Here is a 72,089-nt window from a genome sequence, read left to right on the forward strand (position 1 = left end):
TTATGACGGCTTCCAGGAATTTCTAACGAACGGAATTGGATTAAAATGAAAGTCAAAATGGCTGATGAAGTTTTGCGAGGTCCGTCCCACCCCCTGTCCCCTCCCCTTCCGATTTTCTTGTTTAAAACTTTGACGTAAGGCGTGGATTTCTATGAGAATGAACGAGAGGAATATAGGGCATTAACGTCCAGGCTGTCTTGTGCCATGAGACCGAACCTTATTAGCTGCTTTTGCTTGCCTTTTCACGACTTTCGAGCCGAACCATAACATTTTTAGGGGCATAAGTTTGTCTCGGACGACGCTTGTACGCCAATTGCCAGTTTTACGAGTGTGTGTATGTGAATTCGAATTAAATCATATACAGGGTGGCTCAAAAAGTCACTTAACACCCCTGGTACAAGGCCACTGCAGCGCGCAACATGGAAATGGTGATGACCAATCATTGCCAGGCCAAGGGGGAACCACATTGAAGCCATCCGCACGGTCGGCGGCCATCTTGATGTCCGCCATCTTGAATTCAACTTCAGAATTTTAAATGGAAAGGGGTTGATATGATATATCAAATCAGGCTAGAATTTCACGAGAAATGCAATGGTGAAGGTTTTTTCGACGTATCTTTAACCAGTAAAAAGTTATGACTGAATTCTTGTACCAATTTGCTCCTTTTCGAGGTGTTAGAAAAATGCCTTCAAATTTGTTTAGCGCATCGGCAATGCATCGAGATCAAAGTGACGTCTAGGAAGAGAAGTTCGCATGCCATTGCACACGATTTTAATCGGATACATCCACGAAGAGCTGCGCATTATGAATGGTTGTCGCGAACAATTTACAGTGTGACGCTTCCATTGAATGAAAAGTCCTGTGGGACTCGTGTTGTGTCGTCCGTGTATGTTAGTCCCATCATGCATCTCGTCTTCAAGGGGAGGGGGTCTATAAAATTTGGCCCTGCCGATATTATTGTTATTAACAGTTTTGTTACCATGGTACCTCACTGATTGCATGTTCTGTATTAATAACACTTGTAATCTTAAAGATATAGATACGTTTGATTAAAAAATATTCATTAAACTTCGTTTTGGTTTACAAGCGCCACTTACACTATGCATTTCACCACACATCATACCGCACACGCAGCAAAGGAAAATACACCGACACCACATTACGGTAGCCACACTGGCCGCGAACTGAGAAACAAGGATATTGATTTCAACCGTCCCCTTGACCTTCAATTGTTGGCATTCAAAATGTTTACATTCGTTTCTTTGAGGAACAATTGTTTATATTCGGGCACTGTTATGTGATCTCTGCAAATAGGGTTATGATGTATGAACTTTAAACGCTAGGAACTCTTTTCTTCTATCTTCTTTTATGAAATACGCAAGTAAAAGGGCTTGACGTGTTGTTTCATTTTGCTATTATCACAATATTAAGGAATTTTAATTGTCGATGGTCTTTGGCACCTCTGCCCCTCAGCTTGTCATTTTTGTGCGGGCTCTAGCTTAGGATAGCCTAGTGGTAATCCCCCTGATCTTATCACCATTCATCCTCATCTTCGCGATTAGTCAAAAGTGGAAGAAAATCGAAGTAAAATAAAGAAAATCGATCAATCAATTAATGAATAGCTTGATAGATTTACATAGCCACGAAACTATTGGTAATATCTGGACAACAAGGAAAGCAGACCACATGAACATTCACGTGAATGCTGCAGAAGGAATTCTCATATTTTGGAATATCATAGCGGTTTTTAAGAAAGAAGAGAAAATTACGAAAACAGCTTCGGTGGCGTAGTGTTGACCCTCTAGTCTCGGTCTTCTTTTCATATACATCCCTCTCGTCCTCGGCCTGAGACCGAGGAAACAACGCTTTTACTCAAGTTTGCAACACTGATTTCCTTCCCTAAAATAATTTTATACCGTTTATTTGTTCACTCTCTCTTACTCGGCAGGTTTCGTCCATTTTTTATAACCAAGGCAGATATCGACGAATTTTGAGAATCGAGAAACGAATTACGCAAAGGATTTCGAGAGGGGGGAAAGCAACGCCCCCTCGAAAAGTTTACGTGACAAACCACGGAAAATGGCGTTAAGAAAAATAGTCCCCCCACAGTTTCGTGCCTGTAATCACCCCGGCTAAGTTAAATAAATGACGATCAGTCCCCGCGCCGAACGGGTCAAAATGTCACATTATAGTCACGTATCGTGACGTCATATTGCTGTGTGTCACGCACCGGAGCAGAAAGGGGGCGGTTCCTTCTGTCGCAAAAGTGGAGAAAGACTTCTCTTAAAAGAGACGCCATAAAATATGCCCGTGATTGTAGGATCATTTTTTCATTGTTTGGATTCGTGCTGCCTTCTCCTTCTTCTTCCTTTTCAAAAATGCAGAATTGGGTTTGCGTACTGTTATTATGTGGCCTCGAGCCTTTGATCGAATTGGTTCAGAATTTAATCGTGAGATGGCGCTTGCGAAATCCTTGGCAGTCGTCGTGCTCCACTTCAAATGGAATCACCCTTCCCACTTCTATAAATGCTTGGTGTGCCCGGAATAATTCTCGTGCTATTCCTTTCCCATAAAATGTCATTATGTTGAAAAGATTTACCATTTATTTTCGTTTAAAGTTCTAACTCTCGTGAGAAGTTTACTAGGTCTCTGTGATATCTTGACCATCATTTGTGAATCGAGGCAAGGGTGAGTCCAGAACCTCGGAGATTGTGGAGACGACGAGACCACAATCCCAGAAGTTCCGGGACTTGTTGAGACCACAAGTCTGGGAGTTCCGGGACTTGTTGAGACCACAAGTCTGGGAGTTCCGGGACTTGTCTCCACAAGTCCAAAAGTTCCGGGACTTGTCTCCACAAGTCCAGAAGCTCCGAGACTTGCGAACGTGTGCAGACCACCATCCGAGAGTCTTGACTTGTACTAGATCGCAAGATTATACTATATTTAATCAAAATCGACATTGCTTTGTGATTATTTCAGGCATAGGCGGTGCCTAACCGATCGTATTTCGTCACTAACTCCAATTTATCAAATTTACAAAAGAGAGGAAATAATGTATTCTAAGCAATACTAACTCAAAGAGTCAGTTAATTTAAGATACGTGACTCCAGCTTACTGCTAAGGATTAGAAGTCGATCTGACTGACTACCAATACAGCTCTACAGAGGAGTTTTATTTAAACAAAACTGAAAACAGCATTTTTGGAGTCACGTTTCACTGGTTCTCATGCGACAATTTGTGGATAGTTTATGCGTGTTGCTTAATGCGATTCAGCGCCTGAACTGGAAAATGTTAACTGGAGGGATGTTTGGTCAGTCCTTGAAGCTAGCTGTGCAGATGCTCCTATGGTTTAACATGATGACAATGAGACAACTGAGGACGACGCTTTGATATAATTACAAATCAAAACCGACAACTGTGATGTGTTTCATATTGCTCCAATATGATGTAATGGACCCAATTCCAAAATCTCGATCAGATGTTCCAATCCGAATCCTGGATTAGCTATTCCAATCCTCTCCTGGGTCATAGGTTCCAATCCTGTATCCGAATCCTGGATCCGATATCCATAACTATCAAATAAAGATTCATCCCTAGTGTTGACCCGGAACTTCTGCATTCAGATCAACACGTGCTACACGCCTTCTTTACTTTTGTTCGTGCGTACCTGGGTGCGGAACTCTTTTGCATACGGTGACTGACGAATGCTCTCCCCCCCCGAAACAAACAGGTGGCATGAGAAGCCAACATCGAAAGAAGCAGAAAACGAGGAGGAAAAACGATCCTTTCCTTCTTTTCCAAAGCATGTCGTGGCAGGATTCCAAGAAGTTATGATCTACTGCATAGCTAAGCCCTCCATTTACTCAACAAGTTCACCAGTTGCTACTCCTCCATAAAAATGAGCAAGAGGATGAGTTCAGGACTCCCCTTTGTGCAAAATTTCTCTCTCCACACACAGAAAGGAAAATGCATCAAATTTAATGTATGCACATCAAATGCATCAATTGATATAAGTGAGGGTTTCATCGTTGGCCGAAACTTCTGATCCGATGCATTTCAATGCACCCTTAGCTCGCATGATGTTCTCAAGGTTAGCATGTTTAAAACAGCACACAACTTTGTTTTTTATACAAATGTTTAAAACGTTTAAATCACAGGATTGCACGTTTTTTCTAGATTTATTTAAAACACTTTTTGATACTTGATATTTGATACTCTCGTTATTTACGTGTTTTGAAACTTTGTCTTTTCATTCAACCCGTGTCATTTTGTTCACTGTGAACAAAAGTCTGTTCAGTAGCTGAAAATATTGTGTCCTCCCGTTTCGCTTTATTGCGTTTTCACCTCCACCAATAGAATTTCAAATGATTTATGTGACACGTACTCAGTGATGTGCCGTAGACTATAACTTTACGTCTACATGCGTTGTCTACACGTAATCTACGCGTAGATTACATTGGGTTGTAGTTTACATAGACTACGTAGACAATCTAAAGTGCGTTAAAATTAATTTTCAAGGGTTTCATGAAATGAAAGTGACATTTTCAACTATATTGGTTCATAACGAAATGAAAAGAATTCTATTTACAACAAAATTTCTCTTCTCTTCTTTGATCAACTATGGAAGAAGATAAATAGTATGCAAAAAGACAACAGATGGCAGTCGTGAGCCAAGAGTGGTCTTTTCCCCATAAAACACTAGAATATTTCCTATATTAGGTTTCTTCCTAGTTGAGAAATTGTTCGAATTTGGAAGGAAGAGTATGAAAAGTTTTGCTCACACATTAGCAACTGATGTGCAGTTCAATTTCATTTAATTCCATGGCTCCCTTTGCTAAGTTATCACCTTTTGCCATGTTGTTTACATGGATTACGTCATCTACGTCTATAAAGTAGTCTACGTGTAGAATGTAGACTATCGTTGTTTACGTGTAGACGCACATCACTGCACGTAATTTCTAAGGCGAAACAGGACATCCCATTTCGCCTTACACACAAAAAGATTCCCACCTGGGAATATTATGGACTTGGAAGGGTAATTCATAACGGGAGCGCAGAGCTTGTGATGTTGCCTACCTTGGCTCCTATTGTCCTGTCTTTTAGGTTAGGTTAATAATAAATTAATAATAATAACCCTTTATGTCGATAATATTCCCTGGTGGGACATTTTTTGTGTGTAAGGAGAAACAGGAAAAGACGAAATTGGATGTCCCGTTTCGCCTTAGAAAGTTAGTGTCATATAAATCACGCGAAATTGTATTTGGGGTGAAAACGCAATAAGGCGAAACGGGCCGTAATCGAAAATATACCAGGTGTCCCAGAAGTCTTTCCCTGATTACAAACTTTATTCATATCCGCTTATGCAATGTAGAGATGTGATAGTGGTGCCAAAATGTTGGAAAACTAACCAAATTTATTTGTTGCAGACTTCAGTAATGTGGCTGTAGTGTAGCAGTGTCAGTGCCAAGGAATCCGGAATTAATGCTCTTGACATCGGGTGGCATCTTTCCATACAATGTTTCTTGGACTTGACAGGATTTGGGAATGAAGATAAATTCCAATTTTTTAAATACCAACTTATTGATGGCATATATTCTAGACGAAAGAATTCTGTACATTTGAAAGTTCCTCTGCACTGTTATTGGTGACCGGGTCTCGTGATACCAGAGGACATGCTGAGCTTTTTCCTGATTTGTGAACATTTCCGGTTTTCTGGGCACTGACACTGCTACACTACAGCCCAGTTACTCGAACGTGCAACAAAAAAACTTGGTTAGTTTTCCAACATTTTGGCAGCACTTTCACATCTCTACCTTGCATGTAGCGGATATGAATAAAGTTTGTAATCAGGGGAAGACTTCTGAGACACCCGGTATATTCAGTTAACAATGACCCATATCGTAATGAGTACCCGTGGCCCACGTTTAAAACACCATCTCTATGTTTTTTTTACAAGTATTTAAAACATTTTAACAATGAAACTGTTTTGTTCAGCACTTAACGTAACTGCACACAGTTGTTAGTATCAATATTTTGTTGCATTCACGACAAAATGTCATTTTTCGGAAAACAGAGAATACCACGTGGATAGAGTGGGGCCTGGCAACGGTGGATAAGTCGAACCTTCTCGAACAGCTTCAATGCGAGATTTAAGAGTAATGTAAATGGATATTTTAAGAAGTAAATCAAGTGTTTATAACTATAAATATGTTTTTTTTCCTGTTCTGGATGAAGACACTATTTAAAACATTTAAACATGTTTAAAAAAAACTGTTTTATTTGTTACATTTTTTTAAAAAAACAACACAAACTTGCCAACCCTGATTCTTCTGCTATTGTGAAGAAAGTTATCTGAAGGAACTTTATTCTAAAATCAGGACTGACCAATTATATTTTAAGATATCAAAATAACTTGGTTTGACTTGTAAGTATAAAAATACAGGATGTAGTGGAGTAATATGATATAATACAGAACATTCCCGGCGTCAGCGCTTGTATTTCCCGGTCCGCGACAGTCGCACGCTACAGTCTCTTTTTTTCGCTCTCCCTGCCTTCGCTCTCTTTCCCTTTCTGTTGACGTTGCAGACTGACGCCAGTATAATCCTCCCTCGGAAGTTGTGTTGTGTCGTGTCCGTGTGTTGAAGATTTTGGCTTAATATGGCACCACAAAAGTTTGCATTACAACAAAGGATTTATCTTGTCGAGTGTTACTTCGGAAAGAGGAATTGTGGAGAAGTGCGACGACGTTTTGCAACGAAATTTCCTGGTGTTAACGTTCCACGTAGGACCACTATATTAAACCTCGAAAGAAAAATGGGAAATCTAAAAAATAAAGTATACAAAGACAATCCGCACACCATCCGTGAGTTAAAAGAGAGTATTGTACGAGAATTACAGTAGACGAACTTGCACGTGTAAATACCAATTTCCTTCGGAGATGCCAGGAATGTGTTGCAGCAGAGGGACATCATTTTCAACACCTTCTGTAGGCAAGGTTAGTACACAATAGGAAAACTGTAATTTTAATAGCCGACTCTAGCGACTGTCGCGGACCCCGTTCACCGGGAAAGACAAGCGCTGACGCAGGGCCGCTTGCCGCCGAGTCTCGTAGCGAATGTAAGGGAATGCTCTGTATATATTCATAAAATATATTGTCCAAATGTTCTACCAAGTTTTTGAAATTGCCTGGGGGGATTTATCTATTTCCAGAGGGGATCCGTCCCGCCTCGGAGCCACCCCCTGAGTTCATCACTGATACGAAGGCTCTCTACGAAATTTAGCACATGCACTAATTAACGATACGAAAGCCTTGCAAGGGAAAATAACAGAGAACCGCTAAAGTAAAAGGGAGGGAACAAAAACACAATGTTTGGTGGAAAGAAGCACTTTTAAGCCAACAGCCGTTTCGAGAAATTACAATGATCGAAGTCAGAGGAGGGGAAATTGTTGCGTCGAGGCAACCCTTTCCGCGAGCGAGCAATTTCACTCTTAGCTACGAAGCGAAGACAAAAGAACGCGGGGGCCATGTTGGTGGTCAAGTGTCCGCTTGGGTGGCCGCAGCCAGGTGACGGATGTTCAAGACCCGGGGGCAAACCAAATAATAAGGAAGACGAGCCTGCCCTCTGTTGGATGGCTCGTTAACTACTCGGGAAGACTGAAACGGTGGAAGGAGGAGGAAACCTGTTACGTTTCTCCCCCCCACCTTCATTTTCCACTTGTACTTCGCTCTTTGAAGTGTTTCCAACTTTGTGTATGTAACGACGGTATTGACCTGTGTTTTGAGACGAGAAATGTTTATTTGCCAAAGTAACGTGAAGCAAGTAGCACGTTATATTTTTAGTATTGCGTTAATAAGGCGAGTAATTGAAGCGTTATATGCTGATAAACTCAGAACTTATTGGTCAGGACAAAGCATGCTATGCTTTATTGTTTTGTAAACTCCTGCGAGCATAAAACCGAAAATTGTGTCAATTGACATACATTTGTATATTTAATGCATACTTTTTTAATTCCAGTAACACATAAAAATGAACTTTCTGTGCTTCAAAATGCATCTGAAATGCATTAAAGGGTACCTTGATCAGATGCATTTAAATGCATCAATTGTGTAGATCTCAGGTGATCATTCAAAGAAACAAAAAAATGACGCTTCAACATTCGTGGCGGAGTGGTTGGCACATCGTGCTGTGTCGCCTGGGATTCCGGGTTCGAATCCCGACCTAGTCATGGGTGTTCATCAATGTCATCATGTCATCCTCATCTTCGCGATTAGCCAAAAGTGGCAGAAAAACGAAGTAAAATAAACGAAATCAATCAATCAATGAAGTTAAATCTTGGTTTAATGCAGTCCGAGTTCTGTGTGTATTATATATGAGAACTTTAAACATTTTTCCATTTTGAGAATCAATAATTAATATTCAAACATATAATACTGCTTGTTTTGGTTAATGCAAAATAAAATATTGAGTCTTCTATGATATTAGGTTTGGTTAATTGAATTTTGATGCCAGATTTTGAATTTTAAGTCCTTCATTATTCTCAACATCGAAAGTTGATGCATTTCACCATGGACGCTCAGAGGGTGGAAGAAGGTAGTCAACCCCCCCCCCCCGAGCTTTTGGCAATGGGACGATTTTACAGGCTGTTGCGCTGACAGAAGTTTAGGTAAGTCTATAATTAGTAGTTCTTCTTAATACAAAGTGTTTCAAACTCCATATTGGTGTTTTAGCACTTCGTAGTGTAGAGCAGTTTGTCTTGTTTTATGTGTCCATTTGTCATATTATTTAATTTTAAGGGCGTTTACTCTCTGGGAATTCTGCGTGAATTTTTCTACGTAGACGTGAAAAGTTGCAACCTTAATTAATGCAAATCCCATTGAATTCATACGTATACATGCCCTGAGGCAAGTTTTTCACAGTTGACCTTTAAGTTTTATCGAAGAAGGAAAAAGAAAGCTGGGTGGAAAATGAAGCAGAATTCTCTCAGTCCGTTTGCTTTGTTAGTGTTCTTTGCAGAACAATATCTGGCAGACGAAGATTATTGCAAGATATCTTGAAGTTGATTGGGTAAATTTGAGTTTGAAATTCTTATACAATTAACAATTTTTCGTAGATTAGTACATCCCATAATATGTTGTAGATAGTGTTGCCCACGAGACGAGACTTTGGCCTGTCTCGTCTCGTGGAGTCTCGTGGAAATGCTGTCTCGTCTCGAAAATATTCGTTCGTCTTATGACACATGGTCAATCTCGTCTCGTCTCGAATTTTTAAAAGCCTGTCCCGTCTCGTCCCGTGGGCAACACTAGTTGTAGATGTATTTCGAGTCTGAGTATGTGAAATGGCGAACGTAAACTTCGCATTTTAAATTAAATATTTGTATACTGTTTAATTAATTTGAATTTGGATCCATTGGAATCACACAGACCCTTTATTTTGCTAATATGTGTGTGTGTGTGTGTGTGTGTGTGGGTGGGTGGAGAGAGGCGGTAATACGTAAGGTTGTAATACAGAAAACATCTGTTGTACTCTTGAATTTTTGGAAAGTTCGACTTGAAAACCGGGAATTATACTTGAATTGTAATCAAGGGGTCCCGGGTTCGATATCCGGTGGAGGTACAAGTGGTTCGGATCCCACTATAGACTGTAGGTCCAGTCCCGATTAGCTTTACTGTGCATAAAGTGGACTTAAAACATCACATCAATCAATCATTGAATTTTATCATGTTCCTAGAGTGGCCACCCTGAATTTGTATTGAAATAGTTGTTTCGTGGCAATGATGCCCGGATATCCAATCTTAAACATTCATATCAAGTTATGCAATCTGCGAAAATCATAGTTCAGTTTAGGCTGAAGCATGATGTGCATCAAGGTGCTTGTGTGTGTGAGGGGTTATTTTGTCCCGCTTGGAAAAAGTCTGTGGGCATCCATGCCTTTCACCCTTATCTTTAGTCCCTAGAAATCCAGACACTAATAATACCACCACTTATTAAAACACTTGGAGGTTGAGTTGGCAACCCTGCCTCGTGCTGTTTGCCTATTCAGTCGCTGAACTGCGAGATCAGCAGCGCCTCCTAGCGTAAAATTGTCGCAGCTGCCGGCCAGCTATGTTTTCCTCCCCGAAACTGGCAAATTAGTTAGTGGATGGGTTTTTCTTCTCCTTCTCTGCAATTAAATGAAAGCTGTGAGGAGGCCCAGGTCCTTCAGAATTTAAATTAGCTCCTAGTCTATTTTAGAGCACTGGCAACAGTGTTTCTCATAACAGGTAGGCAGAAAATTGGAGGTTTCGTTGCTAATAATTTGTTAAATCTTCTGCATTACCTCGATGATAAGGGAGTTCATTCAAGCAGGCGCGTCGCCTGATAATGTTCGCATGAGCACGTGAACACTCATGTATCTTAAATTAAAAACTTAAATTAAAAATACTATGTTTGATGTACGAGTATATACACAAAATTTACTCTGACACGACTTATTCCACGTCTGATAGCTTTTGTAGATAGCTGGTAACACTGACTCCTACGGTGTTCCACGGAGGGCGTTGAACACAATTGCTGTGCGTGTTGCATAGAGCTGACAGCTAAGGGGCTGCTGGCCACTATACCCCGAAGATGTTCACTTCGCTGTGCGAACACTGATGCAAGCGACAATACTTTTTACATTCGGCACCAGAGTGCAGCATATACAAGGCATGTCTAGAGGGACTCGGAAAGGTCTGTGCCACATAGTTGCAAACTTCAGCGACAATTCGCTAAACCTGGCAGATTTTAAGGGGGAGAGGGACAATTTCCCCTAGGTCCTTCTTGCATTACTTCAAATATAGCATGATTTTGGGGGGAAATTGTTAAAAATAAATTGAACTGTTATTCTCACTTTGTCAATTGAATATGAAGTTACAAGGGAGAGGAGTAAATCTGCATTCAGTACAAAAACATTATTGTGAACACTCGTATGCAAACCGTACGCGACGCCACTGCATTCAAGTAGCATCTCTTACTGACCCTAGAAGTCTATTTTAGAACAAGCGTCCCTTCCGGCTATTATCTTATTACACTTATTCTCATTAAACTTAGAGGAAATATATCTTGCCTATTGCTGCGCCATCTATCAATGCCGAGAACTTTTGAGACCACCCTCGTAAGTAGTGTGTACTTCAAAGTATTTTTTACAAGTATTTTATTTTTAGTGTTATTAGAATCATTATTAAAGTTATTAATAGTATAAATACTGACAATTCTCGAAAGCAATATAAACATGAAAATAAGATACAATAACATGCTCTGCTGTAGCCTTCACGTAAAATGAGGTCATTAAAATACGTTTTTCATATTTTTAATTTTAAAAATACCTTGTGTATTGTAATGTGCCTCTTTTATGTCGATTATGAGTACGACGTGTACAATAATTATCAGTATTTTACCATCGATGCAATTTTTTTGTAGAGGCAGGTTGGATACACTGAATGGAAGATGGTTTGTGCGTTTGCCCTCTAAAACACGTACTATACTACGGTTGTTTTAATCTTTTCTTAAGTATTGGTTAAAAGTGATGATATTCGTGAGAAACGCTGAAAAGAAAGTTATTTGACAAAATGCAAACTACTTTGCAGCTTGCTACATATAAAGAAGCGTTTATAGCATTGTACTGAAATTACTTGTAACCAATTTCTGGCAAAAATCGACCTGTTTCTGGCCCACGTTCCTCGCCGAACGGAAGTGCGAGAGCAGCGCCATCTGTCGAGCTCCCGACGTGGCGCCTCTCGTCGCCGCGACTAATCGAGAGGCTGCTGGACCGTGAGCCGGAGTCTCTCTCACCGGAAATGACGCGGAACGAAACTCAGGGTAGCACCGTCGAGTTCCGGCCAGGTTGGCGGCGCCACTAGTTCAGATATGGCTGACATGATGAAACCAGGCGTGTCTTTTTTAAACCGTTCTGAGTGATGAGAGGGAACAAGTGTTACTGTGCAAGAAGAAGTGAACTGCCTTCGTCACTATTGCAGAAGGGTTCGAAAAGATGAAGGAACGAAAGTAACGAAGCATCAAAGCGATGATTAATGATCCATATCTGACGGAAACATGCGAAATTTGTTTCCTAAGGTTCCCTTTATGCTCAGAAGTCATTCGGCACTGGGCCTACAGTTTTGTGCAGGATCTGATCCCAACAACATTGCAAATCAAGCCCTGGTAGGAACGGTGCCAATTTATACAAATTCAAGCCGATTTCCGTGAAGCAGTGACGACAGGGGTCTAGGGTTCGAATCCTATCATGGGCATTCTTTGTGACTGTCCATTCATCAATTGCATTGTATCATCATTAGGGAAAGAAGGATTTTAAGGTGCAAAATTATGGTCGGGGAAGGAAAAGAAGAAAAGTTATGAAATTTTTTCAAAAATGTGAAAATAAAATGTGCTGATAAAATGCCTATATTCAGTGCTCTCTTTTTCTGTGCCTTCTGTATATAATGCGCGCGGACCGCAGAGAGAACTGTGGTTGCGCGCGGACCGCTGAGAGAGAACTGTGGTTCTGCCGAATAGGTTTTGTTGAAGTTTGTGTTTTCTCTCGCGGGTTTTGCTTCATTATCTTTGGAACTATTGGGGCTGCAATTATTATATTATACCCTTTTATAGCTCTCGCTCTGCTCTACAAAATGAGACTAAGGGATTTTATATAGCTGCTCAAGAAGAAAGAGTGAAAATCATTTATTTTTCTGTCCAAGATTTTAACAAAACATAGAAGAAAAGGAAGAAAAAGTGCTGAAGCATCAAAGAGGGGGTAAGAAGGGGCTAAATGTGCTAATCTCACGAAAAGGTGCAACAAAGTGTGTTCATTTTACTTGATTCCATGCCCTAAAATACATATCTCCAACGATCGGCATGAAAACAGCTATATTTTTAGAAAAGCTCTGCACCTTAAAATCCATTCCCTAATCATCACTCATTCTCGTCGCCGCGATTAGTCAAAAGTAGCAGTAAAGCAATACTAAACAACAAAAATCAAATCAAATTAAACAAATTCAAGAAATGAAGGAAATGTATATTTTTAAAAAATATACTTTGGTTTGCCTTGACAATAGACACTCTTTCTCGTGAATATTATCACCAGCGTAAAACTGTTCTCGATCTGTTCATTTCACCAATGTGTTCGGACTTCAGTCGGCTCACCGCAGGGAAAGAGATGAATTAGAAATCTTGAAATGTTTTAATGTTCCAAATAGTCAACTTCAATGATTTATTTACATGCAAATGAAGAAATGACACACATTCTTTTTAAAATAATTACACAAAGAAGCCCTTCACTTTAGATTGTGTATATCCTAAATGATATGGTAACATTATTTCAAAGGGATGAGATTTCATAAACATTCTGGTTGCAACCATGCAAGAAAAACACAGAAGAATTACTTACATTAAAAAAGGAGAAATTCGTTCTGGAAAACGTGAATTTACATTTAAAATTTTCGGTTAGAAATTATTTGAAGAATCTAAGAAATCGTCAAGCACAAATTTCAGTTTTCTTATTGGTATGTAGAAGACCTTCCCGATGGCGCAGTGGTAGCGTCGTCGCCTTGTAATCAAGGGATCCCGGGTTCGATACCCGGTGGAGGCACATAGTGGTTTGGGTCCCACTTTAAACTGTAGGTCCAGTCCCAATTAGCCTTACTGTGCATAAAGGGAACTTAAAACTATTGGTTTGAAGGAGAGGGTTTCTACCTTGTATTTTCATGAAAGATGAAACAGTGTGTTCAAGCTATAGGGAGGTGTCGCTTATCATTTAGTGTGTAACGTTCTATCGCTTCGGACTTGAGGCTTTCTTAATCGTGTTTCTAGAGTAACAATCTCATGTAGCACAAGCAAGAAAAAAAAAAAAAACTTTAGTATATTCGACAAAACTTAAACCACGTCATAATTTCTCTAATTGTTAAGCCCAGTTAACATATGTAGTAATTTTTTCGTTACACTTACCAGAACTGCTGTGGAATATGAAATCTTAACTAACTAAGAAAGTATATGACTAAACTGAGTTTACTTTAGTAGATTCGTTTTCGCAAATGCTATATATTTATACAAGCAGTAACTTTCTTAACTCTACTTATAATACAGCAATAACCTCAAGTAGATTCAATAAGAAAGCGAGAACTATCTTAAGAAGCGTAATGAATTGTACATTGTGCATTGTGCTGCCATCTGTCGTTACTTTTTTCATTACTGAATGGCTTCTTTCCAATGCAAGGGAAGAGAGTTGAATGAACAACTCCAGAAATCGCACTGAACACACTTGAGGAATATTTCTTAGTGCTAATTCGAGCCATGTTATTATGAACATCAATTAAGTTGTCTTGCGTGTATGTTTCAATAAGTAGAAGGGGCCAGTACAACCCCCCCTCCCCCTTTTCTCCTAGTGCAGATGGTACAGTGCTCGAGTGTGTGTGTGTTCAGTCACGCAAATATAATGTCCATTGCATTGTCAATTAAATATGCTACGCGTACCATGCCATTTGTTTCGTAGGTACAACAATGATTCCAATTTTCGTGTGAATCGAAGAAAGATGTTTGGCCAATAAAATATTGACTGAAGGCCAAGATGTGAAATCTTACTCTGCCCCCCCCCCCTCCCCCACGGGCATTTTTTGACCAGTTAGAAATTGAGCCCAATGATTTCCAGACGTCTTGGGATCCGGAACATTCGACAAATTATTGTGTTTAAAAGCGATTAATTCTTTGTATTTTCTGCTTTATATGTACCTGATATTTCTTGAAATTAACAGTTTTTATTACAGAACTTCAAGCACAATCGCTTGAGAGGGGAAGTAGTGTGTAAAATTCAAGATTTTCACATCGTCGGGAAATTCCCAACTTAGTCGGGAAACTGCGTTTTATTTCAGTACCGAACGTCGGGATTATAAAATTTCTCTTTCAAATCCTATCCCCGGCACTCCTAGTTTTGGCAGTCAACGTGGTACTAATGTCTCTGGTAAAAACATTATCTCGTTATTTCGTTGGTATTTTGCTGTAACTTAGAGCCTGTACATCGCAGAAAACAATATTATTTGTATTAAAATATAGGTGCAACCTCACGTTTCGAATTACATGACGTTTTCCCAGAAAACTCAGGGTGGGGCAACTGCCTCCTCTGCCACCCCCCACCTTGCGGGCGCCCTTGATCTCAATCAGTCTGTTTTGATTTTTCTCTTGAGAAGTAGGATTCTGTTCAATTTTCAAACGTATCACCTCGCTTTGCTATTTTCGTTCACGCTTCTCTCAGCATTCAAGAAGAACAATTTCAGAACATCCAAACACAGAACTCTTCCCTGAACCGAAGCTTATTTTTAGGTTTTGAAATACAAAGGGGGAAGGGAGTGTAACGTTTTTGAACACGAGTGAACTTTACGCAGAATAGTAACGACACGGCGCTTTTGTGTTCAACGTGACGTTGCCTCTGACAGCCTTTCCGACCGCATTCAAAAGCTAGCTTCAAGCGCTCTCCATTTCAACCGGTGTAAAAGTGATGTTATAATTAGCAGTGTTCACTCGCCACCTTCACACCGCCTTTTGACGCGCCAAGCTTTAAGCCGAGTCCGCTAATTACCGCTAGAGCGCGCGCGCATCGACCGGAAGTTGGCCACAATGACATTTCCTCCCCTGCCGCTTCCATCTTGAAGGGAGGTGTTTAAAAATGGCCGTGACTATAATTAACGGCAACTTCATCACCAAACAAATCCAGGTACGGTACCTAATTAACGTCTGCGGGATATGATATGAATGTTTACGAATTTTTACCACTTTTGACTAACCTCGACGAGATCATGTCAGTTGGGGTATAAAGCGTGCAAACCCCTCCAGTTTGTTTAGTAAACATTTTGTACTAATTACAGCATGGAAAGAGCAAGACCCGAAAGTGGGAACTTACAATCTTTCAAACGATTTCGATTTTTAATATTTAGCATCGCTTTTCTGTCACTTTTGGCTTATCGCGACGACGAAGTTCAATGATGATATGATGAAATTGTTAAAAAGACACTCACCAAGAACTACCATGCCAAGACCGAGATTCGAATCCGGGACCCCTGGCGTCGTAGAGCGTTGTGCTTATCACTCTGCCACGGCGGTGGGCTTATTTTTTGTGTAACGGCTTAAGTTATTAAGTTATAATAATTTTGGTGTTAAATTTACAACATGCGAAAAAAATCTAAATTTTGATTAAAATATGTTATTTTAAAATTTTTCTGTGCTGTTTCAAGTTACCATGAAATTTACAGTATCCTACCGTTAAAATTTTACAGTATACCTGTAAAATTTAAATTTAGAAAATTTCTAATTTAAATTTATAAAGACATTTTTTTAAAGAAAAAATAACATTACATTATTAAAATTGCATTAATTAATAATTTAACTAAGGCAGAAAAAAATATTTAAAGCGGTCATGGTGTTAGACCGTGATTTTTTATTATTATAATATTAGAATAACAAAAGCATTAACATATTTTAACGGAGAATTTATATCATAGAAGAATAAAAGTATAATAATATTAAATTAAAATTTTTCTTACAGATAAAATAATAAACTTACTGCATTAAGTCAGTATTTTCATTCAAATGGTTTTGAAAGAAATGCTTATTATTGTAAAGAACATAGTTGGCAACAATAATAATAATTTATTTAAGTGATGAGCTCCATTTGACAACCAGGTACATCACTATGTCAGAATTGGTTATACAAAATTACAGAATTGAATACATAATTATAAAATAATGCAGTGGATCCTACAATCTTAAACATAAATTCAAATTTCAGGTTTCAACAAGTTCAGCTACTAAACCTCTGGCCTTAATTAGACATGTGAGAATTGAGATATACCTCTCGAAATATCTGGGAATTTTATAAGCTAAAGCCTATTATTAAAATAAATATTCACTGTCAACTTGGAAAGTTAAGATCTTCTCTACAAAATTTATCTTCTTTCTTCTAAGGTAAACATATTCAACTGTGTTAACCATTCAGAGTAATGTTGGTCATAGTAATTTTTAATAATAATAATAATAATAATAATAATAATAATAATAATTCAGAACCGCTGGGATATTTAAAAGTATATTAAAAGTAAATCCTTCCATTAATAATACTATAAAGTTGACAGAGGAAAGGACGGGCTAAGACCAAGACCGTTTTTAAAGTATAAAAACATTACATTGTTATCCTAATTAATGTAATTTTAATGGTTCTGTTTATAAAATATATTTAAAGTGCTCGTAAAGGTAATTTATAATCATTATCTATCTTAATACATGATGAAGTATTCAGATTTAAAAAAGAAAACTGTTGTATCCACATTTTGTAAAACTTAAATTTTAACGGTAGAATATTGTTAATTTTACTTTAACTTTTAAACACTGTAACCACCTTGGAGTAACAAGACATTCAGACGATCCTGCATAAAGTACATTGTATTAGTTAATCATTATTCCAAGCATGATTCATTTCAAAAGTCGGAAGTTATTTGTTTATCAAAGAAGGCAGAAATTGTCGTACCGCTGGCTAAAGACTTTTGTCAGTTTCGATTGTAGCCACTTCTTTCAGGAAGCTCTCTTCTAATTGGCAGTTAGTCTGTGTCTTTGTTAATAAACGTCTTACATCAGAGGATGTGGATTACCCGATCTACAAATTGGTATAAACAGCGGAAAATATTCGAAGATAAATTTTCGTTTTCGGTCATCATTAAAAAGATCAAAGGAAAAAGTTGGATTTAACATCTGAAATGCCTTTTTCCTTCTCCCAATCATAGAGCTACAGGAAGTTGCTTTGCCAGGTTAGAAAGATTTCGTTTTCTTCTTAGTTCCAAATATTAAGAAATCAATTAGCGTTCATTCTTGGTATTTCTTAGCTCTTTGGTAATTCTGCCTTTTGTTCGTTGGATGTGTGGTTTTTTTTTTTTTTTATTTACATTTTACTTGGGATTACCGCTAAGCAGTTTTTCCCATATCTATATACATATGTACTGTACATAAACTTACATTTTTTAGTACATTATTATTAAAGGATACTATGAACAATTTTTTTTTCAATTAAATAGTTAAGCCACATTTTCTAAAAAAAGATAACAATATATATCCAACTGTAAGGTTAGGTTCACAAATCAAAGATTCCAAACACTGCACTGTAAAAAAAAATACACTTTCTGCACACTTTTGGAACACTTCCTAGAAACTACTTTTGATCACTTCTTGTACACATTAAATGTGCACAAGAAGTGTACAGGAAGTGCTTCAATAGTGTACACGAAGTGCTAAAAAGTGTACAGGAAGTGTACAAAAAGTGCAGCAAAAGAAGTGTACAGGAAGTGTGCAAGAAGTGCTTCCAATATAAAGGTATCCCAAAAGTGTGTAAGAAGTGTGCTGCAGAAACGACTTTTGATCACTTCTGGTACACTTTACACATTTGGAACACTTGTGAAAATACTTGAGCGACACTTCTTGCACACATGAGATATATCGCAATTCAGTACTCATAGTTAGTTTCTGGAATAAAAATACAGTTCACTCACATTTAACTTGACAATTGAAGGAGGAAAAAGCAACAACTTTCAACTGTGAACCTTAAATTTTGTGATATGCGTGTTTGTTTTTCTGAGACTTTTTTTTCCCCTCGTTTTCCATTTAGAAGGCTACACCTTCTCTTTGGTAAGTGAATTGTTTTCATAAATATTTTCTCTTGCAAGGTGATGGTCTAAGTGTGTTTTCAGTATTGAAGTGGTACAGATTTACTTATTCTGGGGGTAGTTCACTTAGATGTTATTTATTCAGTAGTGGGAAAATTACTTCTTAGGAAAGTAATAATTTGCTATGGTGCGGCATGTGTTGGATATATCACGTGCCGTAGTTCCGGAGGATGATGGATTATGTACAGCTGATAATCAGGATGCTGTGGATCTATCAGGAAGGTATACATGGTTAAGAGATGCTGTAATGGTGTGCAGTGGTAAGTGGGAAGGCAGTCGTGTAGAGCATCTTCGTACATTGTGCTGAGAAGTTGTGGATGGTGCGAGTTCATTCGACCAGTTATATATTTGTGACGGATGGCTTCGATGTGGGTTGTGATTTCCGGGAAGGTTATTCGCTCGTACAGTAGTCGTGTAGGACTTGGTAGGACTACTCTGAAGGCCAAACGAAGAGCATGTCTTTCCAGAACTTGTAGTTTGTGATAGAATGAGTCTGGCGCTGATATCTATGCAGTGTGGCCGTAAATTATTGCTGGTCGAAGGAAAGCCTTGTAGGTATGTAGGACAACCTGGGAGTTGAGTCCCCAGGATGTTCCAATTAGCCGTTTGAGCAAGCTCAGACGATTTGTAGCTTTTTGGACGATGTTGAGCAATTGAGGTTTCCATGTTAGCTTGGAGTCAAATATGACTCCTAGGTATTTTGCAGTGGTGGCAGGCAGAATTGGCGTTCCCCGTATTTTGATGTTTAATAATGTTGGGTTCCTTTGGATCTTCGAGCGACAGCCTGTCTGTAGAAACACCAATGCTTGTGTTTTGAGAGCATTTATTGTGAGACGCCATGTGTCACACCATCTTTGGAAGGAGTTTATAGCTGGTTGGAGAGTTTTGTTTATAGCTTGGATGGTTGAACAACAGGCGAGAAATGCGGTGTCGTCAGCGAATTGGTAGATAGAAACTTGTGGGGGTTTTGGCATATCGGCAACATATAGTATGTAGAGTAATGGTGATAAAGCAGCACCCTGTGGAACGCCAGAGTAAGGGAAAATGGGGTATGACATTGCTCCATTTACAGTGACATAGGCGACCCTATTTGTTAGGAAGCTGTGTACTAATCTGACATAGGAAAGCGGTAGGTGGAATTTATGGAGCTTGTAGATGAGCCCAGTATGCCATACTTTGTCAAATGCTTTCTCCAGGTCGAATGGTACTAGACAGGATGGTTTGGAAGTGTTGAAGTGATTTGTGATGCGAGTCGTTAGTTTTAACAAATTATCAAGGACACTGTGTTGAGGTCTAAAGCCTGCTTGGTGCGACGGAAGTAAACTGTGTGCTTGTAAGTGCATGTGTATGCGTCGAACAATGATGCGTTCGAATATTTTGCTGAATGTTGATGTGAGCTGAATAGGTCGATAGTTTGTGGGGTTGGTACTATCTTTGTGTGGCTTTGGAAACATTAGAACTTTCGAAATCTTCCAGTCTGTCGGGTAGTGTCCTGTGCGGAGGATAAAATTGTAGATAATAGCCAGAAAGGACAGCAAAGCAAGCGGGGCCTGTTTGATCAATACATATGTGATATTGTCCAAGCCGGGAGCGGTGTTTCTCTTCCTACGCACAGTATTGATAATATCGTCTGTTGTAATAGGAACCGTTAGAGCATTATTAGGATCAATATCGTGCGTATTGCTGGGTTGCAGTTGCCTGTTATTGGGGTTGGTGACTCTGTCAATTTTGGTCTGGAGGCGGAGATTTGGAGCTAATTGTGGTGTTGGAGTGAAGGTGTCTTGCAAGACATTTGCGAAGGCATAAGCTTTTTCAGTGTCAGTGTTTAGGGCTGCATCCTTGATTGTTATTGGATAAGGAGTACTACTGGATTGTCCAGTGAGCACCTTGAAACGTTTCCAGTATTTGGTGGGATGGCTTTCATCACTCAATTGGTTGCACGTTTCAATCCATCGACGTTGTTTATAAGCTTTTATATAGTTTTGTACGGTACGCAGCCATTGACGGTGTAAGTTAAGGGATTCAGGATTTCTGGTCTGGAGGTAGTCCCTGTATGCTCGTCGTGATGCTGTGATTAGGTGAAGATATTGCGGAGGTAGCTTGGGTTTGTAACTATTCAGAGTGGTCGTAGGTATGTTAGTGGTTGCCGCACTGGTAATCTGAGCAGTAAGTAATCACCGCCGTATCGAGTTCCTCTGAATTGTTTGGTGGTGGATGCGGGTGAGAAAAAGCATTCTGTAGCTTTTCACTATATGCCTCCCAGTTCGCTTTGTTGTAACACCAGATTTTTCGAGGTTGTATTGTACTGCTCGTATTGCGGTTACCAAGATTTAAGGTAATTTTCACTGGGTCATGGTCACTGCCGATGGAATCCAGCACAGATATGTTCAAGCAGGTACTTAGAGATGTTGATGTTATAACAACGTCAGGGGTAGTGTTACTTATGGGACGTGTGGCTCTGGGCAGTACATGGAATTCTGCTGTAGTGTTTTGGTCCAGAAATTGTAAAAAGTTTGTTTTGTCTTGCATGGTTCGACTATGATAATTGATGTCCGCTGCTATGATATAATGTTTGCTAAGGGTTTGGATATGTTGAAAGAATTGGTATGGAATAGTCTCCCCTGGTCTTACATAGATGGTAGCAAAAGTAACGACCCGGGATGGAAAATAGATGGTACTAGCAGTATGTTCTGGCAAGTGGAAGTTTGGTGGGAAGGTAACTGTTCGATATGGTAATTTTCTATCTACTCCAATTGCTGTGCCGCCGTTTACTCTTAATCCCGGCGGACCATCGTGGCGTAAGATGTTGTATGGTGGAATATGACAGATCATTTTTGGAGCAAGATAGGTTTCGTTTAGCGCAAAGCAGTGAACAGATTCTTCCAAAAGCAGGTGTTGCAATAAAGCTTTTCGTTTAGAAACAGATCGGATATTTAAAAATAGAAAATTATACATATTCCGTACTGCCATATTCAAAACCTTAAACCGCAGTTTCCAAGGGGGATATGTGGAAATGCACATGAGGACCAGAGTATGTTGCATGGAGTTGCAAGTTGAAAATTGTTTTTGCAGATGCTGTTACTTGGGTTAATATGTGCGTTCTTAAAAATGGGTGCACATTTTGGAGAGTCAGGGTGAAGAAACGTATTAGATCTTCCACTGTTACTGGATGTCGTAGTGAATTGTCAGGTTCTGTAGCAGTGTCATTGGTGCGCAGGGGAACTGTTAGATCAGGGTGTTCAGGTATTGCATCTGGCTTGGCTTTGCATTTGTAACTGTATGTAGGATGGTTTTCCGTACATGTGACACATTTTGGTGCAGCAGTTTGGTTTTGACATTCTCTGGTTGAATGGGGTCCTGAACAGTATCCGCATTTATCTCGATTTGGACATGCAGCAGTAGTATGCTTGTTATACTGTTGGCATTTTTCGCACCGCAATGGAAGAGGTTGTTGAGAACGGGATGGTTCAACTTTGTACCTGCGTCTGTATATGTATGCTCCACTGTGTAGTAGGGTGTCTACAGCATTTTGTGAGTCTGTTAGGACCCGCACCATGTATGTGGGTCCGTTGTTATTGCGAATACGGATACATTTACGGATTTGTACACCTTCGCATTCCAGTTCCTCAAAAATCTCTTCGTCTGTTAGACTAGGTTCTACACCCCTGATGACAACTGATAGTAGTGGGGATTTATGTGGTGGTGGTGGTTGTTTTTGAATGGAAGCATTGAGTGTTTGGATGTTTGCTTTGGCTCCATAGATTTCAAAAGAAGCTTTGTTTCTAATTAGTTTTGCAAAGTCTGGATCTGGTGATTTCAATATGATGCCATTACGGGTGAACAGTATTTGTGCAATTTGTGCCCTTGGCACATACTTAGATGTTTGTTGGAAAACATGTTTTGCTGTGTTGAATTTGGTGTCGTAGTTGGTGAGCAGGAAGTTATATAAGCTGGTATCCTGTTGTTTGGATTTTAGTTGGGTTGCATGAGCTGTATTTCCTGTATCTCGTTTAATTGGTGATCTAGATCGTTGACGTTGAGGTAGAGGTAGTCCTTCGTAGGAATTGCGACGTCGGTGTTTTGTGGAATAGCTGGACGTTTGCATTGGATCATTGGTACTTCGTGAATCTAGCATCGTCTCGGAGTTTGGACCGTCCGTCCGTTTAGTACCTCCGGTGAAGGTTTTCACCCCTTCTCGCTGTCGTAGCAGCGTTGCAGGAAGACCATGATGCATATCAGAAGACCACAACCGTGTGTTGTTATATGATCCAATGGAACAAACGAAAATCCTGTGGGAAAGCGAACAAACTCAAACCAACCGACAACTCAATCCAATGAAGCAATTCCAAACTAATTGTAGAGCCCAAGACAACCAAGAAGAGGAAGGATGAAGGTAATAAGGGAAAACAGTTTCAAAAATAGTGTAAGTCGTATGTCTGCTCCACTCAACGTGTTCAACCAAAAAAGGTTCCTCGCAATCACCTAACCACCGTATAGGCACAATTGGTACCGTTTGTCCGTTCCAGACTTACGGCTTCCACCTGGAATAATTGGCCCACGATGCGTGACACAAGAGAGACCGACTTACGATTACCTATACCTGATGTTCTGAGACACACGCACCTTCTACTTATATAGTCCAGAATCAAAAAGGTTGCTCATGGGAGATTCACTTTTATTCACTGCAGTACATTTTCTTCTTTAATTTGTATCTTAGATGTTCACATATTTTTCGAAGAGTGTTAAAGCACAATTTTTTACTATGATTACAATCGAACGTATCATTATTTGTTGTACAAAAACTTATGTTTCTTGTATACATTTTGACAGAACCATCTAGCGGCCGGTGTAGGATCAACCAGCCCCCCGAAGTTAACGATCTGTTTTGGTGTGCTTTAAAGATGAATAGTTCGATTTAAGAAAATCTATTAATTTCCTCGGAACATTCAACTTGCTCCTTCTTCAATTTTAATGAGATTTATCCGATTATCAAATTGGTACATTAAACAAAAAAGTATTGATAGTTTCATGATGCAATGCGATTTCCATGTGTTCCAGGAAAAAAATAGTTATATTTTCTTATTGTTTAATGTTGCTTGCTTTCAAGTGTGTTACTGCTTTATATAATGAAATTGATTTATGTTCATAAGATATTCATTTGTCAAAAAAGTATAAAATAACAATCGATATGACTAACAACACAAAATGAAATCATGTGCTACAAAAGTGTACAAGAAGTGTACAGACTTACTTTAAACAAAAGTGTACAGAAAGCGTTGAAGAAGTGCACACAACTTTGAATGTGTCCCCAAAGTGTGCAACAAGTGTACAAAATTTCGTCATTTCGGGTCGCACACATCTAGAACACTTTAAGTACACTTTTGCAACACCTTCAGTACACATCTTGTGCATATTATATGCAAGAAAGTGTACCAAAAGTGTACAAGAAGTGTATTTTTTTTTACAGTGTGAGGAAAAGGAATTTCACAGTTTATAAGAGTTTTATAGAATGTCTGTCTTTCTTGTGTGTATATCTTCCTTGTTGCCACATGTACAGTTTGGGTTTTGTACAATCCGGATCTTTTGTAAATGACTTTTAGTAGTTGTATGTCCTGACCTAATACGATTTAGTAATACTATCACATTCCGTGAACCTTGAACTTTTGTAAACCAAGGTCTCATTCTATTGAAATTAGCTATCCTCTGATAAAAGCTGCCTGCATTTTGAAATTCACCTTTGCACCATTCCTTCCAGTTTTCCTTCAACTTTTTCTTCACCCTCGGTAGAAGGTCTGTGTACCAGGTTTTCAGCTCCAGTACAGGTTGAATTACCTACCCTAGCTTGTTTTGCATACAAATCTGCCATATCATTTCCTAAATTTTGACAATGTGCTTTAACCCAGGTTAAATGAATTATCTTTCCCCTGCTCCTTAAATTTTGTAAAGTTTTTACACAGTTTATAATGTATGAGGAACATTTAAATAATAAATCATAATTGGACTGAATTCAATATATAATACACTTTTGGAATCTGTTAATATTAATATATTTTTTTCTTGCAATTTATATGTATATATTAGTGCTTGGTAAATTGCATAAGCTTCAGCTGTAAAAATGGAAAAATCTTCCGGTAAATGTACCATAATTGATTCCTTCTTCTGTACATCATAAACAGCACATCCTACATTTTGACTACTTTTTGAACCGTCTGTATATATAAAGTAATAATCTTTCCATCTTTCCATGTAATCATATTTTGTATATTGTTCAGGAAAATAAATATCTCTATATTCACAAACAGGAAAATCTAGAGTATATATGGGCTTACTCCTTACTTTCAATAATTTTTGATGATCCTCATAGTACTCATTATATAATTGCACCCATCCTATATCTTTGCAGTTATTAATTTTGCCTGTATCATATAATTCAACCAAGTCGAATAGAATGTCGTTAAACGGATGATTAACTTCTGACATTGTTTTCAACAGATATTTAATAGACATTTCTCTTTTCCTATAACTTAAGTTCCATTCCCATGCTTCCATGTATACAGCAACATTGGGAGTACTCTTCATCAGTCCTAGACACTTTCGTAGAACTTTCCTCTGCATTACTTCCAAAGGTCGAAATACACGTTCCGAAATTGTATTAAAGACTATAATCCCGTATTCTATTGTTGGTTTGTAATAGTTTTTGTAAAAATTCATCATGGTACTAGGATGACTTCCCCATTTTGTTGTAGCCATAGAACGAAATACATTGTAAATTACTTCTGCCTTTTTCACTAACATTTTTACATGAGGTTTCCATGTTAATTTACTATCAAATATAACGCCTAAATATTTCACTGAATTTTCTATGGGAATGTGTAACTTTTTTGTATATTGATTCACATTTTTCGGAGCTCCTTTTTGATTTTTCTGACGATATATTCATAGACCTATTCTCAAGAAATTTCTTTACCTCTATTATTTTCGCTTCCATGTTGGTGACTCCTTTATCTACTTGCTTGACACTCTCATATATACATAAATCATCTGCATATTGTATAAATCCAAATGGCTCAGGACATATTCTTTGAACATCCATTAAATATATATTAAAAAGTAAAGGACTTAAAGGACTTCCCTGTGGAAGTCCTCTTGTTATCCATCTAGGACCCTCAACTTTATTGTGAAAGTAAAAATATAAACAACGATTTTTTAATAGATTCCAAATTATTTTTAGATGCATATAAGGTATTTTCAGATTTTGTAGAATGTTTAATAATTTATTTATATTTACATTATCATATGCCCCTTTAATATCTAAGAAAGCAGCAATAAGACTACTTTTCCTTTTCATTGTATCATAAATTTTTGATGATAACATTGCCAACGCATCTGTACACCCCATTCCCTTCCTAAATCCAACTTGAAGCCTTGAAAATAATTCCTGTCCCTCTATATGCCAACTTATTCTCTTTAGAATTAATTTTTCAAAAATTTTCCCCAGTACTGAAGACAAAGCTATCGGTCTATAAGATTCTCCTTTATGTGGACTTTTGCCAGGTTTCAATATTGGTAAAATCATTTGAGTGTACCACGATTGCGGTACATTTCCTGAATGCATTATATAGTTGTAGATGTTACAAAGATATATTATACCACATTCCGGCAAGTTTTGAATCATCGAGTATGTTATTCCATCTTTTCCTGGAGTTGTGTCCTTGGCTCTTATTATTATGTCTCTTATTTCATCGATCATGATATTGGTATATAATCCTTGTGAATGTCTATCTTTAGGACTGAAAGAGAAAATTTCATCAGGGGCATCTGCAGGTTCTTGTTTATTATTACATGTTACCTTCATAATAAATTCATCTTTCCAGGTTTCTTTGAGTGGTATTAATCGAGGGGTATGTGGATTGCGGATTGATTTAAATTTAGCCCACACGGTACTGATACTCTCTTTGTTATTTATGTCTTCACAATACTTTGCCCACGATTGTCTCTTTGCGCTGATATAACATTTCTTGGCCTGCGCTATTGCTTTCTTATAATTAATCCAAGTTTCCTGATTTGGTATTGTTTTATAAACTTTAGTAGCTTCAATTCTCTGTATTTTAAAATGTTGGCAATCTTTATTCCACCAGTGTACTATTGGATACTTTTTTACGGATGTGTGGTTAAACCAAGTTCCGGTAAAAGGCTTCTTCTTCTAGATTATTTTCTTCTTCCTTGAAAGGTTGGTAGATTATTATTTCAAGCAACTCAGCACTTACGAAGCACTTTCAAATATTACATTTGTGGTTTTGTTAGAAAGAAAGTGTATCGTAATTATGCTTGTTCTGTTCTGAAGTGTATCAAAAATGTTCTAAATGTGTTATACACTTTCCGAAACTGAAATGTGTACACTTTTTCAATGTTTCAACTGTGGTATATATGTAGACATCACAAGTTTCTAACTTTATATAAGCTTAGTCTAAAGTTCACTTTATACTCAGATAGGCTAATCGGGACTGGACCTACAGTTTAAAGTGGAATCTGAAATACAGTGCAATGTGCCTCCATCGGGGATGCCCAGAACTTTAGATATTTTTAAAAAAAGTTGCGACTCGAACTCTGATTTTTATGTTGCATTAGCTTATAAAATAAAAATATACATGTGTGGCAAAATATGATCAAATACATAAGCACTATTTCTCAATATTTTTTATAATGTACCTTATGTTTAAACTTGACTTAAAAGTTACATGACGCACCATTTCCTCTCAACAAATGTAAATGCATATGTTTCATTTCAGTTCGTAAGTAAATCGTATGCATCTTATATCAATTCCTATTACATTTCTACTCCTTCATTTCCAAACGGCTTTGATGCCAAGCGGAAAATTTCATTCTTATTATTTTGTTTTTGTTAAAAAACAATTGAAAGTGTGGAATGTTCTAATGCAAGATTAAGCGTCAAATAACAGATGGCAGCACTTAGATAATAACTTATTAACACGACACATTCTACAAAAAGTAGGTCATGTGGGAATTTGCTCAATAAAGAAATGCAGGAATTATGGGGTTCTTTTGTATCGTTACTAAATATTTAATAATTTCTCAATGTGTTGGAGAAATCTAATTGTTTTTTTTTAAATTCCCCATTAATAAAATACCTTCCTCTCTTATATATTATTGAATAATACGTACATTATGTTGGTTATCGTTTCATTCCTATCAAGTTTTTATGAGATACCGTAAGGTTCAATAATCTGTTAATTTACAAAAACTAGAAGTAGCCATTTTTATATTAATTTCAGTTAATTTATTTCTTTAAATTTATTTCAATTTCAATATTTTATCATGCACTAAGATGGATAAGAATTACAAACCGCAGTTGCTTGCACCATAAGACTTGATTTGGTATATTTTATTTCACTAATCAAGAACTGATTCATTCGCCTTTATTTAATTGAACTATTGGCTTTTTTAATGCTCTTAAAAATGTATTTTAAAGCTGTCCGTTTTGAATTGTCTTCTAATAATTTATTCGTATGTAAGAAATTTCTTTCGTATGCATATATGGGTCATCGTTACTATATTCTTATCTTGTTTATTACTCTGTGATTTGGTTAACACATAATATGCTATATTTTGATATTGCACTTTATTTGTGCATGCATGTCAAAAGTTGCTACATATCTCCCCCCAAAATGAATAAATAAACGGACCTGATGGCGTAAGTATTATCATACTGCAAACTATAAATCATTTAATTTAATGATGATTTTACAGTACAAAACAACATAATAATGAGCTGCATACGACCAACTATAGGACCGAGTTATTTTGATGAAACACACATCGCGTCCCTAAGTTCAGTACCACATCCGAGTATCATTGCGCCCTCTGGTGTACAAAATCTCAATATTTCTTCCACTCAGTTCGCCTTGGACTTCATTTTTTGCAGGCTAACGAAACTGTGGCGCCTGGACTCACATACAGTATAATGCGATGACATTTCTAATATATCATATAATTTAATCACCATTCATCTTTATCACCGCGATTAGCCAAAACGTGGCAGAAAAGCGAAGTAAAATAAACCAAATCGAACAGCGAAGTCCACTTTATGCACAGTCAGACTAATCGGGACTGGATCTACGGTTTAAAGTGGGATCCAAACCACTGTCCAATGTGCCTGCACCAGGTATCGAACCCGGGATCCCTTGATTACAAAAGCGACGACGCTTCCGCTTCGCCATCGGGACGGCAGCTTGTAACCAGACTCACAGTTGATCGAAACGGGAAAACAACCCGGAACCTTTTGAATTCTAGGCCGGCAGGAACGGTCGCAAACGAGCCAAGTGATTGATGGAAAGCGGAAAGGGCGAAAATTGTCGAGAGCGCCCCCCGACTTGCAACATAATCGCACCATTGTTTATGACAAAGTAGCATCGTTGTTATCCGCTCGTTGGCTACACCCCTGTCCGCTGCTGAAATTAATAGACTCGGGACAGGGTACTTATCAGCAGACAAATTTGTTTCCGTATCTTTTCCACCCCCCACCATCCCCTTTCCGTTTTGCCGGTCTTTGTTGCGGGGCGAAACCTTACGAATACCTGTCATTTGGGATCCCCTAATTTCTCTTCTTCTTTCTTCGCAACCTCAAATTTCGCCTTCAACATAATTTTTTTTACAATTAAGGTGAACCGCGAGGCCACACGTCCCAGGTTCGAATCATGGGAGCATCCCTTCATCAATTCATTCTCATCGTTATAGGGAGCATAGTGTAACTCTATTCTGAAAGTTATTATTACAATTAAAATACAATACTCGTCTTACGTTGTGACGTCAGTTCTGTCATATGACGCAATTGTGTAGTTCCACAAAGTGGGGCAATAAATGTCAGCCTAAAATGACATACGTTATTTCACACATGTAAGTTCATTTCAGTTGCAGTAATTTGTTAATTTATCATAAGGGCGTTACAGCGACATGATAATTTCAAACTGAAGGAATGTTTTTTTTGAAGGGGCAGCACTATTAAGGGGAATAAGCCTCATTTACCCCTCCCTGGAGCGCTAACCAACTACTCCACGGCGCCCCCCGAAATTCTGTACTAATTTTTGATCCATTTACTCTACTATTTCTAATTTTTAAGTAGAGTGGACCATATTTGGTTAAATTTACTCTGAGATGACATACTTAATATTCTACTTAAACTACTTAAATAATTTAAATTCAATGAAATATTGGAGAACAAAAAACAATTGAAAAATTTAATGGAAATAAATGGGTTTTGGGTCATTGCTTTGTCATTCTTTGATTTTCCTTAGCTCTCAATTTGGATAATTTAATTTATATTATTATCATTATTTGATTAATTCCTACGCTTTTCAGTATTTAGGGATATTAACATTCAAATATAATCAAAATTGTCACCATGAGACTCCAACATTTTAAACAAATATAGTGGAAAGGAAAATTTGTATGCTATCATTACTATACATGAAAATGATAATGTAACTCACAAAGTTTGCACTGCAGGGCCGGATTAATTGGGCCTGATGCTTGAAATCTTCGGTGAACAAAAAACACAACAAAGCAAAGCGCAAATAATAATAGTAACGGTCGTATCGCTGAGTCTAGGCGTCCGAAATTGGGGCTCCAAATTTCATTCTAAGATATATTTTCAGGTTAATATAGCAAAAGAAAACTGTTCTCGTCTGTTTTCATCTGCACCTATTTCAGGAATGGGCCTAATGGTGCAGCATCAATAGCACCCACCTTAAATCGGCCCTGAGTGTAACCTACAAAACTCAGTTCAGTGCCTTTGGTGGCACGAAAAATGTCTATTTCACGCTATGTCTACTGTGACAGAGTGTATGGCATGTCTTATGCGATTAAGTCCAGTATGTCGTTAACTCTTGTAGCGTATGTCCTTGACATAGCGCCACTGTGGATCTAGCGCGAACTACAACACTACCACGTAAACTTTTTGAGGTTCTGCTTCTGTTCCTATTGGAATCACAACAGTATAACGTGAAATGAAGGAGAAATGAACTTTCAAAATGTTGGAGTCTCACGGTGGACACATTGTATGCCGTTTCCTGATTAATTGATAAAGCTGAATAATACTGAGTTGTTTCCAAACTAATCTGTTTTTGCGTCGGGCAATCACGGGAAACACTTTTCCTTTAACCTTTTCTAATGTAGCCAGTTCTATCTAAGTCATTACTGAATATGCGCTGAATCGATAGAACTGCCATCTAGTGGAGCGCCCCAAATGAGAGACTTCTGCAATGCCAAGGGTCAACACATGTAGGTTCAGGTCTAATTCATATTTCAGCGATGCGTTTCGAATCGTGCGGCTTATCTCATTGGTTAATATTTATAAAAATCTGGGCACAGCTTTAAGTGATTCAAAATAAGGTATTTCTTTCCCTTGTGGAACTTTTTCCCTTTCAATATTCAAACATTTCTGAGGTGGAATCAGTTAGCATATGTCCTTGTTGCATATGTATACAGCGCTGTTTAAAACAATACCATGAAGTTTTGAACCGGCGCATTAACTTATCACGTTTTCGAGATAACTTCCTACTTTCAGAAAGGAATGCAGAAGGGACCAATTTAGGCGGGGTCGTGAACAAGCACTAGGTCAACGAATAAACGACTGGGTTCCATTTATAATTGAATTTAGTCGATGATATCTGAAAGTTTGGTGTTGTGATCCCTATAATAAATCAGATTGATGCGTGCTGTATAAAAAACAATAAACACGGACTGAAATATAAATGTGTACGTATCCACCAGGGCACGCAAGCTATGAACGTCTGTAATTACACTGTCAGAATAACTGAGTTGTAATTTGAGACTGGCAGGTGTGTGGACGATGTTCCAGTTTGTGGCAGCTGTAGAATTTGAGCTGCTACCTCTTGTAGGTACCATAGCCCGAGGAAGGAAATTTCTGTGGGGTATAGCTTCGGGTAGTTTAACGGTCTTTTATGGTTACTCCTAATTCAACTGCTTGATTATGGTTTAAAACAAGGGTAAAGGGTTATGGAAGAGTATACTAGTACCCTCCATTGTTATTAGGCAAGTTTTAAGAACGCATTAGAAAATATAATTTGCTTACCTACGTTCGCCCTTTCCCGTAAAAGTGTTGTGTCAACACAAAGAGTACGGTTTCAAGTACTTAGAAGTAGTGTAAGGTAAAAACATTTCTGATGTTAACTCCCTGCAAATAGTAAACATTTTGCCATAATTATGTAATATTAAACGGAACCAACGTTTTTAGAAATACATGAATTTTATTTTATGTACTTGAAATGCATCGTCCGATGCAACCATCCATGCGTATATTTCTTGATTTCTTTGTTCGTCGTTGGTAGAAATTTCTGGCCTGATGCATTTTTTATTACATCAAGACCAAATGAGGTGGGGTGAACCCAGAGAAGTACTGGTATGCCTTTGGTACAGTCAACGGCAAAGATAGTAGTAGGCAAATTGTCCATCACTATTTTCATTGCTCTTTAATCCACACCCTGTGTTGTTTCAAAGAATGAATTTCTGTTTATATACATAGCAGATGTTTTCCTCTGCCTATTGACTTTTTTACTTCAATTCATAATCATCACATTGTGGAATATTGACTGAATGAAAATGGTGATGGACAGTTTGCCTACTATTTATTTTGCCGTTGGAAATCAAAGCTTAATGAATTTTTTGCATTTCTGAGTTTAATTACATCAATTGTTCATGTGATTTGTTCACCTTCCATCCATATTTGTGTTCGAGTTTTGAATTTTGAAGTAGCCTACACATTATGCGCCGACTTGTCAAAATTATTGGGGGGGGGGGGCTCTGATCACTGAAATAAATTAATGAATGACTCACTCGCTCCCTTTTTTAAGTTTTGGCCTCAGTGTTCGGAATCTCATAAAAGCCCATGAATTCCTCAAAAATATCAAAATTTTTATTCACAGTTCGAATGCAGAATATTAATTGTCCACGGATGGATATGTCACAAGTCTCGTCAACCATAATAGCAAAATATTCCCGACTTTTAATATCTGCTACCACAGAGCGCAAAACAGATCTCCCTAATATATCAATGATCTCGTTCTGAATGTCATGTGAGAGTCATTTGTAGCCCGAGCGTCTTTTTAAACTCTTTTTAGTAAAAAATTTCACAGTACTCATAATTACATACTTAGTAGGCCTATATAGTAATAAGTCATGTGTTTTGCTGTCTCTGGTCATAGTCCCCCAAAGTTGATGATTTAGCGGTCTCAGCCCCCAAAGTTGATGGTCTAGAACATTTCAAATGTGTATTTAAAGTTAAGTTCATGTGGCACAATTCAGAGTAAACTTTACAAGAGAAGCAAAATAATACATTAGATCCTCTTAAGCAAAATTATTTAGGGGGTCTGCCCCCACATCGTTAACATTGGGGGGGGGGGGGCTCGAGCCCCCTCAAGCCCCATGGAGTAGGCGCAACGTAATTGCGACTTCAACTAGTCAGGCTTCACCGGGAATCGAACCCGAGACCCCTTGATTTCAAGGCAGCAACGTTACCACCACGACATCGGGAAGCCTATAACTTTATCTTACGTCTTTAATTAGTCCTTAATTCTTTCTGGTGCAAGCTTTAAACTTTACAAATTAATTTTACAAAACGTTAGAATGGGTGTATCAAAATTGCCGTTACACAGCACTAAATTTGTTAACTACAAATATTTCGGTATTTCTGAGGGTTTGAACCTCAGCAGAGGCCTTGAGAAGGTATGGAATAGATTCTCATTTTTATCAAGATCTTTCCGTTTTTCCTGATTATTTCTTGGCTTCCTCGAGGAATTCCATTTATTACCGAAACGGCTTCGGAGCTCTTGATCAACCGAGTCTATGCTCTGCCTGGCAGCCGATTCGAGTTGTCTGATTCTAGCCTCCCCCCTTCCCCCTTCTTGACTGATGAAAAGGGGAGAGAGGTTGCCAGAGAGAGAGAGAGAGAGAAAGAGGGCTTTCGGAAGATCAAACCTATCTCTCAGAGCAACTGGAATGGTAGAAAAGGGAACGCTGGTATGAGTCGTCTCACCTGCCAAGCTCATGCCAGCTGAGACCCAACAAAAACCAACAATTCTGAAAGCGGATTGAGCTAATTGGTCAGGATTTTGATGACGTATAAATTGTACAAAATCCTCCCGACCCTTAAAGGTTGTTGTGGGGGAAAGCTATTGTTCGGAAAATTCCCGAAGCCTCTTTTTCATCATATCCTCTCTTTTTTTCCCCCCTGGTAAAAGAGATCCCAATGGACTCCGCAACGGGGGTTCGGTGAATAGCAAGTCTTCAGGCCTGGATAACATTCAGACGAATTATCAGCACGGACATGCAGCTAGATCTTCAAGGTACGTATGAAACCATTTTATAACTTGAGCACTTCCAACGCATGTCGTTTGCCTTTTGAGCCTGCTAATCGTTCCGAGCACCCAGATTGTTTCTTTCAAGCTTAAGAGATGCCAGATTATGTGCCCTTGCACGTTTATATCTCTCGGCCACCTCGAAAAACCTGCCTCCTTCATTACCCACCGTCATAACTCAGCAATAAACATGAATGGGCCGTTAATATATCGTTAATACTCCTCGGTTTAATCCCTTAATATGGAAACTGTTGAAAACTTCATGCGTAGTTAGAGAAACCTTCATCTCGTCCAATGGAAAGACATTACATGGCGATTTGGCAACCTTTATGCAGTTCGCCGGCAACTGCTCCGTTTATAATATAAAGCCTTAGACTTCAGTGCTTCCATCTGATGGCTTGCTGCTGAAACTAGCTTAAGTTCAGAATCAAGCGGAAATGACTTCATTATGCGTCGCATTAGGAAATTGATGATCACGTTTCTGAATTTCTGAACGTGCCCCGTGAAATATATCTACCAGGCCACATCTTTGCAACATTCTCTTAAAATCAACTTCACATAGTGCAGAGATCACAGTTGAAGAGTAACGTAACGTAAGTAATACGTTTATATATTTGCGTGACCTTGATAAACTCAAAACTTAACGATTTATTTCCTGTTTTGTTTTGAACTTGTTCATGTAAAGTTGCACTAGCAAAACATGGACAACAGAGAACAGATGTATAATTGTATAAACAATTTACTGTTCTTTTATGACAAAATAACAGTAGCGCGTTATTTTTGGTGATTGAAAAGCGTTAGTCTACTGTTTATTTTTTAATAATTTACAAACTCGGGCAGAAACCCTCATGGTGGTGCTCTTATGGTGCATGAATTGACACTGTTAAGCCAGTAATTTTGGTTTATTTGATGTAATCATGTCTGATTTTCAAAATGATACATTTTAGAGCATCCCATGGAACTAGCTGATAACAGTACCCTTCGATGCATTTCTTTTTGTATTTTGATGCTGCTTCATTAGCAGATGTATCATTGGAGTCAACATATTTGTGTCAATTGACTTATTTTAAATTCTGTGTGTATCTGAGCCAGGCAATATGACATGCACTTATTTCAAGATGTAAAACACGATTATTATTTATTGGGGATGTTTATAGTACTGATTACATAGTTTTCCCTAGGTGACGCGTGTCGGCGCATTGAGTCCCATCACCGATGTTTTCTGTATTATTGCTTTCAACGAATCAACACCCAAATTTTAAAGCTCCTACCGGATATCGAATCTGGGACCGCTCCCACCAAAGGGTATGTGGGGGCTTGATTAGCCAAAAATGGTATAAACGCGAAATGATTAGAAAATATTTAAAAATATAGTAATTTTCAGAAAAAAGTAGAATAAAACATAAGCTGTATAGAAGAGATTTGTGTTCAAACAAATAATGTTCTCTCGGCTTCCTACGCGGAACAGCTGTTGATAAATGCACTAAAATGCATCATTAAGAGTTTATGCACTTTAAAGTGTTACCAGTGGCGGAGATTGGGTTCCAAAACTGGAGGGACAAGGTGCTAAAACTGGGGAGGGGCAAAGGCAGTTTATTTTCCCTTGGTATATAAGCTTTAGCATAGTTCTGGAGCAAACGTGACAAAAAGTGTGTGTGTGTGGGGGGGGGGGATGCCATCCCCCGCCACCCTAAATCGCTGGCATTGAGTGTTACTGAAGTAAAAAATTAAGCATTTCTTAGTTAATTCACACACTTTCTGTTCTCTGTGTAAATTCATAATTGGTAAACGTTTTGTGACTAGTTCTAATAATTAGGTAATTGTTGATATTCACTTTCGTCTATAAGTTCATTAAAATATAGAACTATTATGCTTGAATAGTTTTCATAGAATTTTAACCCAAATTTCAAAAATATTACTCCTTGAAATTATGTATGTTAAAAGAGTTTCAAGTTAAAATATGTTACCGTTGTAATATCAGGTTTTCAGTTTCAACAATATGTTTCGTAAAATTTAAAAACTTCTACCGTTAAAGCTTATCAACCTCTAAATATTCAAAAATGGGACGCGATCGTTTCTTATTTAAATTTAAATTTTATTATCACGAATAAGTATAGATGTTTATAAATAACATTTGCGTGCACCATAAATATATTCTTATAAACTAAATCATTAAAATTATATTAGTTAGAGTAACTATATAAGAACCGTTAATATTTTGAAAACAGACATAGTCCCTTTTTACGGCAGTTGGATGGTAACTGAGATTGACGATTTTCGGCCGTTAAAATATTAAATCCCATCTAGTGGAGAATAATGAAATGAAAAATATATTATTATTAGATAGAACAAATTAGGTAATAAAGATACATGCGCGTGTCAATTATGCATGTATGTTATTACTTCATATATTGAATCAAATTTAAAGCTTCATTTTCACCAATGCTTTAAAAATTCGACATACCAGAAATATAAACCACTTTCTACACGTAATAAAATGTAAAATAAACATTTTGATGCATTGAAATGTAAGAAAATTTCTATGCATTAAAATACATGAAATTTTCGATGCATTTTATATAGCCCAATATTAAATTCATAAATTTTGATGTATTAACTGCATTACATGCAAATTTTTATGCATAAATAGGACACGATTTTTTTTCTACGAGTTTCGACGTTCCTGCCTCGACCCTGTGTATTACATGCGTAAAACCATGCAAATTATAAACAGCGCAAAGCGATGATACAGAAAGTATCCTTAAAGCATAAATAAAACCGAAACGAAAATAGAAGAAGAAGAAACCAGTTTTCCGTGCTTTTCCGAGATAACAGGTAAAATACGTTCGCAGTCTCTACAAAACTGTGAACATAAATATCGCCGAGTATAGCATGCGCCGCCACACGGCATCCAAGAGGGGGGCAGGGAGAGAAAGAATTTCATTTCCCATGCATTCATGCATTAGCGTGCCGGCGCAAAGTGTGATTTTGAGAGGGGTGGGCGGTGCGATGCGTGACATTGCCCACACTTCTGCATTTGGCTATATGACATGTATACGTTGCCCGTGGAAGCTTATGTATATGGAGGAAAAAGTTCGCGTGCGTGTGATGAATGTAATCTCCTGTCAATATACTTCTGGCCTAATCATTGTCCACAATTTTCCATAAAGAAAAAAGATAGGAATAACGGAAGCAAGCCTGTAACGTGAATCATTGTTGAATTTACGTGAAACTCTATTTTCTTTATTGTAGTATATAGCTACATTAACAGCCGCCCCCCGCCCTCCCCCCCCCCCCCCCGTGTCGGAGTGGTTAGCACGTCGCCAGGTGCCTCAGGTTCGAATTTCGGCCTGGGCATGGATGTTTGTGAGTGTCCAGAACCTTTTTTCTCGCACAATTCCAAGTTGCGTATTATTTCATTGAAAAAAGGTTCCAGGACCGTATTTAAATTCATCCGGAAGAAAAGGTTGCTGGACAGATTTGAAATACTTTACAGATAACAAGGTTCTTTACGGTTCTGAACCCATTTACACGTGCAGATTTTCTCTCCTGGACCGGAATTGAATTTATTTAAAATTCCTGGACCTTCAACAATCCTGAGAGAGAGAGAGAGAGAGAGAGAGCGGGAAGTAAGCCAAAGAAAGGATGAAAGAGTACACATGCTAATTGACAAGACACCGGACAGTGCTGCCGACATGAAAACCATTACGTTCCACCCTGTAATGGCCATGTAGGTGCTAATTCCACTCCTGTTCCTACTCGCATGTGTCCATTATCACAGCGTGAACTCTGTCCATACGCGCACCGAGCATAGATACAAATTAAGAAACACACGACTCTCTCAGCACGCATGCGCAAGGCACAGAAATCGTGGACAGAAAATGATATTAACTTCCCACCCAACCTGACGACCATGTCAGTCCGTTTTGATTAAACAAAACACTATCAGCTGTCTCAAACGGTTGAGGTATTGCACTCTTAGCTCCCAATTTCCATGCTAATTAATTTATTCTTACTTAAAATTTCACTCCGGTAGCATTTGAGTGAATAATTTAGTATAATATACCCCCTACATGGTGTGTGTTATCGTGCACGCCATGTCGTAGCCCACAGCTGCTTTCGTGGCCTGTGGCAAAAGGTGGGCGTTCTTCTGTAGAACCTAACAGTTGTCGCTATTCCCTGATAAGATAACGTTCTATCGGCCATTGTAGCTTTCTGCACGACACCAACGCCAAAATTCTTCCAGGCAAGTCTTCTTTTGTTGAGTTCATTAAGACGTTTTATTGGTTCTTCATTATTACATCCAGAAGTACTGTTTTGCATGTTGCTTCCGAGAAGTAGGCTGTTACAGTGTTAGATTATTCAGTTTGTATAAATGATAGAACTGAAGCCCAGTTCTGTCAAGAAAAGGATTGTGCAGAAGTGAGATATTCACAGACTATTCCAAATTCCAAAAAGTTTAGCTCACAGGCTACTAACAAACATTTTCATGTATTGTTTCATCTCTTGAAACTAAATTTATCTGTTGTCGTTGCCACATACCAACTGTTAAATGGGGAAACTTTTACACCATCAATGCCATCATATCATCACTCATCCTCATCATCGCGCTTTACTAAATATGGTAGAAAAGGGACACAAAATATAAAAATACAAGAACAATTTATGTTTATTCCAGGACAGGACAAATAAGCAGCTCTTGACTCTCATCACGCCCTCTCCCGTTAGTAATATAACTAGAGATTTGAAAGGTTTTTCACTCAATAACTACGGGTATTTCCCACCAGAATTTATCGTAGGTCATTTATTTATCCAATAACAAACTTTGGTATCACTTTATATCACCTGTAATTGTACAAGGTTGTTTTTGAATAAACTTATTTGCAGGCTTTCTAGAAATATAAGCTAAAATAACTCATAACAAAGTCAGAAACTTTGGGATTTTGCCGAAAACTATGTTTATAATAAATATAAGCTTTAAAGCTGAGGTAATCGTTGAGTACGAATAACTTACAGAAATATTTAATTGAAATAAATACCATTCCAGACTTGAGCACAGGTAATATAATTACAAAAATTAAAACCAAGATTGAAGTAGATTTAGAAACATTACATATAAAAAGAAAGAAGGTTCAGCGGAACTTTCAGGCTAACCGATAGATGGCTCTGTCAGTTTTTAAACTAAATTTAAATTTTTTCCACTGTGGTTTCTGTGCTTATCAACATTTCTTGGATCTTAAAAATTATTTCGTGATTTGAGGTAATGCTTTTAAGACGAGTAGTGTTGGAATATCTTGATTTTTAGCAGACAACGGGAGTTTATAACTTAAGTTCTTACAAGTTTTGAGTAAGTTATATCATTGAAGAACGTTGTGGATATTTATGAACCGTTTATAGTATAAACCGTTAGCTTATTATTTCCAGTTCAAAAAGTTCATGTGCATCTAGAAAAAAGGACAATTCGGGGAAAGTTCAAGTCTGATATACTCCCTTTCGCCTGCAATAACGTATTTTGAGATCAAGGGATCCAAGCTTCCTAAAAATAATTTCAAGTATTATAATTAAATAAGTGAACTACTTACTATGCTTTGTTTTATATAATAATTATACTGATCGCCGCTCCATCTGGCGGCTGACCTTGAAGGCTATTTCTGTCTTCCAATCATTTTCGGGGGCGTGTCAAGAAACTCAGTTGCGAAGTAAAAGAGGAAGGGATTACATCGCTCTCCCGAAGCAATGTTGCCAAGCGTACTTCCTTTTGTGCAAGTCGTCTTTATATGACTCTGTGTCCGCCTGCATTCAGACCTGTTCGTGGTCCTTCCGGAAACTTCATCGTTCAGGACCGCGTGTGCAGTTGTACCATAAACCCTCGCTGATTTCTGGTGCTGGCAATACCGTTGCCCTAATAGACTCTTTCGTACGTTTGGCAACAAGTGGTGGACCCAACGCTCATTTGTTTCGTCACGCGAACAACGTTCGGTACCTTGTGACTCGAAAATGCGCGATTTCAGTCGAAGAAAATTCAACTGATCGCTGATTCGCTGTTTCCCAGCCGCCAGTTAGAGTGGCGTTCAGTATAATTTGCATGATTTGATTGGAATGAATCAGTTACGTTTTCACTATGTCTATGAATAATCACGGACTTAAGTAATAATAATTAATCATAATTTTCGGTGCCCTACTTTGGAAATGTTTGTTGAGTGTGTTAATGAAACTATATTAATTTCGGTAACTTTTTTTCCAGTGAAAACATTCTGTATGTATTATACAATATGTAACTTAAAATGTTTTGCATAGTGTTTTATAGCTGAATTTTGGATTTTTTTAAATGATAGTTTGCGAAATATCAGCTGCCATGTTTATTTACAGTTTAATGATGACACTATTCACGGTTTAACATTGATTAGAATTTTGTATATTATTCTACACCAAATGTTTGCTATTTTTGCGTATAAAAATTATTGAATTTTAAATCTAGAGAAATTTAAGCGTGTTAACAGTTTAAATTTCCTTTCGTATGAGCTTCACCCTATTATTTTGTTTCCTTTCTTACACTGTTAAAAATGGTTTAGTCAATAGTGACTAAATCGATATATTCGCGGGGATTTTAGTCAAAATTGAAGAAGCCGTTTTCTGAAGTGAGTAATATAGCATACTCAGTCATTATCACGTCGATTTAGTCATTTGTGTAGAATATTTTATTTTAGGTTTTGCAATCTGATTGAATTCGAAATCACCCAGATAAAATGTTTTCATCCATTCTTCAGTTGAAGCAGATATTTTTTGTGCGTACTGTCAATAGAAAGAGAGAACTATTTTTTCTCTCGCTGTAGCTTTGTTTCTGTGCGCTCTTCATTGCGCGGAAGGATACTACCACCATGAACGTGATGTTGTGCAGGCTTCCTTGGTGCAAGCTAAAGTTGACGGAAAATATTTGTCGCGTCGTGCCTTTCTTACAATTTTACAACCAAACCGTATACAAGGAACTTCGAGAGAAATTCCATTGAAGAAGATGAGATTGCCTTCTGTGGAAATTTTTTCAGGATCGTCTCTGAATTTAGAACGTAAGTACTTTTCGATTTTGAAATCTTGGTTTGTTGTGTACTCGAATATGGCGACCACATTTCTCGGCCAGTGAAGCGTATTTTAATCACTGCCTTGTAAAACTCGAGAGAAATCAAACTCCATTTTTTTTAGAAAGTACATTTGTACATTTTTTGCTGGTTTGTTGCAGAAGAAAAATGAACTTGTTCAAACGTAGCAACAAGGAGCATTACCATCATGTTCGAAAATATTATCCGACTTACCTCTAGTTTTAATCACGAAGATTGCCGTGTTTAAGCAGATTGCATATATATATTTCGTTTTCAATACGTTCAGCTGTAAAGTAATGATATCCTAGAACAAAGTATTTTACGAATGTTTGTGTATTAATAATTTTTCACTACATTTAAGCACTACATAATGTTTCCACACAGGTACTACCGGTATACATTCTATATAATTTGTGTGCGTGTGTAGTGGTAAAAGTGTTAAGAATGTTTTGTGTGTGAACTGTTTGTGTATTCATAACATTTCACTACCTTTAAGCACTACATAATTTTCCCACACAGATACTACATAACATTATTCATAAAATGTGTTTTAGTGAGAAAAGTGTTACCAAAAGCATTTGATTCCTTGTAATCGTGTAGCAAACCAGCACAAACTTGTAAAAAAATATTTAACACAGAGACTTTAACCTGATCACTTTGATGGTCATGTATCATACACATTTTTCTATGTATTTTGAACAATTTTCTCTGTAAAATACTGATTTTATTACCACTTGGAACATTATTGGAGCTCTCCATTTTAACAGGATTATGGGTTGAGAAGTATGAGGGTGTATGGAGAATATGCATGTTTAGCATAACATTCTATGAAGCTAGAATCCCAGGTTCGAACACTGTGTTAGACATGTATATACCAACTTTTCATGCTATACCTATTACAAAGAGCTTCCATCAGTATAGTTTTTCCACTGAATGTTTTGCTATGCAAAAGGAGGGAGATATATCTAACCTGGAATATGCATGTTTATAGTATGAGGAGCTGCATGCATGCATGTATGTTATGTGACATCCATCCGCACAGTACAAATTTAAACAACGCTGGTTGACACAACTGCATTTGAATCTACATACTGAAATATGGGTTTACTTCAGTTTTATTGATTTAGTTTTGAAATTTGACACCATTGCAATAAAGAGAGAGCACTTTGTTCACAGTACAAGAAATATTATGTTTCACAATTTTAATTTTTCTGAACAAGGGGCAATTTTTTTACATGTACTGTACAATTCATACATTCTTTATTTCACAACATATTGTTAGTTCTAAACAAGGTGTTGATCTGTATGGATAGTTTGTCTATTTGTGAAGAAAATGTTCTACATTTTCCCCTTCATTTTATTTCATGCTTTGATGCATGAAGTTGACTTTAAATTTAATTTAAAAGGAATGTTGCTCATGTTTAGAATATAATATCTCCCTTCTTCCACTTGCATAGCAAGACACTCAGGGGAAAAACTGCCCTGATGGAAACTTTGTAACAGATATATATAGAATCAGAATCATGTTCAAAATGCTATGGAAAGTTGGTATATATATGTCTTAACCAGTGTTCAAACCTGGGATTCATGGCTTCCCACCACATTAGGCTAACCACTCCCACAAACAGGCTAATTTCACAGATATAATCAGGTATAATTTTCTTCTTTCCTGTACTATAACAAGCTCAGAAGTAAAATCATTATTACAAACACTCATGTAATGGTAGTTATGTATAATGTAAATAATATATATTTACACTTTTAACTCACAATAGAACTCAACTGGGAACAAAGTAGGTTTATGGTAAGTATAAAAAAGTATGCATCTTAACTAAGGCTGAGCCGATACCACTTTGAACCGATGCTGATACTCTCACCGATTCCCACCGATACTTGAAATTTGTAATAATTAAAAGTTACTTAGAAATTTCATTAACAATAGTGTATAAGTATTCCACTCTAATTATATACATCAATTGATAAATATATTTGCCTTAAAATACACAAAAATTATATTAGAATATTGATTTTAGATGTTATGTCATAACAAAGCTGCTGAAAACTAAAGAGAAACTTCTAATTTTGCATAATATCTAGACAGGCCCCACAACATAGTTATGTTGGCTATATTTGCTGGCACTATGTTTAAAAAAGTGAGCTAACTGCTGTCATAAATACATAGTAAACTCAACACTAATGATGTAACTCACAGTTGTAACATTTGTATGCCTTTACATGATATCTTTTGAAAATATCCTACCTCTTAGCACCATTCAACATGCCGACTTTGTAATGGCATGAAGGTATCCTCGTATCGAAACAGAGGGGGCCAAATACCTACCAATCAGTGGGATCATATCACTTGCCACAGAACAATTTGAAGTTTGCATTGCTAGTAGTAAGTGTCTTGTTGCCAGGAATATGATGCATATTTTAAATCCCAGTGACTGGTATGTTGTGTCATTTGATTATAAGAGCTATCCAGGGCTGGTGACCTTTGATATAGTCCAGAATAAAATAGAAGTCTCCATTATGAATAGAGCTGGCTTATACTTTCAGTGGCCTCTGCCAAAGGACCAGATTTTTCTTTGGTGGGGGGGGGGGAGGCTTATCTTGTGTAATGGTCAATAGCAGAGGACATTTTACATTGAATGAAGATATTTAAACAGTTGACGTGTGGTGCAAGTTTGCTTATTCAGATTTGTAATATGTGTTTCCATGTTACAAAAGTCACATAATTTGTGTGTGTGTGTGTGTGTGTGTGTGTAAATTAACTACAATAATTTGCTGAATTTGTAGAATCTGATATTTTGTCATTTCAGTCTTCAGTTGTTCAGTGCACAACAAAAAAATATTTATTAGATTTATAAAATAGGCACCATTGTTTTTCTCACATTGACGTTTTTTGTTTCACTATGTGTGGCAAATATGTTACATTTACAAAAGGAGTGAGCATTATATTTTACTTAAACATCTCACACCAAGCACTATGTCCAATACTTACTATGAGCTATCTAGGTGTCTGTACTTTTCATATCCATGCTGTGCATATGCCATAATATACTGGTCGGGTACCTTAGTTCACTACCTTAGTCACTTTGGAATGACCCTGAATGGATTGATGAAGAAAGAGATGCAATAAATATTCTTACGAAAATTAGTTAATTGTATGATGAAGAAACATTCTTGTAGAAACATTCAATTTATACCTTCAGTTTGGTTCCTACATTTTAACACAATCTCTTTGGAACATTTTGATTTGATTTGGTGTTTTAAGTCCACTTTATGCACAGTAAGGCTAATCGGTACTGGACCTACAATTTAAAGTGGGATCCGAACCACTATGTGCCTCCACCAGGTATAGGACTCTGGACCCCTTGATTACAAGGTGACGACGCTACCACTGCACCATTTGGAAGACACTCTTTGGAATATAACTAGTGGGATGGAATATTAACAATTTTTTAATTCTGCATCAGTTTTGAATAAGAAATACATGTAATTAGGATTTTTTTGTTATCATCCAAGTAATGGTTCAGTTTGGGATCCTGCATAGCCAAATCGTTATGGCTCATAAATGATTTTAGTACAAACAGAAGTTCAATTTCCATTAGAGCCCCCCCAGATAGTTTGTGAGTGCCAGCATTGTGAAAAGAAATAGCTGAATCCAATTGGAAGCTACATAACAATGTCACTGGAAATATACGTGCACACTACATGTCGCGCAATGGAAGTCCACTGACAGGCTCTTTCATAGCTCCGACATACCATGTCGTGCATGTTTGCGAATCTCTAAGATTATTTAGTTTTGTATTTCTTCGTTTTCTGTTAATATATGTTTATTTTTCTTCTTTATCAGATGGATCAGATGTGTGCAATAACATTTTTACTTTCAGTATCAAACTACAAATGCCATTATTTTTGTCTTTTTCTATGTTGACAAACGTTCAATGAACAATGATTTTAAGTACACCTTATGCAGAGATAGGCTAATTGGGACTGGTCAAGCCGTTTAAATTACAATTCAATTTACAGCACTGTGTCCTGCTGGGAATCAAATCCAGAGATAACGGGAATCAGAACAATTATGTGGCTCCATGGGGGAGTTACAATAGGTGAATTGAATAATACTCAATATGATTGATTTGTGAATCACTTAGTTGTGAATTATGCTTTTATAGGGTCAAATAAAACTGAGTATTTATGTCCTTCAAAATGAGACAGCAATGCAAGTTATGTTGATTATTGTGTTGCAAATTGAATTGCATCGGAAGCATGTTGAAACGTTTCACTTTACTAGTGAAGAATAGTTCAAATACGAATGTGTTTCATGGTTTTCAAAAGTCTGCCAAACAGTCTTGCACCTTTTAAAACTGACAGTGTCAAAAATCATTATATTTATATATTGTGAGTAAAAAGGGTTTGAAAAACTTGTTTTGCTGAATTGAAGTACCATATACAGTATAATATCTACTGCAGTGCATAACCGGAGATTATAAAAAAAAAATTGTACACTGTCTTATATTCAAGAATTGTGGGTTTCTTATTTAGGGTACTGTATTCTTCAAAATTAGGGATAAATACATTTTTGTTTTGTGTCAATTATTATACATGTTAGATGTTAATGAAAGTATTATTTTTATAAGCAATAGAAATCAGCTTCATGTGGTACACTGTATATCATGTTTTGCTCTTTCTGTGGTAAATAGCAGCAAAGTTGAGAAAATGTCTCATTTACAGCAATATATTTGTATAGACATGTTTTTCCATTTTAATATTCACTAAATGTTTCTTCATGTGGTATGTTTTTCTTTTTCAGGATAAAATTGCCTTATCCAGTCACCTGAAGAGGACATGTGTTGGGATGAAACTGAATGAATAATAAGAATGAACTTAAGGTGATGCCAGCTGCTTTTTTGTTTGAAATATTGACATGACGTAAGTGGCTAGGCTTTGCTGCATCTTTTGTGGAGGTGAATGTTTGAACAAGTGATTACAGGTGTGGCTTAGATTTTCTTTTGCTATGGAACATTTATTAGGGTGTGGTAGTGTATGTGGATCACCACCTTACATGTATTTACTTCAGTTTTTAACCTCTGAAAAATGTAGCATGGTAAGGTAATAATATACTTTGGATAGGCATTCATTTTGTTATAGAAACCAGTGTGTAGCATGAATAAATGGTTATTCATAGTCATAAAATTCCTTCCACACAGCTTGCATCTAGCTTACCTGAGGGTGGGGGGGAAGTCTGCCAGGCCCACCCAGTGGCGGAGAAGTTACAGTTTGAGGGGCAAATTTCAGTCGAGTACCTCATCTGACCGAGAATAAGTTCTAACAACACTTGCACTGTTTTACATAAATAATATAGACTACTGTGGACAGGAACCAAGCAGACTTCCATGGTCTAGTGATTAGCATATTGTCTTGCAAAAATAAGAGTCCAGGGCGGGGAAAAATTATTATTGAGATTGCTATTTGCTTTAAGTCCACTTTATGCACAAATATGCTTATAGGGACTGGAGTTGAAGTTGAAACTATTGTAGAATCCAAATCAAAATATTCCTCCACCAGGTATCGAACCTAGGACCCTTTTATAATTCTTTCCATTGCCATTGTAAACTGAATGATCAGACATGAGAAGTAATGTGAATAACCATTGAAAACAAAAACTTATTTTCTCAAGGGGTCACCTTTTAAGGCACATTCCACAATGGTTTGGATCCCAATTTAAACTGTGGATCCAGTTTCGATTAGTCTGTCATGAGCATACAGTAGGTTTAAACTTTGTGATGAAGCACAGAACATTTTGGTCTTCAAAAAATATTAGGAATAATAATATACAAGAACTGGCAATTGGGAGGGGTGAATGCCACAATCGCTCTCCCTGTGGGTGCGTGCCTAGACCCACCATTTCTTGTTTTTCTATTTTTATGATGCGAGTATTTTTAGTAAAAGTTGAAAATAAATCATACTGTTCCCTAGGGTGTTCCCAATGTTTATGTATTATTTTTGTTCATAATGTCATAAAGTAACTCAATGGGTGGACCTGTGAATGCCCCCACCCTCTTGCACATGGCAGTGACAGTGTACAAGTGGTTGGTAATTTTTGTAATTATTATAGTTACTATATAGACATTAATATGATTTTTTGAAGTTTAGTGAATGATAAAATATGTGTACATTCATTAAATGATTGGTTCTTGTTTTTTTATTAATGATAGTAATTCTTTAATTGTTATAGTATAACAGCATCTATGTAAACAACAATGAACTCAGTGATTCAATAATATAATGGCTTGGAGTTTAGAGCTAAGAAAAGTGTAGGCCTCCGAGTCTACCGCTGGGGTGTACGGAAAGAAAATCTGATAAGAATTTAAAAAATCTAAATACAGTAAACACCTGATATAACCTGACCTGCTAAAGGGTACAAATCAAATTGAGTATAAGGAAGTATCATAATGATGTTCACAGCAGGGAGTAAGTAGGCTTATAAGTCCAGGTCAGCACTACAGCAGGACCAGTGAAAGTCACAAAAAAATGTTAACATTTTCATAAAATAATATATTCAAAATATTTGCTTGTTTGAACTAGTTGCAGGCCAATATTTTTTTCATTTTCTTTCATAGTATAAAAAAATATTGATTTTCTTGGCCTACTTTTACAATGCTATTTTAGTGTGGTTTTTCCATTTTAATGATTTGGTTTTATTTTTATTTATCTTTATACTTTAGCCTACATAGACATTTTAACACAAGCAACTTCTTGAGTTATTTAAATGTAGCCTACGTATTAGTAAGAAAACATACTTTTTATCCATAAGGTCATTTTCAACTTCCTTCATGTCACAGTGTTGTTTTTAATGTTTGAACCATTTTGCAACTATAAAATGAAACATATTGTGGCTGGGTATAGAGCATATTAACAATAACATATATTTTTTGGTCAGTCTCATGTTTGAATTGAGAATTTGTGGTCTGCTATTGTTACTTATTGAGCAGTTTGTTATGTGAGAGTTCCAATAAATAAATTTCAAAATGAATTGTCCATTTGTTTTGATTCACAGTTTTTTCTTCCAATCCTTCAGTTATTTACGTAATGATTTTAATATAATTGTTAATTCCAAGAATAATTCCAAAATACACCTAGTTTGTTATTTTTAAGTCATAAGCAGTGATTCTCTTCTTTGTGTGTGTGGTGGATAATTTACTTGCCCTTATTGACAATGATTTTGGTCATTTTTCTAAGGTATGTGCTTCAAGAACATGTATTTGTTCTACCTAACCTACCTAACAAATGCCTCTTGGGTTGAGCTGGATGAGAATGAATGTCGGATTGATGTATGAGGCATGTACCATGCATACCTGTCTTATGAATTGGTGTTTTAAGTTCACTTTATGCACAGTAAGGCTAATCGGGACTGGACCTACAGTTTAAAGTGGGATCCGAACCACTATGTGCCTCCACCGGGTATCGAACCCGGGACTCCTTGATTACAAGGCAATGACGCTACCACTGCGCCATCGGGAAGGCCTCGCATCCCTGTCTTATACAGGGTCCAAATAAACTTGAGACCTCATAGCTCTTTTGGCACATATCGCTGACCAGTTAGCCAATTTGAAGCCAACCTATCTTCTTTTATGAATTAAATTTTCAGAATATTTATGCAGAATTTTTACTGTCATAGAATGTAGTTCGTATAAGGAAATTGAGACACTTGACTTTTTTTTTTTTACAAATGCATATATTTCCAATTGATGGTGTAATGATTGTTAATTCTAACAACATTTGTACTTGGTGCAGAGTCTGAAGGAGGTTGAAACGTTACGTTTAGTTTATGTTTTATAATAAAATAAATTACTGCCTTGGTCAGCATATTGAGTTTTTGTTAATTCTGTGTTAAATTGAGGAAACTACTATATATTCTCTGCACATGCTTCTTCTACATGTATTTCTATGTGAGGTAAGATAATTTTTTTCAATTACTGCAAGTTGTCCAGGAACCCTTTTTTTCAGCGTGAACAAATATTATTACTTCAGAATTTTAGTGTCATGCTCAGGGATCCATACTTTTTTCATGTTCCTTTGTTTAGTCTCAATCTTGAAATAAACTTGTCTTTTTTCAAGCAAATGGTCCCAAATACAGGTAACTTGATAAATGACAAATTTATTTTTATCTTGGAAAGTAGTTTCTCTTTAATTTTGACTAAGTCTACCTCAAGCTAGAGAAGCAATACTTATTCAATTTTGACCAAATTTAAATAAAAAATGAATAAACTGACCTCAGCCTTGAGAAGCAGTAATTATTCAATTTTGACTAAATTTTAGTCAAAAAATGAATAAATCCACTTCAGCCTTGAGAAGCAGTAATTATTCAATTTTTAACTAAATTTTAGTCAAAAAATGAATAAATCCACTTCAACCTTGAGAAGCAGTAATTATTCCATTTTGACTAAATTTTGGTAAAAAAATGAATAAATTTACCTCAGTCTTGAGAAACAGTAATTATTCCATTTTGACTAAATTTTAGTCAAAAAATGAATAAATCCACTTCAGCCTTGAGAAGCAGTAATTATTCAGTTTTGACGAAATTTTAGTCAAAAAATGAATAACTTGATTTCTCACTTGAGTAAATTATCTTTGAACTTGAGAAGTAGTGCTTCTTCAATTTTGACTAAATGTTATTCAAAACACGAGTAAATTATCTTTGAACTTGAGAAGTAGTACTTCTTCAATTTTGACTAAATGTTATTCAAAACATGAGTAAATTATCTTTGAACTTGAGTAGTAGTTCTTCTCGAAAAATGACTAAATGTTCTTCAAGTTTTGACTAAGAAATACAGTCAAATCAATTGACTAAATGCTAGTATTCACTTTTGACGCAAATTGAGTCGGTGCTAGTTTCAGTACTGGATTTAGTCAAAAGTGACTAAATTTTACTCGTTTTTGACTAAGTCGTTTTCACAGTGTAGAGCCTAATAAACGCCATTAAATGATTACGAGATTAATGTACTTTCATCAAAAGTGATTCTGATAGTGATTTAAAACAATCCACCTTCCAAGCCACTAAATTTAAAGAACAAGCATTATCAGTATTTACAAGCTTTATATATTTTTTTTTAGAATTGTTGTACTCCAACCAGTTATTATAGATTATAATATATACATTATGCTATAGTAACACCATTAAAGTACAAAAGTTATCATCACATTCGGGTATTCCTGGGAAATTTGGCTTCCTTAAAGTCTATTTAGATGTCTATTTTAAACTTTTCTACAACAATGTCAATTGGGAAACTGTTGAGATGGGGGAGAAGAGACAACAATGAGTGAAATCCCTGTTTAAATCATTATTGGTTTCCATTCCAGAACACAAGTTTCTGATGCAGAAGCCACTGGATGCGGGACATGTCCAGTTTTCATGCTGACAATCGAGGTGAGTTGATAAGAAAATTTTACTTTTTCAATTCACACAGCTACATGTTCATTGTTAGCCTTGAAGCGATCTGATATTCCCAATGATGCATTTTTAGAGCCACCAGCTGATAAAAGCAAGGTTGTTAAAGGTCCAGCAATTCAATTCCGGTCCTGGAGAGAAAATCAGCAAGCGTAAATGGGTTCTGGGCCGTAAAGAACCTTTCTTATCTGTAAAGTGTTTCAATTCGGTTAAGAAACCTTTTCTCCGGATCAATTTTTAAATCCGGCTCAAGTTCCGTACTGGAATGAAACAATAAACAACTTGGACCGAATTTAAATTGTGCGAGAATAAAGTTTCCGGTCCTGTAGCAAAACCCATTAGAGTTTATCTGTTCCTGGACCTTTAAAAACCCTGCATAAAAATGTGCTTTTATGCATTTCTGTGCGCATTCTGACAGCAAAAAGTGCATAGTTTGCAGTTTATGCACGTTAGTGTGTCATTGGAGTCAACATATGGAGATACGTTTTGAGTTCGGTGTGTACTTGAATGCATCACAGCGTCGTCACATCATATACACTGTATATTACCTCAAGTGATACATATGACACTTCCTCTATATCACGTGCACACAATTTCCTCACATTTCAGAACAACCAAGCCACAGAATATAAACCTATTTTTTTCCTCAAATTTGGCCTCGCTTCTTGGGACATTTAGCCAACTGTAATCCTGACACAGACTATACGAATAACAGACTGGGGGTGCCGTTTGGGACGAAGTTTTAAAGAAAATGGCCTTACAATGCATATAATTGGAGTTCCATTGTGCTATTGTTCTTGTCGTTTTGGATTCTTATGAGCGTGCGCTTCGGAAAAGAGAAATAATTTGGGTCGAGTGAAATCCCATATGGCGAACCGTCCTGGGTTTTCTAAAATATCATCTTTCCCCCGATGCACCATTGTCCAAAAACCTCCCAAATGACGGGTCAGCAACATTGAATGATGTTGGGGTGGAGGGCGAAACAATGAAGGGGGGACAAAGCGGGGGGCTCCGAAGACGGTCATCAAACAAGAACTTGTTGTGTGTGTGTGTTGGGAGTAGGGGAAGAAGGGGGGGGAGATGTAACAGTCCGTATCCGCTCTCTATCATCCGAGAAAGCTTCCATTTGGTTGCTACCATTAAGTGGAGGTGGATGTACTTAATTTTTTCTCGGGGTTACCGAGACTAATAATAACGCAGCACTCGATGGTCTCGATCAGTCTCGGTATCGTGTCAACATCTTAACTAGTCTCGTTTTCATCTCGATCTCGAAATTAAAATAATACATATGTAAACATGATAGATATATGCCATCTTATCAGACCAGGAAAAGTAATGATTGATAAATTATTTCTTTTTACTTGGGTTATTCAAAACGAACTCTTAAATAGAGTGGAATATACAGGGTATCACAATTATCTTAACACTTAGAGATGATGCATGTAACGTTTAATATCTGCAAAGGACAAAGACGGTTACATGTGTTTATACACTTTGTTACCATGTTCTTCACATTCCATTCTATCATATATAGTGTACAGGATGTGCCACACGTAAGTTCAAGAAGCGCTACCGACAATTACCCATTTAAATGTTAACATAATTATGACTCTCCCTGTATATATACAAATACAACAAGAAAGGTATATCCTAATATATATGTATATTGTTTATCCGCTTTTCTGGCACTTTTCCTCATTGTATATTCCTATATATATATAGGGCAACTTAGGGTGAATCGGTCACTTTTGAAATTCTCTCTCCCTTCACAAACCAAACGAAGTGCTTCGATCTGACAGTGAAGTTTGGAACTTAAGCAAATTTTTACATGTCACATTTTGTTGTAATGGCTTATTATATTTTATATAATATAAACAGCGCAAAACGATGATACTTCTTCTTCTGCATTTTTTCAAGGTATTTCATGCTATTTGTACATTGGTGACCATATAATCGAAGCATATTCTAGTCTACTTCTTAGAATAATGTTGTATATGGTTCTGAGACAGTTTTTATATTTCTGAAATTCTTAGTATTTCTAATAGACCTAATAATACCCAGTAATTTATGTGTGTTATTACCAGCACATGAAATATGTTGTTTGAACGTCAAGGCAGAATCATTATAAACACCAAGGTATTTTATTACATCCACCTGACACATCGCGCTGCGACGCCAAGGGTCCCGGGTTCGAATCCCGGTCGGGCTTGGTTGTTTGTGAATGTCCATTCATCAATTTCATCATTTCATCACTCATCCCCATCTTCGCAAATTAGCCAAGAGGCACAAAACGCGAAGTATAATAAACTAAATCAAATCAAATCAAATACATCCACCTGAGAAAAGAATTGACCATTTTTCTATCATGATTCGCATAAATTTATTTACTTTTCTAAATATAGTGTTACTAAAATCTGGTAACAATTCAGCTGTTGATAAACAGTTTTATAATATATTTCTCTCTTATTGCAATCTTTACACAGAATATTTCCTCCCAGATTATCTTTAAAGCAAAGACACGTAAATAAATAGTTTGTGCACTTATGCTATACGAGAATGATACAGAGTAAGACAGTGCCATCTCGCGGCAAGAAAAAGAATCTCGCTAGGCTTGAATTTTTCCAGCTCTTCCATGGAATTCTTCTCCCCCCCCCCCCCCTGCTGTAATGTTTGCCGTGTGTTGAAACATAAAAGGACCCATCGCGAATTACAAGTGAAAGAGGGACAAAGCGCAAGGAGAAGAGTGGGAGCTACAAAAAAGAAGCGAAGAGAAGTGCTGTGGTAGAAAGTTCAAACAAAGTATTTGATTTACGTGCTGGCTGCTGGGATTTTATTTGCCTCTCGAGTGCATGCGAAGAATCACAGAGTTTTCTTTCTCTTAATGATTAATAGACCTTATCGGCGCCTGCAAAGGGAATGAGGAAAAATATATATTCCGTTTGATGTCCCTGTGTGAAGTTTTGTGCGCAGATTTCTCGATTTTTCTCCTCTTTTTTCTTCTTTCCACCGGAGCCAACTATCAGCCATAGTTGGACGTGTCCGGTGGAAACACAGACTACTCACAGGCAGCGTTGCCAGTTCCTTTTATTTCACGGAATAATGAGGGCGCCAACTGTGAGATTTGTTTTATGGTTTTACCCAATAATGTCGATTTAGGATTTGCGCTGAATGTTGTGCGAAAAATGTTAGTTTAACTCCAATAAATACTGAAATAAATTGTATTTTTAATCAAGTTGGGTTTATTATTGTTCCTGCGAATAGTGGGAATCGGTGAATTAATCCTGCTATGATGGCAAACACTGTAATACGATGTCTAATGAGGAGTGTGCTAGTTGTTGCTACTCATACTTGGTCAGAAACTGCAGGCTCTTACGTTTAAAATCCGTTTCAGGCCACTTCTGAGAGGAATACATGAATTTTGATTGATTGGTTTGGTTTATTTTACTTCGCTTCTCTGCCACTTTTGACTAACTGCGAAGATGAGGATGAGTGATGGTGAATGTGATGAAGGGACAATCACAAAGAATACCCATGTCAGCATAGGCCCCCGTGCCCCTCCTTGAGAATTCTGAAAAGCGTTAATGTAATTCTAATGGTGAAATTGTAGAGATATTTTATAACAAAATGTATTGTTTTCTGTGACTAACAGGCCGTAAGTTACAGCAACTACTATTATGTCTATTAGAAATAGGGTTACGTTTAAGCTTATACAGTCTATTTTGCACTCAGTATCTAACTATAAAAAAACAACTTTTTTGTCCTACATGAATTAATGTTAAGTATACAGTTATGCAAGTAGTATATAGATATAAACTACAGAATATGTAAATTACAAATATATGTAATTTTAAAAACATTAGTAATAGTAATGTAATAATAATAATAATAATAATAACAAAGATGAAACAATAATAGTAGTAAACTATTACTAATAATAAAATTAATAATAATAAAAGTTTCTGTGACTCTGCCCTTCCGAGAAAGAATCCTGCGGCGCCCTTGCATTTCCGGATTTGAACCCGGGACCTCTAAAGTCGTAGCGCGCTGAGCTAACCACTCTGCCACGGAGGTCGGCGACATGAATTTCATAGTGGCTGTTTCGCCTACTTTAGTCATAAGTGCCTATTTCGAAGATAACTGCTTTTTGAATGACTAATTCGGCAAAATGAAGAAAAACCTGTCTATGTTCCTCAATTTTTTGCATATTTTATATTTTTCGGTGCTTTCTTGCATACTTATTTTGAGACTTTCTTTCCTTAATTTTCAAATAACGATGGGACGTTTTGAGATATAACAATATTGTTATGACATATTTTGACAACATTCAGTCGGTAATTAAGTTGTGACAATTCTGTAAGTGTATAATGATAAATATTTTGTTTTATTAAGCGCGGGGACTTTTATTTCTAAAAGAAAATATTACTACCGCCAAATAATCGAGCTCCACAGACCCATCTATGTTGGTGCCACTGATAGTGCCAGATAAAGGATTTGTTTCGCGTTTTACTTACTCGAATAAAATCCGTTAGGAGAATGGAGTGGACTCGTAGTGTAATCTTGTATTCAAGTTACCGGAGTGCTGTCGATATAGCGCCGACAAAAGAAAGCCCCCCCCCTCCTCCCCCCGACGAGCGCAAACCAAAGAAATAGATGTGAAAACTTTCTTTCTCGCTTCGATATATGTATATTAATGAAGATAAATACTAAAAAATAAATACACTATCCTGGAGCCAGAAACAGAACCAGTATTTTTTTTTTTTTTTTTTTAAAGAAACCCACCAGTTTTAAAGTATTGACCTTACCAAGGCCCGGATTTTGATGACCTAAAAATACCTGAAAAATTATCTACAAAATGACCTAAAAAATGACAACAATTTTGTATTTATTTCAGGGTATGACAATTGGTACGGCATAGTTCTTATTTCTGTAACGTTAGAACTGAAATTTCAAGGTGTATGTGAATGTTACGTATAGAAATCTGTAAAAATCTTAACTTTTTCAAAATTATTCCAGTAGGCAATATCGAGTGGCATAATTATACAATCACGTGGCGATAGAATTCTTATTTTCATTGTTACAGACATCAAGGCGATGAATGGCTAAAAATGAGTGAGTGAAACGTAATGCAATTACATAATTCTTATTTTCATTGTTACAGACATCAAGGCGATGAATGGCTAAAAATGAGTGAGTGAAACGTAATGCAATTACATTACTTTCTTTTTGTAATTACGCCAAAAAAGACAAGAAAATTTTAAAAAACGCGAAAAACGACAGAAAAATGACGTTAAAACTTAAAAAAATAGAAATTATGACGAAAAAATGCAAATTTTTATAATCAGAGGTTTATATTTAAGATATTAATACTTAAGATCAATGCATTCTACGTGACATGTCATGAAAATTCGGACCCTGGTCATTTCATAGTTAACCTAATAAATAATGTAATTTTAATGACTAACTTTTTTAAAAATATATATATATGCAGGAACTGCAATTTATAAATCATTTTCTATCTTCATACATGATGAAATAATTCAGATTCAAATAAAAAGCAGTTGTGTCCCGATTTTGTAAATTATGAAGCAAACTGTTACATGTTAACGGTAGCATATTGTAAATCTTATGAAAACTTCTAAACAAATTTATTTCACGGCACCAACATGTATGTGATCCAATAGGGTGTATCATGTCTGCAATGTTTGCTATTAAAAGAATAAACATATATTGTTGTAAAAATTGCATTGTTTCACTTGAGTGCTTTGTCCCGAACACCGTAGATTTGGAATCAGTAATTTGGAACTGTTCGTCTTCATGTGGGCAGTTCCATTGTAACGGATGTCACATACAGACAAATTTACATTTACTGTAAAATTATTTTCTTAGCATCTTCAAATATGTAACTCTTATCAATTCATGTAATTTCATTTTCCTTCATGAAAGGTATTTAATTCCAGAACATTCCTCCCCCATCTCAATTCTCAGTTACAGAAAATACATTTTTTTGTACTTGTGACGGGCGTTCTAATTGTCTTATTTATTGTATCTATATCTTAAGCTCTGGAGTATCGTACTTCATTTCTGAAACAAATCTTAGTTTGAAGACTCTATTTTTAATTTAGTTTATATTATAAAGCAACTAAATTAAGTGGATACTAATGTTTGTGTAAAATCCAAATTATGCATACTTCGAATAAAATAAAATTAACCTTCTTTGTCTACTTTCACATGAAATGGCTCATGCATACCATTATTGCTATGGTTAGGCAGTCCTTACAATATGCTTGTCAATATGGCATCCATTAAATTTCAATAGAAATACATTGCTATTTGAAAATGTTCAACGCATGTTTTGTAGATCTGTGTGTAATAATTTGAAAATGTATCATGTCTATTATGAATACAGTAACCTAAGTAAAAAACTTAAATTAGGTTACCTTGAATGTAGAAGAAATATATTCTGTCAACAGTTTATTTATAGAAAATATCATAGCAGGTGTAATAGTAAAACAAATCTTGAAAAATTATATGTAAATGTGCCTCAGTATAACACCAGAATAAGTATAATTGCAAGTACGGTCTTGAAATCTAACTCTTGGATAGACAAATTGATGTAACTATAGCGGGGGTAAATGTCTCAGTGTATAGAAATGAAATTCGACACTAATGTAGGCTAATTTAAGAACAATTGTCTTTAAGTTTTTATTTTTGTTTAAATTTCTGACATATATATTGGATGTATATTATTATAAGCCTCTTTTTATGTAGCTAACCTTACTCTGTAAAATAGTTTTATGCATGTATGTTAAATACACTATGTTCTATAGAGGTGTAACTTAAATACATTTCAATTTCAATTCAGCATTTCAATATGACACCACAGTATCCTAATGTTTATATATCCATGGCAATAATTTTATTTATCCCGTAGATGTAACACTATTTGTTGTAGAATGTGTATGCAGTCGAATCCAAGAGTCCCTGCTCAGAATTCTTGCTAACTTATGCACTGTAAAATGTTAATTCTTGAAATGACAAAGACCATTAATATCAGTTCTTTCAACTACTATACAAAGAAAAAAGACCATTACCGTTTTTAAAGTATTGACAGTTATTATGAATTCAACCATAATTAATGTAATTTTCATGGTTCAGTGGTTTAAAATATATTTACGGGGCACGCAACAGCAACTTATAATCATTATCTATCTTCATTCAAGGTGACATATTTAAATTTCAAAGATTTTCAATGCTGTACTACTGGCCTGGGGAGTGAATTTTTAGCAAAAAATAACTGATCCTGTCTCCGTCATCAGGGTAGTGTATTTGAGAGTCAAATTAAAAGCTTAAAAGTCCAATAAAAATTGTAGGGCAGACTGTACACAGCTCAAATTTACTTGAGGTATCATCAACTGTTATTTACAAAACGACCTCAAGGCTGCAACACTGATCAAGTGAGCTTCAAAACGTCATTTTTGTCATTTTGAAGATGGCGCCTTCTATACACACTTGCACCAGTGAAGAGTAGCGATTTCTTGCCTTCTGTCAACCTAAAACTTACAGACATTTCTCTGCAAATGAAAATTCAATATCTCTATGCATGCTTACCACAGCAGCAAGTTTACTAATGGATGAGAAAGTTCGACAAAGGCCTCAGTTCGCAGGCAGATGGGTGGAAAGGCCTTCGCAGTGGCTCATAAGTGACTGCACGTAGACCCCAAATACTTATTCTTCTTGAGCCATGGCCGTATTTAGAGGGGGGGTTTCTAGGGTTCAAACCCCCCCCGAAACTTCTGACATGTTGGATTAATGGAAGTTCAGAAACCAAAATCTGTAACTAATTTTGAATTTTTTTCTTTGAAGCATCACAAAAATACAAGGAGACAATGTTGAAACGATCGACCTAGAATTTTCATACATTTGGAATTCTGAAACTTGAATGAAACTGAATTCTCGGAATCGCAGCCCACCTGCGACCTCTCCATTTTCACTTCTGCTGTCCTCATTCCAGTGTTGTTCCTGCGTCACTCAATCGTCACAATTAATATAGACTGAAAATTCCCTTATGATTGTCCCAAAATTCCCTACCCGATAAAGTCGAAAATCCTCCTTGATAGGAGTTCAAACCTAGAATCTCCAGTTTTGTAGCGCGTTATGTTAGCGATTGAGGTTACAATCCATGCACCAGGCAAAGTTTAAAAAAATGTAACTGGTTCCACACTTTTCAAAATTCCAAAAATTGAGTTTTAAGGTCAAACATCAAAAACTTTATGACTAGAATTTCCATCTAACTTTTACAGCTTTTTCTTGAAAGTATCTAAAATTTAATTACAAAGTATAATAATTGTGCATTTCAGTCCACAATATATGAAACGTAAAGGAAGAAAACAAAATAGAGATCTTGTGCTGGATATTCACTCATCTGCTGGATTGAGTAAACCCCCTCAAGGGTATAACAATGTTAATAATAATAATAATAATTAGCATTATTATGGGATAAAATAGTTTTATTATTATGATATTTTAATTATTATTGTATATTTATTGTTATTATTTCTATTATTCAAATTTCTGGCGACGCCCATGGGAACAATTATGAATGAACCCCCTCCGAAAATTTTTCCTGCCTACGGCCATGTCTTGAGCAATAGGTCTGTGCCAGTGATGTGCGTCTACGTGTAAACAACGATAGTCTACATTCTACACGTAGACTATTTTATACACGTAGATTACGTAATCTATGTAAACAACATGGCGAAAGGTGATAACTTAGCAAAGGGCGCCGTGGAATTAAAAGAAAATTATAATGCGTATCAGTTGCTGATGTGTGAAGAGAACTTTTCATACTCTTTCTTTCAAATTAGAACAATTTCTCACCTAGGAAGAAACCTAATATAGGAAATATTCTAGTGTTTTATGGGGAAAAGACCACTCTTGCCTCACGACTGCCATCTGTTGTCTTTTTTGCATACTATTTATCTTCTTCCATAGTTTATGATAGAAGAGAAGAGAAATTTTGTTGTAAGTAGGATTCTTTTCATTGGTTAGGAACCAATATAGTTAAAAATGTCACTTTCCTTTCATGAAACCCTAGAAAATTAATTTTAATGCACTTTAGATTGTGTACTTAGTCTATGCAAACTACAACCCAATGTAATCTTCGCGTAGATTACGTGTAGACAACGCATGTAGACGTAAACTTATAGTCTACGGCACATCACTGGTCTGTGCTAAAATGGACCAAACTTGTGCAACCCTACACACAGAAATCTACTAGATAAGAAACAAAAACAAATTAAGGTTTGAATTTGACCCTCCCTTCTATAATAAACCAAACCCGAACCGAACCAAGACTTGCGATGGCCTGGCAACGCTGGTCAATCACAAAGCGGCTAGAAGTCCGAGAAAAGGTGACATTTCGACGCAAAGGACCAATCGGAGAATTGATATCGATTGTCACAAAAGAAAGATTTTTCCTGTACATGAAAGCTGCCTGGAGGGGTGGGGAGGAAAGGGAGACTGATTTCGAGAATAAAGGAGGAGGGGAGAGAACAAGGAGAACAGAGATAAAATAGCCTTTGAGTATTCTTTTCGAGGGTTGCCTGGGAAGGAATGGGGGAGGGGGAATCCAAGGAAAACCACGGCACACGAGAGTGCGCCGTTTGCGTGCTATCGATTGGGGTGGGAAGTGTTGCCAACTGCCGCTGTTGAAATTCCACTAACTTCCAGTAATGCTTTGTTCTACGTGAGCAGTACGAGTCTAGAGGCACGCGCTAATAAAATTACAACCCACACTGAATCGACATTAATCCTTACACTGAACTCTAGTTACTGAATCATTGAACTGTGTTCTGTAAACAATTATTTACCGTGCTGTTACGTTTTAAGTGTGTGTTAGCTTCCGCTTTTACACACACACACACACATGAGTGTATGTATGTAAGTGATGATTATATTTACAATTAGCCTATATACATTATATGTAACTTTTTAATTATATATTTACATTTATATGTTTACGATTATCCAAATAGTTTGTCTTTTGTTAATTATATTTATATTGTATCTATAGTAAATATATTCATTGATTGCTTGATTTCATTTATTTTACTTCGCATATCTGCCACTTTTGGCTAATCGCGGCGATGAGGATGAGTGATTGTGATGAAATGATGAATGGACAATCACAAAGAACACCCAGTACGGGATTCGAACCTGGTACTCCTTGCGGCGTAGCGCGCTGTGCTAACCCTGGAGGTCGGCGAGTTTTGATTTTAATTCTACTTTATGCAGAGATGGGTTTGGGACTGGACCTACAGTTGAAAGTGGGATCTGAAACCCTGTGCAATGTGCCTCAACCAGATGCGTCGTCACTTGTTATAATAAGAGTTTGATTAATTGTTGATAAGAATTAATTGAAGTTACTGCTGCACAACATAATACGTATGTTTTAATATCATGTAGCAATAATAAATTACTGTTATTTTGATATCATTATTTAGTTATTAAATAAGCAGATAACTACAACAAACGTAGTTTTTAACAGTAACAGTTAAAGTATTTATAAAATAAGGTTATTATTTCTCGTTATTAAAACCGCAAGTATATAGAATACCATGGTCCTGTTTTTATTCGAGAAAGGTGGACAGTAGGAGAACGAGGGTAGAAGGATGGGGTTGGCTCCAGAAATCCACCTGGGTGAAAATTTTACGGAGTTACAATTGGCTATCGCGGAAGCCTGCATTTTCAGGTGTGGATTTTTCACTGTTTTCTGGCTTGAGAAATATTCCTGAACTTAGGGAATTTTCACCATGGCTGGCAACACTGCAGCTCAGGTTTGGTGGTGGAAGAGGCGCCGCTCGAAGGGGGCGCTAGGTGTCAGCGCGATGCCAGTTCCAGGCACCGCGTCAGCGCCGCCACGTCACTTTCAACCTACGAGATTCATTGTTATAATATTCACGGCTTGAAGGGCGAAAATTCCACGCTCTCTGCTCTAATAGTGAGATGGAATTACACGAACTTCTCCGCTGTTTTGCATGTCATTGCACCTGGAAACAACACCACATTCATGGGTTTCTGAGCTGGTAACCAAAAGTAGGTGAATTAACTCGTTTTTTTGACTAGAGATGGCGCCGATACGATGAATCCAGACAAAGGAGAGAATAGAAACTAAGGCCCGCCTTCGACAAAGTACATTCCTTAGCATTTTCTTAACATTTATGTCATGACCAAAATGCTATCGTGTAAAATGAAAAATCTTATAGAATTTCAGATGCCGTGGCATATTTCATGCCATTTCTCAATGATAGAATAGGTCTTGTATTCAATATCTGATGCATTTAGACGTTTTCAACCTCTCAGTCCGGGACCAATCTTAAAGGATATTACTAACATTGCGTACTTTAACAAGTCCTCTTTTACGCTTGCTGAACCTTTACTCGACCAATGGGTCACATGTGACACATAGAAAATATAGGCGTAGTCGGCCGATGGGTCACTGGTGACCCATCGTGGTGATTGAAAAGTTCATGTGCTTTTAGGACCTTCATACTTGTATGTGAGGTTGTAAACGCTGACAGATGTTGAGATAGAACTTTGAAATGTCATGTGGAAGAAAACCCACCCACCCAGGACTCCCCTCCCCCCGACTCCAAAGTTACGTATGGAAGCTGGCGCGAATTTTAAATTCGTACACTTATTTGACAAAAAATGTTATAACTCGTAGACTACTTGACCAATCTACTTCGGGTAGCTTTTGTTTTGCAGCTAGAACATCAGGGCATGCAACCGTGCAGGAATCAAAACGCCAAAGCCAATAAGAGGGGTTGGGTGGGCCGCGGCCCCAGACTTTCAATGAAAATATAAAAATGGGGAGTTTTCCCCCTCTTCCCCCGCTATTTTTGAAAGGGGAGGCAAACTTTAGCGTTATTTTCAAAGAATGGTCCTTTCTCAACCGAATGAAAGTCATTTCATGTTCCTGGGTGCATTACATTATCGAATATGTGAAAGAAACTCCCATTTTTATATTTTTTTCATTGAAAGTTGGGGGCCGCGAACCACCCAACCCCGCTTATTGGCTTTAGCGTTTTGATTTCTGCACGGTTGCATGTCCTGATGTTCTAGCTGCAAAACAAAAGTTACCCGAAGTAGATTGCTCAAATAGTCTCCGAGATATAACGTTTTTCTGAAATGAGTGTAAAATTTAAAAATCGCGCGACAAAGGCGGCGGCGGCCAGTGAGAGGTTACTTTCGAAAACTCGCTCGGCGGTCTAAAGGTACACATACTCCATTCTAGAAAAGTAAATACGTAATTTAAAAGACTAATTTGCTCCAGTCCAACATCTAACTAAACACTTTGAAATTGAAAACATTGTTTTTTTACTCACCGAATTAACGTGATGGTTGGGGCTGCCTTTTCCGCATAAGCTGTGGGTTCAATGGTGGTTTAGACGTAAATCTGACTGCGCGTCAATTTATTTCTGTACTTGATTTTGACTTCAATCAGAGATGAAAATCTCTTTTCACACAAATACAAGGTGGGGAACGGTATGAGCAACCTCATCCGAAAGTTCAGCATACTCACCTCTTAAAGATATTCAAAACTTTGTTAAGTCTGAATCTAAAAACTTAGTTTTAATGCCGGAATCACAGCTTTGATTGATTAAGTTGGTGTTTAAAGTCACTTTATGCACAGTAAGGCTAATCGGGACTGGACCTACAGTTTAAATTGGTATCCGAACCACTATTTCCCTCCAACAGGTATCGTACCCGGGACCCCTTGATTACAAGGCGACGACGCTACCACTGCGCCATCGGGGAGGCCCATTGCGGAATCACAGCTGATATCACACAGTTTAGTTTTACTGACAACAGTTTGAACTTTCAAAATACCAGAATGGGTCTCGAATCCAATTGAATTCACTGTAACTCTCTGGAAAGTAATTTTCAATCTCGTTACCGAGAGCAGAGGGATGAGATTATACATATCTTAGATATTTAAATGTAATAGGTTTTTGAGAGAGAGAAAATAAATTTTGGAGCCCGACTTCGTGACCCATCAAATGTCCCCTCGGAATCCAGCATTGGGTCGCGCCCAGTGATGTGCGTCTCGTGTAATCAACGATAGTCTACATTCTACACGTAGACTATTTTATACACGTAGATTACGTAATCTATGTAAACAACATGGCGAAAGGTGATAACTTAGCAAAGGGCGGCGTGGAAGTAAAACAAAATTAGACTGCGTATCAGTTGCTGATGTGTGAGGAGAACTTTTAATACTATTTCTTCCAAATTCGAACAATTTCTCACCTAGGAAGAAACCTAATATAGGAAATATTCTAGTGCTTTATGGGGGAAAAAGACCACTCTTGCCTCACGACTGCCATCTGTTGTTATGTTTTGCATACTATTTATCTTCTTCCATAGTAATAGAAGAGAAGATAAATTTTTTTGTAAATAGGATTCGTTTCATTTCGTTAGGAACCAGTATAGTTGAAAATTTCACTTTCCTATCATGAAACCCTTGAAAATTAATTTTAATGCACTTTAGATTGTCTACGTAGTCTATGTAAACTACAACCCAATGTAATCTACGCGTAGATTACATGTAGACAACGCATGTAGATGTAAACTTATAGTCTACGGCACATCACAGCGCCCCATACGTTGAGAAACGATGATTTAGGCGCTTGATTGAGGCATTTCTGCACCCACTCAAGATTCTCCCGTGCCGTTGCTAATTGTAATCCACTCGCGAGAAAGCGCTTAGCTACAAACACAAGCGCCGGATGTGCGTCTACTCTTACCCAACACTTAACTGCCGCCCACCTAGCGCTGATTGAATGCGGCATCCACAGCAAAAGTACCCGCCGCCGCCGCTTCGGAATAAAAGAGTTAAAGACGCTCCTGTCGGAAGGTGACCGCATTAAAAATTGGATTCCTTTGTTTCCCCGGAATAAGCGATGCGTTCGTTGATATGGTGGATGGGCTTTAGTGGCCTTTTGGCGCCGGGAAACGTCTTTTTCGACCGTTGAACGGGACAGCATTTGTTAAGACTGTATAGAGAGACAACCAGGGGCGTAGGAACATTTGTTTTTTTCGTTTGTGATATGAGACTGTCATTCTTTATAACTAGGGTTGATGACCTGAAAGAATATCAAAAAATGACCTGTAGCTAGGGACGTGAAATTTTCGTTTCATTTTGCCCTAAATTTCGATATTATTTTTTACTGCAATTCGGTGTTATATTTCGCGGCTTAGGGCAATATTTGGTGTTATTTTTACATCCATTTTTACTGTCCCTTTTACGATTAAGATTTTCATAGTTTTCGTTCTGGAAAATTTAGACAATTTTTTGTTTTTAATGACAAAGGAAATTATGGCTTACCTTTGTAAGAAATGATCAAATATCTTCCATTTTGAAAAATTATTTCATCTCATCAGCCACTAAATATGAAATGTTTATTGAATGATAACATCTTTAAACACATCATCGCATTTAGCTAACAATGCCAAAAAAATCCCTCTGCGACCTCAAAATATCATTTTGAGTATACACACATACATCCCCTCCCCCTCTCCGAAAGAACAGGTGCTTCTCCCTGCAAATTTTCCCGTTCCTACGAAATTTCCCTTACGGGAAGATCCCCCCGAGCGAATTATATTTCAGGACGAGGTATAAACACTTGTCAGTCGTGTCTGTGCCAAACTGCAATAAATGAGGCGTGACAATCTCTTTTCAATCTAACTGTCACCAGCTAGACAACAAATATGGAATGGATGATATTCAATGTGACGTCAGCGGCGGAGAGCATGATGGGAAATCTGGCCAAACCGCACGTGCTCCAGCGCTCAGTCCGGCAAGCCATTCGCAATTAAAATTACCACCTGAGCGCTAGTGTCGCTTCCAATATGGCCGCTCTATGTAGGATAGATCTTTGTTTAAGCAGCGTGTTGTCGTTGCTGGTATGGAAGAAACGTTTAAATTACGCGTTATATTTAAATATTGCGAATGCGATGTGAATTCCAGGAACTATAACGAAGGTGAAGCTGTGCTGAGAGCGAAGCATTTAATTACGATAATAAAAATAACACGGAAAACGCACACGAAACTAATGTATACGCACTGGTTTTTCAAAGCGGTTCTGTTTCATCTGCACTGCACCTCGGTTGTAACTGCTAACTGGGGCTCTCAGAAATGATTTGAAAATAAAGCAATTCGCCTGTATTGCAAAGCTTGGGAGGAAATCAATGAAAACATGCTGTTACAGTTTTTTTCCCCAAAGAGGCAGGCTGGTTTAATAACAACACCGGATAATGATAATAATAGGCTAATAACAATAACAACAATTTCATTGAGGCTATTTTCAGTCTTCTCTTCACTGAAAATTGACATACTGAATGAAAAAGCAACATTAGCATGTCAATTATGTATATCTGACTTACCTTTATGATTACGGACATTAATTAATTCTCAAACTATTTTCATCTTTGCACTTAATCGACTTGCACCAAATTACATGCAAAATGCATTGTTTTCGAAAAAAAATGTTATATTCATAAAGAACAATTTAAAACTTACTTTCATGGCAATAAAATCATCTTTCCGAAAGATTATTTCGGAAAATAGAGTGAACAGACTCGTACATTCTCCGTAATTTCCTTGCCGCATTTCAGTTATGCCAATCTTTTCAATCAGTTCTGTTTTCCCTGATTTATTTAAACATTTCATTCTGTTGATTACACGGGATGGAAAACACATGTAAGGTTTTCACTTGTCCTGAACCACAAAACGATTTAGAGCAAAAAACTGAACAGAATACGCTACTTTTTCGCATGTTCGTCATGCTTTGAATGGCTTCAACACGGCGAAGCGCAGCGAGGTGTCCTACGTGGAGTGGTTCCTGAAAATCTCACCAGATGGCATATCGGATAATTTTAATCGCGAATAGCAAGCGTGAAGCGAAGCAAATGCTGCATGCATGAAAATGACCCGATGTTTAACATTTTTAATTGTATTACTATTATTGTATATTTTCAAATGAAGTTTCCTTTTGGTGAATTAATGCGTTCTGTATGTGTGTGTGTGCCATTGTTTATGCATTAATTGTTAGAGAACATCATACCTTCATACAGTTTCGTCGGTGATTAAGATGGCGTCATTTTTCCAATCCGGGGTGAAATATGAATCGTATTTTAAAGGCAAGTGCTGGGTTTATGGCTAGTGTAATATGACTTTTGTGTTACTCTTTACATCCACATGCTTTGCAACGCGTGTGGTTGTTGTACAATCTAATAATGTTCACAGAAAATTTGAAATACTGCTTATCAATCAGCGGGTACGTTCGAAGTATGCGCATATTTGTATACACTTTTCATTTCAGCATATCTCAATACACATACGAAAAGTGACAGTGATACGTTACGGCCTTAAGAAATATAGTACACAATTTTGTACGTCAGAACATTTCTATAAATTATAATTTTCACGAGATAAAATTTGTTTTAATTCACTTTTTAAAAAAAATATATTTTTAATTTTCTTTAAAATACCCTCCAAGGGGAATCGAATTTCGGATCCTTCGATTACAACGGGATAGCATAGCAACTGCACTATCGGATAGGTCCGATTGATGTAATGAGAAACAGGCTCCATAGTCCTGTATTATTTTCCTATGTTGCATAGCTTTATACAACGTTGTTTTGTGGCAAGTAGCAGCTTTATAGATACTCTGGTCATTGTTGAAGTCTACGTTTGGTATATAATCTAATGTGAAAGTCTACATTTGGTTTATAATCGTTATACATATTTGTACTTTGAATCACTGACACAAAAGCTGTGAGCGCATTGCTTATCAAACGTGTTTCTGTGCTGCGAAACGTTTGCCGGAATCATGGACGCGGGCGTGCTTTCGCGCAATGAATTGTGGGGAAAGTTGTTCGTTGAATATCATCCATTGTGCTTCAGGTAGTTCTTTTTTAACAGAAGTGATATCCACAGTTTATAAAACCCGTTGTTTGGTTGTTGAAACTACTGAAGCGAAGGGGAAAAGCAATTAAGTGATAATGTTTGTTTTTACTTGAAGGTTATGACGAAACCGTCATTGGCCCTGTTGCAGTAGTGCTGCTAATGCTTGCTGCGAGTGCACATTTGTTGTGCTGTTAGGAACTCGGAAGTGGTGCGAGAGATATTATGCTCGTTCCGGGGGTTGAATTAAGAAATGTCTATTTGTGGCAGAATTCGGCACGGAGTAATATTAGTATCGTATTTAATCGATGCAGGATGCAGGGCTATGCACTTTTGGCCATTGTGTGTATATTCTTCAAAATTATACTTTTCTTGCGCTGAGCGTTTCGAAATTTTAGCAAACGTTTAAAGAATAGGTGGTGTTGACTTGTAACAGAATCAGCTTACTCTTGTGGGCATTGTTTGCTGAAGGAGGTTTGCAGTGGAAAGAAAAGGGGGGAAGCAAAATACAAGTTCGGCGGAGGGTTACAAATATTTAATGCATCCTAATTCGAGAAATAGTTGTGTGCTCGCTTTCTTCAAGCGTAGTTGTAGTATTTAGCAATAACACACACACACATAATGAATGTTAGTAGTTAGTTTCATGACCGTTCGGTCATAATATACACCGCAAGGTTTTTCTGTATTAAGTCATTGACCTCCTTTCAGAGTGGACCTTCCACCATACAGTAGTCTGTCAGCATCTCAAAATACGGTTGTGTTTCGCAAGCCTTAGATTATATATATGCCACCAAGGGAATCTTAAAGTGCTTCGGTATTTTAACCGAAGGAAAAATACATTTATCACAATAAATGACGTATTTTCGATTACTGGCGAACTCGCTAAAAGGACCATGTCAGGAAATTTAAATAGGCTATGCAAGTTTTGGTAGAAAATGCATTTAAAATTCACGAAACAGGCAGGAAGAAAATGAAACCTCAAAAATGAAGAAAAATGGAACAAAAGCAGCAAAAAATTGCTGAAAAATGACCTAAAGGCCTAAAAGAAGCGGAAAATGCAAAAGAAAACCCGGATTTGAACCCGGGACCCCTGGCCTGCATCAATGAATGCGTATTTGATGCACCTTTTCCGATGAAGCACTTTAACATTTTGTCTGCGCTGCAGACTTATTTTTTCTTTACTATTCTGTGTGTAATTATGCTCTTGTGTAACGAAGTTAATTTATTTTTTGTTTTTCAGGGGACCAAAATGGACTGGCCCTTCTCTTGATCCCACAACAAGGACACGTACGAACGGACCACGCTACACGTAAGTTAAATTTCAGCAGATGAAAGTTAATATACACTAAACCATAGGCGTGCGCAGATTCTCTGATTAAGGGGGGGGGGGGCAAAAGCCTTGATAAAAGTTCAGTCGAGAAAGAAAATCCTGAATTTATCTCACTGTTTTAGTTTCATTGTATTGATAGGTATATGTAAATACGTACATACATACATATATATATATATAATGCAGCAACATAGAGACACCATAACGAATAAATAAATTGTCTCTGAAATGTGCCGCGTTCCTTCTCCTCCAAACAATTATGTTGATGCATATAAGACACAACTGGTTAGCAGCAAGAGTCTGAAGTAATTAGTAGTTATAACTTCTCTCGCTGGCAATTTACGATGCATTACAGAAAACAAGATAATTGCGAGCGAAGCGAACAAGAAAAGTTCACGAAATGTGTTTTTATTTGTATAAAATTTGATATCGAGGGGGGAAATTCCCGGGGCCGCTCGCACCAAAGGCAAGAGCGTTAAGCACTTGGCTACACGGGAGCCCTGAAAGTTAATATATCCTTGCTTCTGTCCCTGATTCGATTACCTACGAATCAAACTTACAAAAATCGTCTCTTGATGGCGTAGTGGTAGCGTCGTCACCTTGTAATCAAGGGGTCCCGGGTTCGATACCCGATAGGGGCACATAGTGATTCGGATCCCACTTTAAACTGTAGGCCCTGTCCCGATTAACCTTATTGTGCATAAAGTGGACTTAAAACACCAAATCAATTAATCAAAATAACTTATGAAAATAGCAACGTCACCGTAAAGCATTGATATATCTTGTTCTAGTCAGGGGCCGAAGTGGAAAGATGCTGTCTTCCCAGCAGTGGCGTGCCTAAGATTCTCGAAAGGGAGGTGTTACGTATGCTTTTCTAGTAGTAAGAAAAAAAGGAAAAAGTGCTCTCCTGTGCTTAGCACCACGCCATGAAGGGGTTTGGGGGGTAACGCCCAACCAGGAGCGTAACTTCTAGGCTAGCTAGGCTATCTACGAAGCCTGAAGTCTAGAGAATAAAATACAGGAGGAAAATAGATCACAAATTGTAAATAATATAATTCAGATCAGTGAGATGATGCTGGAGTTGGCAACCTGATTTCCCATGAGTTGGCAACCTGATTTCCCATGAGTTGGCCACCTGATTTCTTATGAGTTGGCAACCTGATGTCTTATGAGTTGGCAACCTGATTTCTTATGAGTTGGCAACCTGATTTCTTAGGAGTTAGTAAATATATTTCTATTCATAGCCTAGGACCACGTGACATTGTGAGATAACCCAGATCTTGGATTCAGTATACGCCACTGCGCTCCACACTTTCTTGATCTGGTCATGAGTGGGGGTGATGTGATCAGCATCACGCCCCTGACCGCCTTTACCCTCCCAGGGTTTCCCCCAGGTACCCATGTCATTCGACGCTGGGTGGACGCTGGAGCCGCTTCCAACGTTAGAAAAGTTCCCGGATTTGAACCGGCCAGGGATCGAACCCGGGATCTTTAGCATGGTAGTCAGACATCCACCAATTCCTCCTTGGGCACGCCACTGTCTCCCAGTTAAGAAAGTTTTCATAAACCTTCTCCCGCCTATTCCATAATCTCCATTTTGATCCATACAAACATCCCCTCCCCTATTAAAACTCGACCAATCATTCCTCCCAGCTAGAAATTTCCACTAGAGGCTCCCCGATGGCGCAGTGGTAGCGTCGTCGTCTTGTAATCAAGGGGTCCCGGATTCAATACCCGGTGGAGGCACATAGTGGCTCGGATACCACTATAAACTGTAGGTCCAGTCCCGATTAGCCTTACTGTGCACAATGTGGACTTAAAACACCAAATCAAATAAAATCTAAATTAAGTACGTTGTTGTAAAGTACAAATTACACTGAGGAACATTGAAATTTGCCGCGACCGGAAAACAACCTATTTCTATGTTTTTTGACTTGCTGAACACGAAAATGTTCTTTTTTCTCCACCACGTCTAGTTTTTTAAATATGACGAAATTGAAATAAATGTGACAAAGCTTTTTTTTCGCCATATGATATACAAATATTCTTCAAGAGAACACGTGTGGCTGTTTTCCTGCATAATATGAAGAAAGCATTGTAACGACAGCAAGAGGGCACACATTGTTGTTTATTTTGTTACCTGATAAGAAAAGAGTAGAGAAAAGGTTTTGTTAAAGAGGCAAGGTGACTTATTGTACTGTGTCTTTATTAGTTGCATTCTGTTCGCTGGAAGTGTAGGTTGTGCGCTTCATCGCGATTGCTTTGTTTTGAGTGGTATTTGAAAATAGTGCAGTGATGCCTCGTAACTGTGTAAATTCACCCAATCTGTTTTGCTATGAGTGCGGTGAGTTCACGACAAAATCCCAACGAAACTCAATTACACTTCGATATGCCTTTATGGATGTAAAGGTAATTCGAGGTGCTGAATTGAGTACTGACCACAGACTGCTAATAGCTATAACAAGATTTAAGAGGAATAATAGAGAAAGAGATAGGAAGTTTGAAAAGATACAAGTAAAGCAGCTATACAAATCAGTATTGGTCCCTACATTAACATATGGAATGGAAAGTTTACCACTTCAAGATAAACATCTGAGTAAAATTCAGGCTAGTGAAATGAAATACCTGAGAAGAGCTGTTAATAAGACTAGGAGAGATAAAGTGAGGAATGAAAGAATAAGAAGAGAAGTGGAACAGGAGTCGCTAGAGAAAATAATTGAAAAGAGACAGCTAAAGTGTTGGGGACATGTATTCAGAATGAATGAAGACAAAAAGGTAAAGCAAATTCTAGAAGTAAAGGTGCAAGGTAGGAGAGGTAAAGGAAGACCAAGGATAATGTTTGAAGACAGAATGGAAAAGATTGGAAGAGAAAGGAATAAGACAATAAATATGATGAAGAGAATGATGAGAAACAGACAGGAATGGAGGAGATGAATCGAGGCAACCAACCCCACGCTATGATGGCAGAAGGGGACTAGAGGAAGTAAGTAAGTAAGCTTGATTTGTTACTTATTTCAGAACACAAGAATTTCCTTTACTCTCTTATTCGTAATCTCTCTCGTTTGGTTAGAAGTCAAATAACGAAACATAAGGGGGAAATTAAAATTTGTCATAGGTGTTTTACCTATTAGCTATGTA

Source organism: Lepisma saccharinum, chromosome 18 (assembly GCF_977018435.1).
Source record: "Lepisma saccharinum chromosome 18, izLepSacc3.1, whole genome shotgun sequence".
NCBI lineage: Eukaryota > Metazoa > Arthropoda > Insecta > Zygentoma > Lepismatidae > Lepisma > Lepisma saccharinum.